Here is a 70906-nt window from a genome sequence, read left to right on the forward strand (position 1 = left end):
ACTGATTATTTATTAGATAATATTAAGATAATGACTTATTATGACTGTGTTACTCTCACTATGAGAGATACACAGTTGATAATGAATATTGTGAAGACTCTGAGAAGTGAGTATTTTAAGAGTGCTGCAGCTCTGTGATCTTGATTTTTTTTTATTTTTCTTTTTTCTTTTTTTCTTTTTCTTTTCTTTTTTTTTTCTTTCTCTTTCTTTCTCTTTTTTTCTTTCTCTTCTTTTTTTCTTTCTCTTTTTTTTTTTATTATGATTTTTTCTTGTTGTTTTGTTTTTTGTTTTTTTGTTATTTTTTATATTTTATATTTTTTTTTTAATTAAAATGATATTAATTATAATCTGTGTTCAGAAAAGTAATAATATTTAATAATACTCTCTATTGAATTTTCAACAAATGAGCACTATATTATGATATTATGTAAGTGAGAAATGATTTCATGATCTCATTTAATATCATTTTCAATAATGAGATCAGAATGAAAATGTAACTAAGAATTTAAACATATTCTTTATCTGAGACTAGATTTTTATTTGAAAAGTGAATCTGAGATCTTTAATATTTGAAATAATGTGATTTGAGATCAATGTGATGAACATAAACCATGATCAGAAGTAATGCTTTTAGACAATGTAACAACTGTAAAGTTTAGTCCTGGTCTCAGACACGGTCACACGGTCAGTCTAGTTGTAATTACATGTACAATTCTAAGATCAGTGAGTGTTTATTCAGTAATTATTACTTCTGCTTTCGCAGTTTTCATACACTAACAATAGTTCTTAGTTGCTTCAGTGTCAGAGACTATTTTAATCAAAGATAATAACACTGCTAAGACTACTTCTTTTCACTCTCAAGCTTCTCTTATCACTTTCTCTTCCTTCTCTGCAGAGAAGGTTGTGTACACACTGAATCACAAGTATTCAGTCTCAGATAACTTCTGCTGTTGTTTATTCAGTTCTGCATCTTCTTCTTCTTTCATTTCTTTCATCTTCTCTGCTCTGACTTCTGATTCTGCAGGTTTCATGCTCTTCTTCAATTTTTCTATACATACATGTACACATTTCTATATTAGCATTTCAGTCAATCTTGCAATAAATGACATTAATATCATATACAGAGTGATAGAGGAATTGAAGATGTGTATAATATTGTTGCAAGAGTGGCTTGCAGCTCTTAAATCCCTTGCAGATCTTGAGTTTTGAGATTTTCTTTGTTTTTGATGTTTTTCAGGTGATGTGGTATTGAGAATAGATTAAATATATAATATATGAAAATGAATGAGATGTATGATAACATTTGTCTTTTGCAGCTGACTCTTACAGTTGATAATCAATTCATTATCTCTTTTCTTTTCTTACACTTTTTCTTTATCTGCTAGTCACTACTCTTATACAATCTCTATATAATACAGTGTTCAGTGACTAGATTCAGCAGCTTTCATCTTTTGTGATTCTGTTTTATGTATTATACTGTCTCTCTTTATCTGCTCAGATCACTATAGTAAACAGCTCATTAAAACTAATCTTATCTGATCTCTGAGCATCTTCAGAGATTGAGATAACTTGATCTCATGTGTCTGTGAATATTTCAGATGATTCATTCTCTGTTATCTTCATAATTGAACTGATGTAAATAGTTGAATTCAACTCTGAATTTCTTTTTCTTCTGCAGTCTGACTTATATACAAGTCTGCTGCTTTGAGACTGCTCTTTACTGTATTATGCTCACTATTTGCAGTGTATTATCATACAATCAGCTACAGTCTCATTACTTATTAAAGTGTAGCATTCATCTGATTTCTTCATTTCTTCTTATTCTTTCTTTATAATTGTGAAAAGATTGAAATAAGTGAGATCATCTGATTTGTAAGTATCTATGATTTCTCCTACTTTGTAAGACTTTTCAATTGTAAGCTTCTTCTTTTTCAATGCTGATAATAGTGCTGTGAATAATCATAATCTGCTCAGATCTTGCATCTTTATTTTCATAAAAATGTGAATTATTTATTAAGTTGTATAAGACTCATCTCTCTGATTCTTTCAATGTGTATGTTCTCAGAGAATGTGATTTGAGTATTTTATATAGCTCAAATCATCTAGATTGAAACTTCTCAGAACTCTCATTGTATACAAGAACTTATATTTTTATCTTAAGACTTGATTTCTTAACTAGTGAGTCTTGTATTCTTTTCAATTGAATTGCTTAATTCAGGAGTAACTTATTAGCTTTTGCATGTGCATGACTGATCTCTTTCAATCTTGATTCTGTGTCTGCAACTGCTGTGTCTGCAACTACTGTTTCTACTGTGTCTGTAACTGTTATGTCTGTGACTGTTGCATCTGTAACTGCTGTTCTCTTTCTCACCTTTTCTGAAGCATTCTCTGGGATGCGCGGATGCAATTCATACAACAGATAGAATGATGAATGCTTGATAACTGCATGCTATTAAATCTGCATGACTAATAGCACCTGTCTGAGATATTCATCTCATAGTCTTGTAGACTTGTTCACTAGATATTTCATCAGTATATTACTCAAGATTTTATTTAAGTGTTTCATCTTTCTGTTCATCTGTGAATGATATGATATTATTCTATAATATCTTATCTGTAACTGACTCATGAAATGCCTCATTATTTCTTCTATGAAATTTGCACTGTTATTAGTTAGAATCTCACACAGCATTCTATAGTTGATATAGATCTCATTATATAGAAACTTCATCATCATCTTCTCTATTGTCTCTGAAACTGCTTTCATAACTGATCAGTCAGTAGTGTAATCAATAGCAGTGATTATTCATCAATTTTCATTTGATGTTCACAGTAATAAGTCTATAAGGTTTATCTCTCATTGTTTAAATAATTGTATCATACACTTTATCTGATATTGTACTTTCTTATATTCTAATTCTTTCTTAGATTCTTTTGCAATCTGATAATTCAGGTACTCATGAGCATACATCTGAATGTTCTCAGTCATGCTTGACTAGTATACTCTTGATTTGAGTACACTTATAAGTTCAGAACTTTCTAAGTAACTGAATTTCTTATGTATATAAGTTATCAAGTCATATCTAAATAAATATTCTAGATAGAGAGCTTCTGCATATTCTAGATTACAGTAAAGCATAATATTATTTTTCAATTTTCTTAGCTTGAAGTTTGAAAGTATCTCTTCTACTACTTTCATGAGATACTTATCATTCAATATCTTGCTATTCTTCAAGTGAGAGATTATTATATTCACTTATTCTGATTTCTTACACTCTCTCAGTACATTTAATATGAACTTTTCTTATATCTGATTCACAGAATTCTCACTCATGAAATCAGGTCTATAACTGATTGTATCAGATATCACAGTGTCTGATCTCTTTCAGTATTTGATATGAAGATTGTATGCTTGAAACTCTGAGATTCAACATGCTAAGCATTTGAAAGGTTTTATTATTAATTATAGATAGATGAGACTTTCATGATTCATAATCACTGTTATTGTATGTCTGTTATTAATATATCTATCTCACAATATCAGCATGTGCTTGATCACTAGTAATTTCTTTTCATATACTGAGTAATTGAGCTCAGTGTCTGATAGTTTTCTATCATTATACATTATCAGATGCAGCTTGCTGTTCTTACTCATCTATAGAAGAGCATCTTCAATAGCTCATTCAGATGTGTCTGTTTCAATATAGAAAGATTTATCATGATCTGATTGAATAAGCACTGAGAATATTATTATACATTTTCTCAGTGTGAGAAAAGCCTTTTCACATGTGATATTTCAGATGATTGAATGAAACTTCTTCTTTCACAGATTTGTATTCATTTCTCTTAAGAGATCTGAGAGTGATGTAGATATTTATATGAAATTCTTAATGAATCTGCAGTAATATAAGATTAATTTAAGAAACTGTTATATATGATGTGTATTTCTCAGCTACAGTTAATTCACTATGATATTCAATTTCTCTGAGATGAGATATATACAGTCATCACTCACTACATATTCTATAAACTTTAACTCTTTTATTTCAAATACATACTTTATTAATTTGATATAGAGCTTATACTCTGTCAGAGTTATAAGCATTTTATTAAGATACTTCAGATATTCATTATATGAGTTTGAGAAGATCAGAATATCATTGAAATATATAAGACATGAGGTTTCATTTTATTTATAAAGAATCATATTCATTATTATTTGAAAGATTATGACTATATTTATCAGACTGAATAATATTGTCAGGAATTCAAACTTCTCTCATTACATATTAAACACAGTTCACAGAACTGACAGTTTGCTTATGTGAATCTACCAGTATTCTGAGAGAAGATCAATCTTTAATAGATATCAGGTGTTTTCAACTGTATTCAACTGTTATTAAATTTATAACAGTGAATATTCATTCTTGATTATAAGCTTATTGAGTACTCAGTAATTGATACATATTCTTCACTCTTCATTTATCTTTTTCATGAATAGAACTGAAAAGCCTCATATGCTTGATGAGAGTTATATAAGATCATGTTCTAGAAGATCTGTGATCTGATACTTCTATTCTTTGAAATGTATTTGTAACAGAGAGTATGCATTCTGATTAACTGGTTTCATATTCTCTATATCAATCTCATGTATGAATTCTTGTTCTGATAGTAATTTCAGTGAAAGATCTGTTCAGAAGACCTTCTTATACTTCTTCAGAAGCTTCTTTATACACTTATTCTTCTGCATATTCTTTATCTTGATTTTCTCTGTTTCTGAGTTCTGTATGATATACAGAATACTTTTAAATAAGGTCTTACAAATCATTCTCTTTGCTTGTTAATATGTAAGCAGATTTAACTCTTCTATATCAGAGATGTGAAATGTTCTTCTCATATCAGTTGATAGAATTATATGAACTGTTTTCTTTCTATTAATCAACTATATATGATATGTATACTATTGAATCTGCAGATTGAACCTTTAAAATCAATTGAGTTTGAGAATAAGATCATATTTCACATTCTGCAGCTCTCACATCTAAATGTAGCAAGATTATTCTCTGAAGTGTAAGAGAACTCTTACTCTTGTGAGTGATATCAAGTATCAGTTATCAGATAATCTTATACATTAGAAATTCTTCACTCAGTGAACCTCTTTCAGTCTTCAGATTATATAATTATTAATATATTATATAGAAGCTTCTGTGTTCACTAACACTTTTACAGTTATCTCTCAATTCTTACTCAAGTGTCTCTTATACATTAACATTTCAGGCTTAAAGATATTAAGATGAGTATCTGCTTTATCATTCTCATCTGCATCTCATTTAAAAGCCTGCTTTCTCTTGATATTTGCAGAATTCAGAGAATCATCTAATATAAACATCTCTTTCACTTTGAAGACTTTTTATAGAATATCAGTGAGTGTCTCTGAGCTCACTGATTCTGCTAGTTTTTTAACTCTCTTACTTCTCTTAACTGTGCATGCTGTGTGCAATCTTTTATATCATGATTTTAATATCTGCAGTTGAAGCAAGCTTAATACTTATAATATCAAGATTTTCACTCAGAGAATCTCTTTTTCAGAGAATTCAGTACTTTAATAATGATATTCATATCTAGATTCATTGTATCTGAGTATATAACTTATATTATAGAAGTCTGATTACTCATTCTCTACTGAGATATACTTAATTGCAGTATTTTCTATTGTAATTGACTTACTTATTTTCATATAATAAGAATATTATATGCTTTCTTCACTGTGTCTGACTGTGAGATTAAGCATTTTCATTTCACTCTCAACTCAGATGTAAGATTATGAATGAAGATCTGTAAATAGAAAGATGTTAAAAGCTCTTCATTCAACATGAGATAGTATAAACTGAAGTGTGTGAAGTATAATGTAAGATCACTCACTTATCTATACTCAGTGAAGCATTTATAACACTTATCTTACACATTCACTTTCTCAAAGTTGTACAAGATTCATTTAGAAAACTCATTTCATGTTTATAAGAATGAATATTATTTCAGATCTGTGAGATTCATCTTTTCATCAATCATTCATAATAACTTCACTTTTTCATGTAGAAATGCAGTAGATTTTAAGACTTGTTAAAATTTCATTGACTATCTATCTGTAAGTTTATATTCAATTCAATAATATGATTATATCTGACTTAGTCAGCTGATTGCAACATCATTTTTTCAGTCACTATTAAAGCTTAATAACTCTGACAGATCTTTCAGCTTAATGTATTTTATATTCAGATTTCTATTCTATGCAGTGATCTCTGATGATGTGTATACTTCTAAAAAGATTATGAATAATTGTGATGAAATCTTCAGATTCAGTGTAGTTATCTGTAAATGTTCAATCTCTCACTGCAGGTCTAAGACCTGGTTTTCTCTATTCTTATTAATGATAATGATTGCATTAATGAAGCTCTTTATAGTGAATACTTAATCTGCAGTAAATGCCAATTGTTGTTTGACTTCTATCTCAGTCTGTCACTGTGTACACAAGGTCTTGATTTCATTTAGAATTCTTATATATATATGAAGCTTCAATTTCAGTTCAGTGATTTCAGTTATTTTTCTTACTACTTTGAGTAAACTCTCTGAGAGATTCTGCATATCTTTCAGTTCAGATAGCAGAGAAGAGTATTATTTATATTAACTAGAGAAGATATTTATTTCAGTGATTTCTCATTAATTGTATAATATCTATTATTATATCACTATATTATTATATCACTATATCATTATATTACTATATCATTATATGATTTCTGTTATTATTGTATAACTTCAGTGATAGTTACTCTCTCTTTTATCTCTCTGAGTGAAGAGTGGTCTTCTTTAAATCTAGTTCACTACTCTCATCTCTTTTCTTATATCTCATCTATTCATATATATAACATTCATCTGAGTGTGAAGTTTTTTCTCAACAAGTGAAGCAGTATTAATTAGATACTCTTTCACTCATCACTCTTCATATACTATCTTTTAAAATGTTCTAGAATTACACTGATATGATAACTATAAATTACTTTGTAGATAGAATTATCACATTCTGAAGAAGTCTGCACTTCTCATCAGTTTTTAGACATGCTATCAGATGTGATTCAAAAATTGCTTAAGTCAGTATACAATTACAGATGTACACTGACTTCTTATATACTGTACACTAAATTAATTGATGGCTGCTATGACCTCTTTACATTCGTAAGCAAGTTCAGAAGCAGCCGTGTTATTATTTAACAGTTGTACATTCTTTTAAATCACATCTTATCTCATAACTTAGAATTCTTCTCATAATAAGTAATTCTTCTATTAATAAGTTATTTAGTAGAGTAGATAATTCTGAGTCTTAAGTTAAACTCTGAAGTAACAAATATATCACTTATATTAAGATAATTCTACTTCTTCTAAGTATATAAAAATGAGTGATATTCTTCACAATAGAGAATATGTTTTTGAAAAGTATATAAATCTATTAATTAGCAGATTCAGAGAAAATAAAATATCTTTAATAAAAACTAAAAGTCTTTCTGAAAAAGATAAACTATCTTTGTTAAAAATATTAATACAATATTTTAAAAAGAAAAATATGTTATTCAGACTATAATCTATAGAATAGTTAAAGATTCTATTAATAAATCTATTTATAAAGAGCTTAATATAGTGATGAGTTATGTAATTTGAAGAGATTACTAGCCGCAACAGCTGTAATAGTTAATAGATAAGTTAATAGACTGCTAAGTATTCAGAACTCTTTAAGCTTACTAAGCTTATTTTACATTATTATTAACTGTAATTTTATCATTTTTAAACTGTTTCTCTTTCAGTTCTTTACTTATATTCAGTCATTTTAACTGCTTCAATTATATTACAAATAATTTAATAATTAATTAAAATAAATTATAATATATTTTAATTACTAACTATATATATTATAGTTTTAATATCTTTATATAAGCTGTTTAATATTTAATTATATTTTATTTAAAGCTTCTATATTAACTCTATAATACTGTTACAGTATTATTCATCTTTTTTCTATATAATTATTCTCTATTAATAGTTGTGAATTACATGAAATTTATCTATACAAGTCACATACAGCTGTTTATATTTATGAATATCTTATTATATTCAATCTGAGAGATTAACCAGCATGTTTTTCAAGCTGAATAAGCAAGCTCAAGTGAGCGATTGAGGCTTGTAATATATAATAAAATAATATAAAATATATCTTTCTTTTTCTGTCTGTGAGTTAAAATAGATTGATATAAGCTCTGTTTCATTTGCCTCTCTCTTATTTTTGCCTTTTTGAGAAGGCGGGGTCATCAATCGGAACAATTCATGTGAGGGCTGGATGTGAATAGTCAAGTAACGAGGATATGAATACTGTTTCCAATGTGTTCTTGCACAATCACCCTTGCACAGTTCTGATTCAGTCTTCAGTGCCCGTTTTTCTTTTTGCCCCGCGAAGACCTGGAGCAAAGGAGCAAAACAAGAAGAATGATGTTGTAGAGGAGAAAAAAATAAGAAAAACAGGATAAGGTTTGTTGCATCCCGTTGTTTCCCGCTTATTTATAATATGTAAGATAATTAAAATCAGATTTTTCTTCCAAAGGCAAACATACAGTGAATAAGATAGAAACAGAAAAGCATATCTCAAGTGAAGTAAGAAGGAAAACGAACAAACAGGAAACAAAAAAACAAAAAACTCCCAATAACATCTCGTCTAAACCATGCAACAACAGTTTGGAAATAAAAAATCTTCTTTTAATTTTCTCTTTTCAATTGACTTGAGGGGGTAATCTTGACACAAAAGTAAAAGAAGAAAAAGAAAAGAAACCAAGGTTGCAGGGAACAAATGAGGTGTTACACAGTCATTTAAAAGAGATCACCGCATCCCCAGTATTGCTCGACGCCAAAAGCACCTGGGTCCTTCCAGAGATCGTTGGAGAAGGAGAAGAACACGGACTTGGATCCAACTTTGTCGATGATGGATTTGATGGCGGCGGTTTGAGCCTGCTTGGAAGCGATGGCCTTTCCATTGCTGGAGCCGCCGCTGGGCCAGCCGGTCTCCAAGTTGATGACATCCTTCCCTGGGCAGATCTCTCCGAGGATCTTCATCTGGTTCTGGATGAAGCTACCGCACTCGGAGGCAACGACGTTGGGATTGAAGAAGCAGTGGATGTTGGCGCCAATGACATCGATATATGGGCAGAAACTCTTGCCGGCCTCGAGCCACTTGTTGAGGGGCTCAGTGGTGGTGATTGGGCCATTGTAACCGGCATTCCTGAAGGAGCTCCTGGCGTAGCCGAGGAGGCCAACAAGGGAACCTGCGTTGGCGGTACCTTGATGGAGCGCCTCGTTACCAACGACGATCAAGTCGACCATGCCGAAGTTGCCCCAGTCGACAATGTGCTGGACCTGTTGCTTGGCTTCATCAATGCCCTTGTTGGAGACGAAAACACCGAGGATCATATTGAGACCGTTCAGTTTGCACGCGTTGCCAATGTTCTGGAGGCTGTCGCAGTCAGTGCCGTAGACACGGACGGTTTTGAAGCCCTTGAGCTTGATGAGGGCGATATCGGCAGCGACGGCACCAGCGCCCTTGCACTGTCCATCATTGGTGTAAGGAGAGTAGGTCATGCCCCATTTCTCGCCGCCACCAAGGGTTGGGGGTTTCTGCTCAGCTGGAGGCTTTGGCTCGACGGGAGGCTTTGGCTCGGGAGCTTTGACCGGGGGGGATGGCTTGGAGGTAGGGTAAGCGGGAGGGGCGGGGTGATCACCAGTTGGGGCGGGGCAAACATAAACATAGTTGGTCTCTGTGGCAGTCACGGTCTGGGCGGGCTGAGTGTAGGTGCCAGGCGTGTAGGTGGCCGGGGTGGGATATACAAAGACGGTGCTGGCGGGAACACTAGTGGTTGAAGGAGCGATGGTATAGGTGCCAGGGGTGGGGCAGACATAAGTGGTCTGCTCAATAACACTAGTGACAGTATCGCCGACGGGTTTGGTAACGGCAATGTCGCAGGTGACAGTGGTTGCAGTGGTCACAACGGTGGTAACACCGCCGTAGGTGTGCTCACCAGGAGAAACAGCAGTGCTTTCCGCAGCGCAGACAGTAGTTTCCCTGGTAACGATGATAGTCGTCGCTGGGATAGTATAGGTTCCTGGGGTTGGGAAGACGGTGACTATTGGAGTAGGAAGATCAGGTTCAGGAGTGACGGAGACAGTCGTAGTCGTGGTGCTGGTCGTCTTGATGGTCGTCGTCTTCTCCTCAACCACTGTATGGAAAAAGTTATTGTCAGCGTCAATCCCAGGGCGATTGCGCCCGAACGCGGGCGACAATTAAGATTGCCTCCCCTTTTTTTTCACCATCCCATCACGCTTTCACATTTCTGTTCATCACCAGAGTCCCAATCCACATATATCCCCTTTTCCCCTGACGCAATTGAAAAGAATTGACTATCACTTACGGCTTGGCTCTCCATAGTAAGTGATGACCTTGGTGATGCAACCACAGTTCCCATCATCATCGCCACCGGGGCCATCAGTGGGATAAGGAGATACATCAGTGGTATCTGGGGGAGAAACCACGTAGGAACTGAGGGTGGGAATGGGCGAAGCCTCATAGCCGCCGGTGGTGGTCGGGGCAGGCGAAGCCTCGTAGCTGCTGCTGTCGCTGGGGATGGGGTTGGCCGGATAGGCACGACGCTGGTGGAAGCCGTGGTGCTGTTGATGGCCGACATGGCCCAGGGCCGTGCCAGCGACAGCCGCGGCGGCGGAAAAGAAGAGGGCTCCCTTCATGGTGTCGCAGTCAAAACGGGGATAATGTTGATATCGCGAGACAGGCAGAACAGATAATATGGCTTTTTGCTTTGGGGTGTTGTTATTTGGATGTGGAAGGAGTGAGGATCTTGGCTTCGTGAAGAATGAATGCCCGCTGAAGGAGTGAAGCGGTGGTCAGGGAAAAGACGGGAGTAAGTCGTCGAAGAGAAAGAAATGAACGGTGATGCGGAGGGGGAGGGAGGGTCGCAAAGCCTTAAAGGAGAGACGAAGAGAGAGAAGACAAGAAGAAGAGAAGGGAAGAAGACAAAAGAGAGAGAGAGAGAGAGAGAGAGGAGAAGAAGCAGACGGCGACGATGAAGATGAAGAAAGAAAGCAGAAAGCAGAAAGCAGAAAGGGGTCAACCAAGTGACGCCTGCACAGCGGGAAATGAAATGAAAACGCAGAACTGCCCTTAGCTGGTACCGTCACGCTAGTACGCGGTTACGCTCCATACGGCTGATTGGTATTATTGGCCCTCATTTCCTGCCGCCAATTATGGGCAATAGCGAAAGGGGGGGGGGGGGGGGGGTCTTGCAGGGGAATTATTGGCCGATGGGGGTTCATTTCTAAGGGCGCTGGGGAGGCCAATTTACCATCTTCCATCCAACTAACATCCATCCCTCCCTACTCTACTACATACATACATAATAGTAAAGACTACCGGTACGTAGTATATGAAAAGACCAAAATATGCCATCGACACAAGAGCCAGACATAGGAAACGAAACAAGCACTACAGAAGGAATACCCAGCGCCGTTAATAATACCAAACGAGGAATGTGATAAACGTGGAAACGTGTAAACGTGTAAACGTGTAAACGTGGAAAACAGGTAAACAAGTATGGAGTAAACAACAGGTAAATAAGGGACATGTAAAAGAATTAAGTACGGAGTACAGTACATCACGAATCCATACGCGTACAGTCAGTGTGTCTGTACCTTACCAAGATACAAGATACCACGGGTTCCTGACGACGCCCGCGGCCCGCCAAGCCCTGCCAGGTACCTTTTGCCGCTGATTGGCTGCTGCCACCAGACTTCAGCCGTGGACCCCAGCCATCAGCCAGTCATCAGCCAGTCATCAGCCAGTCATCGCGCCATCCATCCATACCATACCCAAAAATCTCCAAATCTCGACGGAATTACCGCTGTCAATGCCTGTCATTACACTAACCCGTACTAAGAATACACTTCTAATACACATAATACACTCCTCCTCTCTACCTACCCTACTCCGTACCAACAACAGACCAACGCAGAGGAGAGGAAGGGTTCTAACAACGAATGAAAGCGGAGTGCATTCTATGTGGCCCGCTGTGGTACAAAAAATCAAAAAATCAAAAAATCCAAATCAACCGCTTCACTCCTTCCTCGCTGGCTTGTCTCGGTTCCATTCTTTAATAAAGCCCGCAGCGATTCGGGCAACCACTGCTTCGCATCACGATATCATATCGCGCCCCACCCCACCATCTCATTACTGCTGCCACATACTTAGCCCTCAACGCCCAGAACGCCACCGCCCCTCTTGGGCTTTGCCGCCCTGGAAACCCCCCCGGGCAAGGAAGCGAGAGGATTATTACTATTTTATTATTACATACCAATGTAAGTTATGTATGCACTCTATCTGTAATTTCAACAGAAGAAAAATGCCCCAGGAGCTGACTGGCCTGCCTGCCACGATAGTTACTTTCTTCTTTCTGCCGCCAGGAGTCGGTAATTTTATATTCGGAGTAATATAACAGCCCAAGAAAAGCCAAAGGAAATTTCGCTGTCTCACACAGGCGGGATGGGATGCTGCTGCGCTGGCAAAGTTGCGCTGGCCAACTCATTATTGTTGACCTCTTGATGAGGCAAGTTCAAGATCTTGTCGTGCATGAAAAAACTCTTCATCAGCATCAGTAAGAGTCAGGTATACTCCGTACATACACACACATGCATTGTTATTCTGCGTCCATACAGTCTGTATAGAGTACCTCAGTGATGTATTATTATTATTATCATTTCTTGAAGAATGGTTCCACGGTTGGCTTCGCATCGTTAATGCATTCAGCAGGAAAAAAGAAAAAAGAAAAAAAAAAAAAACTCTGAAATGCAAATAATAGAATCTAGATAAGTAGATTCCTGCTCCACTCTCGCCTCCAAGTACTCTGGAAACTCAAAAGATGCTGTCCTCAAAATAAAGAAAGAAAGAAAAGACACAAAAAGAAAGAGAAAAAGAGAAATAAAAAGAAATCGAGCACAAACACCCTCTCTTATTGGCGTACAGCCCAATATTTCCCACTTCTCAAGCTGAAACATCTGCTTCTGCCGCCAATGGCAGACTTGATATGGTAAAAATCAAAAATCAGCTAGGCGCTAGTCATTATCAACTCACTCACTCACATCCGCATTACTACGTATTCATTATTGATAAACCAACTACTATAAACTCCGCACTAGTAGTAGTAGTAGGGCGGTCAAGGGCCCCCAAAAGGCATAAAATTACCGCATTGCCTGGCGTCTTCTTTCGTCCCTTATTACGGAGTGGACAGGCCCTTATTAGAGTCCTAGACCCTTGAAAAGGCAATAGAGAAGAAAAAAGGGACTCAAAAAGGCAAATTGCTGCCCGCTGATCCCTTCGAGACCTTCGAGATCTACCTCAAGGTTTCCACAGAATCGTGGGCCTGAGGCCACAGAGCTGGTGAGCGTCAGGAACAGCTCACTACTCTAACTCCGTATTGGCACCAAGATATACTAGGGACGCAAACCGTTCACAGCATATGTGGCAATCACCTTACCTTAAAAGAGTGTAGAGTCTTTTTTTTTTTTTTTCCTTAAAATAGGCTCGAAAAAAATGCGAGAAGATCGTCTGCAAAAAATAGGTTCTTTGAAGAGGGGTATGTGAGAACAGGAAATAAAAAATAAGAATGAAGAAAAAAGAATGAAGAAAAAAGAGCGCAAAGCCTACAAAAAACAACTCAAGCACAACAAATGACAACAGCACAGAGATGATGGATTCAGCTAAAAGAAAAAGCGACTTCAGCCTCAGACTCAGACTGAAACAGTAGCGCATAAGTAGTGAAATGGCCTAGAACATTTCCCAAGACCGACGACTGTCAGGCAACAGGTGCTGATCAATAATGGACAGATTTTCTCATGATATTATTTGCCCGCTTATTTCTGCCCAAGTGTGTTCTTCTTTGAAGGTTGTTTTGCTCATTATTCCTGTTCTTGAGAAGTTCAAGGTTCAAAGAAGAAAAAATCAAAAAGAAACTTCAATCACTCTGCTCACTCAACCATATCACACACTCACTTTGAAAAACAGAATCACTACTACTGTCCTACCTATCATTGATAATTAGTTACACTCAGGGCAGTCATGTTGTGTCTTTTATTATTCCACGACTCCATTCCCACCCATCTTCTATATCAGGGCTCTACACTACTTCCTGGCGCATGGAGAAACCAACTCCAGCGCTACTTATTTCATTATTATTACATACAGTACACCGTACACCGAGTCTTGTACAGATTACCAGCCTGTACAAGCTGTTACTCCGTACTACGGGTGTTATTAACCCTGCGCTTGTAAGGGAAACAAACGCCGTGCAAACCAATCCGCATCCAAGGATTTAAGCCGCCCAAGAGCCGCCCGAGCGCCCCGAGTTCCCGTTCCCGGACTATATTTTGTTTTCTTTGCTGGGCCGTGTCTTCTGTACTTCGATTATTTCACTACACTAGTTACATAACTACATAACTACGGAGTATTTATTATTTTACTTTTTCATTTTCTCTCGGGACCCGGGAGCTGCTCTGGCGATCTGGGAGTGGTCTATGTACATGTACACATATATGTACTGTACATCCTTGCTTGTGGGCAGGTAAGGTAAGGTAAGGGTATCCCGATGCACCCGCTTGCGCGGTAGTTAAGTTAGTAAGTACGCTGTAGTGTAAGTGCAGTGGATTTTGGCAGCCAAATGCAGAGCTATTAAAGTTAAGTGATCACCGATCACTGATGATGGACAAAGCTACAAAACAAACGAATCGCTAGCCCCGATTACTATGAGATGGAAAAAAAAAACAACCGCCCCATTGAGAACATGAGTGGCTGAGTAGTATTGATATACGCAATCACTCCGAATACTCCCTCCTGGACGCTCTGAACAACTATATAACCTTTACTAAACTATTGCGCGTCCTGCTCAACTCCACTTCGAAAAAAAGAGAGACATTGTCCTCCTTCATCGATCGGGCTATATCCCCCCCCCTCTCTCTTTTCCTTACGGAGTACATGTCTCTCCATTCTCTGCACATGCTTGACATTTCACACAAGGCACGGGCCGAGTTTCCCTAGCTTATTATTACGGAGAGATGTCTGTCTGTCTGTCTTTCTTTCTTCCCCACTACTGGTGTCCAAGCGCCTGTATCACTGTCATCCATGAATTATTAGATCATGGAGGGAGGGGTTGAAACATGCGCTCTCTTTTCTTTTTTTTCCTTTTCTATATATATATATATATATATATATTTCGATTTTGCATACTTTGAGCTGGGGAAAATGAAAGGGTAAGTTGGGCACACTCCGTGCCCGGCTTCCACCCTGTTGTGATGGCGAAAAAATGTGCAAGCCATATCATGAACATGAACATGTACCCTTGCACAGTGCCTACTCAATGTGAATAGACGTATGTCATTTCCACAAGAAATACGCATAAAAATGCTTGAGTATCATCACCCCATGATGATAAACGCATATATCTACAGTACATATATGTTTGTATGTACATGTATGTACATACATATGAACCAGCGTCAGCGAATTTTCCATCAGTGCAACTCTCTGCCGAGGATATTTATTTATAGCATCATCTGCAACATGCATATTATCCTGCATATCTTATCCCCGGGCCCCTTCTTCCCTATCTACCCAACTAACCAGGTATATACATACATAATCTGTATATATATAGAAGGTGGGAAGAGATACGCTTTTTGCGTGTAGAGTATCCCGACTTGCTTACTATATTCCCCCCTGATCAGCCACGGATTACCCAATTTCATCAACGCAAACAATCCTCCCTAGCACAAAATTAATTCCGACGATGGCCCCTGACGGCGTTATGCGGACGGTGTTGTTTGACGCGAATGTTACAGATTACATACTATGCATCGGGGATATTGAACGGGTTGGTTGGCCCAGAAGAGATGGCGGAACATCCAGTTTTATTATTATTCTCTTCGTCGATGGCCTTTCCGCGGGAACGGGGCGGGAACGGGGTTGATCTGATCAATCGCATCCTGGCCTGGGTTCGAGAAGGCATCCATACATGTCGATATCCGGTGGGTGGGACTTGTCGAGTAACTAGTGGAGAAAAGAGAGCGCATGACTTTTTACACAATTTGACGCCCCCCTCCCAGTCCAGGTAAATATACACTTTGTTGGGTATGGCTTTGACAGAAATATGTTGAAATCATTGTGATGATGATCCAATTTCCTGTTCTGTTCATCTCCAGCTTCCCTCCCCCCCCCAAGCAACACGGCGTATGTACGGTACTTCAAAAAAAAAAAAAAAACCACTCCACCACTCCCCCAAGTACGGGCCTCCCGCAGCCACAGGGTCCTGACCTAGGAGGGAGAGGTCAAGTTGGAGGTAGGAAGATCCGGCACATGTGGGTCTGTATCGAGCTGGTTAGCTTGGATATGGTGGTGATGGGGGTGGCTTTTGGCATTTGGGTCCAGGAAGGGTATTAGGATGTATATATATCACTAGACATGGTGGTGGTTAGATGACAAGTGAACTGGAATGTACAGATCCGATATTAATATTTGATGATAACTGTGAAGCGTGAGATTTAGGTTATCTCGATGTCACTGAGAACGGGGAGGGGATATGCAAGTTGGATATATACGCTAATATTTCCGGGATGGGATGACGCCATGTCTATACGACAGCAATTTGAAAAAAACAAAAAAACAGCACACAACCTCAACAACAGCTTAGAAAGACTGTGCTGGAGCTCCCAATCCACCCCTGGTTTAAGCTCTCTTGGAGCTATGATTGTAGAACCGCCTCTATACTACGTACGAAACGATTCTATATGTTGACACATACCTATATACATATACTCTTCGATCCCCTTTATATACATATATATATATATATATTTCCCGTTATATCAAAATCTCAGAATTCAGCATTCAAAATCCAAGAGAAGAGATAACAGACAAAAACCACATCTACTCCCAGGTGGTAATCTTCATGGTACCCTTCTCCTGCAAATTCTGATGCATCTTGAAAGCCTGGAAGAGCAGGTGAGGCTCGTGGCCCATTCCCTTCTTCAGGCACTCGAATTCAGCGCGGTCGAAGTAGTCTTGGAGAATAGGTTTGTAATCGGGGTGCGAGCACTCGGCGATGATTTTGCGAGCGCGCTCACGAGGAGACAAGCCGCGGACGTCAGCGAGACCCTATAGTTTTTAAATTAGTAAAAAGTGGCAAAAGTTGGTCATCGTTACTTGATTTCGTTCACAATTTCCCCCCCGGGGGGGTGGGGGGGGGGGGGGGCGAAAGAAAGTATCACTGTTTTTTTACTTACCTGTTCAGTCACGATGACATCCAAATCATGCTCTGTCTGATCGATGTGGGTACAGAAGGGTACGATACAGCTAATGCCGGTGGGGTCAGTCTTGCTTGGGCGAGCCGATGGCGTGTGCATGATGCTGTATTTCGCGCTGCGGAGGAAATCGGCAGAGCCGCCCAGTCCATTCAACATGCGCGAGCCCATGACACAGGTACTGTTGGCGTGGGCATAGATATCGACTTCGACGGGGGTGTTCATGCCGATCACCCCGAGGCGGCGGATGATTTCAGGTGAGTTGGAAACTTGCTGTGAGCGCAGGAGGAGTTTGTCAAAGTAGTTTTCCCAGTTATCGTAGAAGCGCTTGAAGCCGTCTGGGGAGAATCGGATGGAGGTGGCAGTGGCGAAGTCCAAGTGACCGCTGTCAAAGAGGTCGAGGAAGGAGTCTTGGAGCACCTCAGTCCACACGCGGAGGTTTTTGAAGTTGGCGCCACCCGTGCTGAGGCCTCCGATGACGGCGTTGGCGATGTTTCCAATACCAGACTGGATGGGTAGGAGGCTGTTGGGGAGACGGCCCATGTTCACTTCATGTTGGAGGAATTCGATGATGTGTCTGGCAATAGCTAGTGAATCCGCATCAGCTGGGGCGTTTGGTTGGGTCTGGTCGGGATAATCGGATTCGACAATGGCAACGACCTTCTCCGGGTCGATTGGGATGTATGTGGTTCCAATGCGGTCTTCGGGTGCCATAATCAGATACGGCTTTCGTCGGGGAGGGATATCGCACATAGTGATGTCGTGTAGACCTTCGAACGAAGGACCGGCGGTATTGACCTCAATGATGATTTTATCTGCCATTTGAACTAATTCTGGAGAAGCGCCAATGGAAGCTCCAGGGATGATTCCGCCTTCTTCTGTGATCGCTGATGCCTCAATAACCACAACATCTAGTTTATTATTTGGCTTATCTTTCGTATAGAAGCCCTATATTAAAAAGCGTGTTGATCAGTACCAATAACCAAACCCTTATTCCCCCATATGAAATCAAAGTCAAACGACAGCGGCCTGGGGATATGTTCACATACATATACCAAATCCGAGGGGAACATGCTCAGGTGCTTATCAAAGAAATTGATATTGCCCGTATTGATTCCCTTCGCGATCTCCTTGCCAACCTGGTGAGGCGACCGCTTCTCAATCATATTAAGCTTAGCCCATCGGTTTTCCGTTTCCGCCCCTGACGACGCTCCCACAAAGAGGGTATACTTCAACTTCCCTTGAAGCGAGTTCTTCTCAACATGATCTGCCAGAGCGGTTGGTACTTTCCTGCGCGCGCGCAAATTCACAGTCAGAAAAAAGTAAATAAATCAAGCGCCGTTGGGACAGGTATGATAGCTGGAGATATATCTGGGGACTTTGACTTACTTGGGATATCCAACACCAGTAAAGCCGGACCAGCCGATATAAGAACCATTTGGAAAGAAATTGATCAGATCCTCAGCCTTGGCCAATTTGCTCAGCATGGACGGCCGTCTGACACGGCTTTTCAACAGGGCAGAAGCAGCCATGGTTAGTATAGAGTTATGTATATATGTCTCGTACGTCCCCTTTTTCTGTATTCACTTCGCTCAGCCGGAAAGCCTCCCCACAAGGACCGAATTGGAGGTTAAACGTCAAGACAGATAAAAGCAATGGGCAATTTCTTTTTCTTTTTTTAATTTTTTTTTTTCAAAACTTTAATGAAAAAAAGTTTACTAGGTTCCCAAGTTGATGAATGAATGCAGCGTACTCTCCCGTGCAGAGTTATAGCTAAAGAAAGATATAGCCAAACTGACAGCAATTTTGGGAAGTGAATCAAGAAAATAGAAGTGATGGAACAAAAATGAACAAGAAGATGATTAATTTTAAAACCTTTGGGGGGGAAATAAAATGCCCCTAATTATCCTCCCCTCCCCCCGGCGCCACTGTCTCTCCGCCATTATTATCTCTGTATTCTTCGCAACCCAGCCCTACCCTACCGCGGAAGGGAGGGGAGACGGCGGGGGGGAGGGTCCGTTGACACGCAAAAATTTCAAGCACTCGGCCATGGCTCGGGGCTGGGGCAGGATAGCCAGGGTGGACATATCCTAGGCGTTGGCAGCAGGGCGCATTAATTGGACACTGCCAAACAATCCAAGCAAAAAAGCGAGATGAGAAGAGTCTTGGAGGACAAAAATAACAAGGTCTTCTGCGCAGAGAGATAAGAAAAAGAGAAACATCATCTTTGTTTTTCATTTTACTTCCACAAAATGCCCGCCCATCCCATCCCATCCCATCCCATCCCATGCCTAGCTGGGGGGGAGAAGAGAGGAGAGGAGAGGAGAGAGGAGCAACTTCGCGATTGGCGTCGTGCGCTTCACCGCCTTACTCTCAACTAACCCACAAAGGGTTTCTTCTATTTAAGTGAATATTCGCGAAAACTCGTTGGCGGCAGCAAAATATCCTGGAAGACTTGAAGCTTTTTTTTCTTTTTTTGTTCGATTTCGCCGCCAGCGGATCCACAGAGAACGTGGGGGTGAAGCTGAAATAATAAAACTATCTCTGTTCCTCGTATTAATCCCACAATAAAAAATAAATAAAATAAAATAAATACATAAAAAAAATTACATAAAAAAATAAAATAAAAACAACCAACCAAACAACCAAACAACAAATAATAATGATAATAATTATAGCAACGGGCTTATTATTACCTAGGTATGAAGAGGTTCTGCAGGAGTAAACAAAGCCTTTTGTGGTGGGGTCAGGATAAAAAGTAACAGAGATCGGGTGGAGTCACACAAACAAATGGCGACGTAGCATTTTCAAAGCTTAGCCTGCAACATAACTAGGTGACATAACTAACAATAGAAAAAATTAAAAAATTAAAAATAAAAATTAAAAAAATTAAAAAAAAAAATTAAAAATTAAAAATTAAAAATAAAAATAAAAATAAAAATAAAATAAAAAAAAAAAAGAAAAAAGAAAAAGAAGTACTACATAAAATCCTACAGTAACAAAAAAAAAGTAATACTGACAGAGAAACATAATAAACGGAGAGGGGAGCATTAGAATTTGTTACACAAGACGGAAAAAAAATTATAAAATGAAATAAAATGAAACGAAATACCCTTCGCATCCAGTCCAGTATTCAAGTTTCCTCCACCGAAATGATCTTTTTCGCCGATGGCCCAAATAATATCAATAACAATAATTAACCCCTATCCATCAAGAGTGCCCCTGCGATATCATCCATCACGCACCCAATGCGTCGTATGTGGAAGCTTCCAATTCGGCTGAGCGGCGTAGGAGATAAGATGTTGATTACGAAAAGAAAATAGAGTTGAAGCAAATATTAACAAACAAGAAAGAAATAGAAAAAGAAAATAGAAAGAAATAGCAGACAAGAACGGGGAAAAAAGGAAACCAACAACCTTCCCACAATGAATTTGGAAAAAAAAAAGAAAAGAAAAAAAGGCTCCCACTCTAACGATTCCCCCTTGGTCACGACGACGCCTCGACTGCCACTTCTGGAGCCGCATCGGTCATTTCTTCGTCTCCTTTTTGGCCATTATCTTCCTTCATCACGATATCCCCATCCTGTTTAATATGACCACGACCATCGTCACCTGTCGTTGCAGGTTCTACTTCCGCCTCTATCTCACCAACCCACGATCGGAATCGTTGATTTGCCTGATCGACTTCTTCCTTCGTGAGCCCGTGAACCCAGCTGGGATTGCTGACGAACTTTTCCCGGAACCGCTCTTTGCGCCTTTCCCTGGCTGCAGCGCGCTCCTTCGCAGCCTCTGCAAGATCTTCTTCTGGATTAGCCCGGCGATACCACCAATCCTCGGTGCCAGGCTCGTAGAGAATATGGTAGCTGTTGGCGCATATACGTATGACCAACCCGTCGTGGCTAACGAGAGGCTTGTAATACAGGTTATATTCTTCATCCGAATCCATTTTGCCAGGAAGGTTCCGCTTCAAGAAAGGCATGCGCATTTGTGAGAATGGTACTCCTTCAGTCGGGTCACGCATTGTGAACGCAGAGACATAGTAGGACCATCTGGCTTCTGCATTGAGCTCTTCATTGTCAAGGGTGCCGTCTTCAGCGGTTAACAGCTGAGCCGTAACGTGCTTGGTAGCCGGAACCTAAATTGAGCGGAGAGAGAGTTAGCTTGAATTCGCTGTGAAAAATAATTTATTTTCAAAATGCCGATACTTACGAAAGTAACTCGGTAAATATCCCCTTCCTTAATTAATTTTTCAATCTGCTTGCGGTATTGGATCTCCTGGTTATGAGTTGTCATGTCCTTGCCACGCTCTTTGAAGAAGATATTGATGATATCTGAGCTCTTATCCTTGGGATCAGAGTTGAAAATCCCACCGGCATATCTAGAGATTCCACTCAGGATCTTGTCCAAGTTGTAAAGCTGCCAGCCAGTCTTCAGGTAAAACCGACGTAGTGTCTCCTCCATATGGGACATTTCGATGTTTCCCTTAATTACTTCCTCGCACATGCGGACGATCTGATGGTACAGATTAGATTTTGGGTCCGTATCATAGAGGAGATCAGAAGGAGACTTGTCGATCATTCCAAGATCGTAGGCAGCCTTTGAAGCCATCGCCCTGCGTACAGCTTCGTGGGCATCTTTCTCATACAACTTAATGCGGAGAAGGCGGGTATAGAAAATTTCGAAGGTGCGGATAAAGCAGTAGATGTTTAAGTTGCAGTAGAGATGATGAACCTTCTTCTTGTATGATTCATTCAAGGGAACTTCGCGCTGCTGGTTGAAGTTACCCTGGCTTGGATGCTCCATCCACTTCAATTCAGCAACATCGAATGGCTCAGTTGGGTCCGGAATTGGGGTGGACGGAACAAGAGTCCCTATACCTGGCGTGGATGCTCGGCTACCAGAACGTACACTAATGTCTCGATCAACACGTGGAACCTTTTCATTGCGGCGCTCAAGAACATCACGCAGAAGGTCTAACTTTTTGCCATTCGCAATCTTCCGTGATCGGATGGTAGAAACATCTTCAGGCGGGGGTGTTTCATCTTCAGCTTCCTCGCTGACCGGTGTGGTATCATAAACTTCGCTTAGGTACGTTTTGAAGCCCTCACGATCCATGCCAAAAAATACGGGAATGAAGTCCTTCAAGAAGTTCATGACTTTGTTTGGGTCTGCCCCGAAACCGGTAGAGTTGTGGTCGATATGGCACAGCAAAAGGTGAGTTGCGTCTACAAGAACCTCGGCATCATCGAACGCGAAATCAAATTGATAGTTGGGAACTTGATATCCGCTCTTTCTAATATTTCGAAGTTCTTCGAGCTTGGCCTGGATTTCGTGTTGGATGTGTTTCGCGACGAATAACTTTTTATCTGACCCTTTCATGATAATAGCTTGGTGATCAAGACTCCTCCAAAAACCTTTTTGCATTTGCTCACGCCATACTTTATCCCATTCACGCTGCAAAACATTATTAGTACACTTGAAGTATGCATCCATTATACGAAACTATGGGGTTACTTACTTGGCTAGCTTTCCATTCTTCACACTTCTGCTTAAGTCGTGCAAGAACAATGGGAAGCACAGTGCATGGCCGTGCAAACATTTCGTCGATAACTCTCTGGCCACGCTCCCTATCATAAATCTTCTTAATGATCCTCCTGTAAATTGTTTCACTCTGCCCTCCCAGCCCTGGAGGGAGTTTGAAATTCGCTCTCTCCGCTTCAGTCATTGTCGACATTTGTTGGACAAGGGGCTCCATAAGCTGAATGGTACGAATACACGCTTCGATGTGATGATCGTAGTCATGCCTGTCCTCTTCAATACGATGCAGAGAGTCTTCGTACTGATTTTTCCGATGAGCAACAAAGCCCGAATCCTCCGAGGCCCACGTGGGATGGGAGGCCCATTCATCATTGAGAACGCTTTGGCACATATCATCACGGCCGCTGCAAGGCTTCTGGCGCTCACGTTTCGGTAGCAAGCGATAACTAGGACCAAGGGCGCGACAATGCGACAGATTGACAACGCCGGACTCAGGTTTGGCTTTCGGCTCAATGATCTCATCCTTGGGCTCAACATGCATAAACCTCTTGAACCATGACATAATCTCCTGGTTGCCTCCGATGAAACTAGCCGCTCGGTTGATAAGGATATTCCTATCAATTAGGTCCGCCGAATAGAGGTTACAAAGCTTCAAGAATTCCCCAAAAGTTTGCTTGTTTCCAATGTACTTCTTGACGCGATCGAAGAACGCATATTCTTCATGAGACGGAGTCAGTGAAAAGGAGGGAGATATCGGTTCTGGAAGAGCGGGTACGAGCGTTGGAGATACAGCAGGGGGGGCTTCAGCTTGGGTCGTCGGTTTGTGGCTCAGTTTGGCTCTTTTGCCAACAGCGCCGGGCTGGACACCTGGAGCCCTATTCGACTGGCTACCGGTGATGCTAGCAGAATCGGCAACTGCACTTGGGGCTGCTCCCAAACCAGTACTTCCTGGAGGCTGGGCGGGAGGTTGGCCACGTCGTTTCTTGATATCTTTTGTAGGCTCCTTCACGTTAAACTGACCCAGAGGGGGCATCTTCACATCGCGGTTTTGCCCCTGGAGCAAGGTGGACGAACTTGCATATCCAGGCTCTCCCCGTATGTTACTGATGGGTGTAGCCTCTTCGGCTGCCTGGCGAGCTGCTGCTGCTTGAGCCTTTGCCTGGGCCGCTGATTCGGGAAGGAATTGTTTAAAATCTTCGAGGAGGTCTGGGGCGGAGTTGAAGAGGAGAGTAACCTGGGCGTACACATCTTGAATTGGTTTCGACTCTCGCTGGTATGTCTGGAGGATTTCGAGGAACTGTTTATACGTATCGGGGGAATCGGCAAAGCGGTTCTATTCGGAAAACACAGTGGGTGAGCAATTGTTATTACCCATGTAGGCTTCCTACTACCCTTACCAAAAGGAGCACATACCTTGATCTTATTAACGTAGCTGATAGCATGGTTGAACTCAACAGGACCGCGTTTACTCATATCACCCTGCACACTATGAAGCACACCAGGCCCCAAACTCCCCAGGTTATTCATGGGCTGGGCTGGCCCTTGGGGCTGCATACCGCTCATGTTCATCACTGACGATCGTCCAGACCCTGCTGTGGCAGCAGACACGGCGCTCTGCAACTGTGAAACGCCTCGTTGTTCCTGCTGATGTGCAATTGCCGCAGCGTTATTTTGCGCTTGTTGGTCTTGCTGGCCCGGGTAATCATAAGCTGACTCCTGGGGCTGGTTTTGCGCGCCTTGTTTCCCGCCGTAAATCGCGGATGGCATTAAATGGCCTTTTGGAGAGTAAGGCCCGCCGGGACCCATGTTCATTCTCGACATTTGTTGTGGTTGTTGTTGGCCTTGGGTGGGTGGTTGTTGCCATCCGGAGCGAGGTTGGTCATAGTAGTCGGATCCCGCAGCAGGTCCAGGCCCTCCTTGCGGCACCGAGTCACTCGCTGCTTCCAAAGGCGGCCTCGTTGCCGACTGCATTGAAATAGTATTTGTTCCTGATGGAGTTGTCACCCGGATCGCATCTGGGTTATCCTCAGTGCCGCATTCAATTCGGTAACCGGGTGGCAGAAACGTATTAAACCCCTGGATAAGTGTCGGATGGCCGTTGAACAGAGTAGAAACCCGTTGGATAACGCCAGGGGTGTCAATTCTATAAAGGTGAGTCAGTACTCTCTCACTTCTGGCCGCGCTTCTCAAGGCACACTTACGCTTGACTTTTAAAGTCTTTCATTATATCCAGGAAGCGGTTATAGACATCAGGCTGTTCGACGAATCGAACCTTCACCTGGTCAAGATAGCTTAATGCATCCTGTTGGGCGGTCGCCATTGGATTAGTACAGATCCCAATAGTTTGCGTGAAGTGGAACGGGAAAAGAAGGAAAAGGGTGATGAATTCGCACGTGGCAGATCTAGACAAGAAGTAAGTTCAACGCTAGATGAGCGTACATTCTCAGAGCATATATGTGTAGCTCTGGAGTGCTGAAGGCTCCTGAAAATGACACCATTGTGAATAGGTATATTCTTTGAGCTGTGGCCCGAAAATCGTGAAAGGCATTATCTTTCTAGGCACTTCAGGTCCAACAGTGCCAAAGCGCTTTGACTCAAAGAATGATACTGCATCCCACAAAGCCATTCTTTATACGGAAGGTATCCTATCGCCCCAGACGTTTCCCAAAGTGCAAACGCTAAACAAAAGGAAGAAAAAGGAGACCACAAACGCAACCCTCTGCAAGAGATGTCAACTTACGTTTAATATTGGTTGTTGCCCTTGTGCCAAAGCAGCTACACTTCCCGGGATCTGAGGTGGTGCATTGCCATTGAACCCAAGCATTGATTGCTGAGGTGGCTGGCCTTGGTGGAGATATGCTCGGGGAGGACCATCTGCGTGCTGTTGCATCTGGTTGCCAAATAAACCTCCAGGTGCATTCGAACTAGGAATAGGACCTTGTTGAGGGTTAGGTGCAGCGCTTGCGCCCAGGTTTGAGAGCAGGCCATTAGGCCCACCGAGGGGGTTGTGACCTTTGGACGCGACGGGTTGGTGAATAGGAATTGGGCCGGCGTGGCTTTGTACAGGATGATGCGGTTGGTCGCGATTATACCGATCCATGAGTTCCCGTTCCCGTTCTAGTTCTCGGTATTCGCGCTCTCTGTGGATCATTTCGTCTTCGCGAGCTAGCTCTCGTTGTCTTTCTAGCTCACGGTCTCGGTCCCGGTCTCGATCTCGGTCTCGCTCTCTCGAGTCTCTTTCACGTTCGCGGTTTAGAGATGCTTGTGGGGGTGAATGTTGCATCGACTGGCCAATCCCGGGAAGAGGGTGGCTTGGGGGATGAGACGGTTGTTGATGCTGGCCATATCTCGGAGGGGGTTGGTGTGATGCTGGAGGGGCGCCAGCGCCTTGCGTTAAATCTGATAGGGTGGGGAGTGTATGCCCGGATGACTGGTTGACAGGATGGTATGGGCCTATATAACGAACAACAGGTTAGTTGCCGCGAGTTTTGCGCGTCTATGGAATGCGATTGTGCCTCTTCCTCAGTTCTTGGCGCTGTTGGTCGCAGTTGTGCCAGGGACGGCAAAGAGCGGGCAAAGTGGAAAAAGGAGCTCACTATGGTATCAAAACAGCATATGTTAGCGTCAGAAGCTCAATAAAAAGGGCCTTAACACCGGTTATGATGATGACACAAGGGGTATTTTTGTGCGCAAGGGAGAAGAAAATTACTTACCCATAGGATCCCAGGGGTCGTGCTGGGGGCTGGTTCATCTGGTCAACTCCAGGATGAGGTTGCGATCCACCACTTCCCGAGTGCCACGAATCCTTATTTGAGGGATTCATCGTGTTTATATGTAGTCAAAATATGGCTCCGGGGGTGACTAATTTCAACACTAGGAAGAAGCTGTAGGCGATTTTAGCCTCTTTTTGTTGGTGGTTGCGAAGGAGAAGAATGGGGGAGCTGGGGAGATGACAGGAGAACAGGGAGGGTCAAAAAGCAGAGGATAATATGAACATAGTCACAAGTTAAAATGACAAGATATTTCCCAACATGTATGCGACCAACCACAACAGGGTGATTAAGCTAGACACACGTAGTCTGCGTGGTTGAGAAAAGTTGAAGCTGGCGGAATCAATCTGGAGGTGATGATGTTGCTACTGACCGCCCTGGGACAAGGGGAGAGGCTCGATTTTTCTGCCGCGCTCCAACCACGGCGCTAGATCCCTTTGGGTTGCGGCTAGGGCTTGCTGATTGGGGGAACCGGAGTAGCCGTCCACGTGACATCTGCGCCGATTTTGTTTGCCGAACCCTGGTCGACGCCAAGAACCGTGATTGGGCTATTCCTACCTAGGTATTGTTAATAACCTATCACGTGATACTGACTTATCAATTGTTTTGCACTAGGCTAGGTTCCTGCTCAACGCTTTCCAACCTAAGAATATACATATGAGTGTGCGCCTGTGTAATATCACAGTTATTAGGGGAATTATCATGGTTGCAAACATGGGTCATCCCAATTACATCCACCCGGATCTCCATGTTGCGAAAATTGCCACCCCGACACCCCGCAAGCCAAAACGCTCTGTTTCAAGTGACACAACATTCTAGGAAAGAAATAAGTCCTCAGACATGACTTCCGAGTATACGAGCCCTAGAATGCTTAATGACGCACTCTACATCCTGAAAGATCGCCTTGGATTCATATTTTTTCCTCTTCCCTTACCAACCATGTCTCGTTCAAAACAAAGATATATTGAAGCCACTGCAACTCTTCCGAAATTTCTTGGATTGAGCTTTGATCGGGCAGGCCATTATAATCCTCATTTCATATTCCTTAAGGCAGGGGGAACATTGTCACTTTTTCCCCCAGAGGGTCGAAGAATGACATTTTGAATATGGCTGGCCGTCCATGTGGATTAATGGTCGCAGTGCATGTTCTCTGCCAGAACTGTCTGCAAATTCGGGTTTCTATCTCTTCTATCGATTTGGAGTTGGTAAAAATTCCAAAGCAAAGTACTTCAAAAAGGGATCACTGGAATATGTCTAAACTCTCTCCAAGTGTTAACAGAGGGTACTCAAGTACAATTACTGTCATGTCATGGGCGGAGCTAATAATCGACAAACGGAAGCAATCTTCTATTTCAATCGATTGCTCTGGTATGCAGCATCAAGCACCTCGCTACTCCAGGCTAAGCAGTTGGTTCAAGAGGCGGGGAATGAAGCGGATGTGTGTGATAAGTCTTGATAAGTTTTGGCCTTTCAGTATGCTTGCCCACTGGTTTTCAATGAGTGTATACTATATATGTCTTGGAAATTATAGAGCAATGATGAGGCGGTAACGGATGGGAATCTCTTGACCTTCAAGGAAGTATTCGGTGTATCAGTAGAAAATGTGGTTGTTTCACCCAGCATTATTTAGAGCGCCTTTGTACTGCGTATAGTTAGATTTCGGCTTAGCCGAGATAAGTTAAGCGAGCTTGCTTAGTTACTTAGACAAGTACGCTGTATGTAACTATGAACAAACGACGCTGAAGGAAATACAACTTCCAAGATTATCAGCAAGGGTTGATCTAAAAAAGATATATATCGGGATTCACTGAGCGATAGATATTTTAATAAATCTGCATAATAACCCTGAATTATGGATCGTTTTCGTATCGCCAACCCGTTCGTTCGGCCGATTTCGCTACATATCCGCTTAACCGTCCATGTTGCTATCGGGTTGTGACTGGCCGCGCCCAACATGTGGCCACTTAAATATCTGGCATTTACTTCTTGGACTGCATTGGGGTTTACCTCGTGGCATCTGTCGCCTGCATTGAATTTCGATAGCCGAGAGGCGACGATCGAAACAGTCCACGGTGAGCTATTCTCAGGGAGGACATCATGTCGGGAAGTCGTATTCTCCTTCCTGGCCCGGATCGAGGAATACAACCCGAAAATCAACGCAGTTGTGAGCCTAAACCCGCGGGCGTTAGAGTATGCGGATGATATGGACAAAGCTTTTGGGGAGAATAACGCCAACGGATCCCTCTTTTGCATCCCGATCCTTTTAAAGGATAATTACAACACTGTCGACATGAAAACCACTGGAAGTTCCAGGGCCCTGAAAGACTCCCAGCCAACAGCTGATGCTCCATCCGTCAAGGCACTCCGTGATGCAGGGGCGATTATTCTAGGAAAAGTGAATCTACACGAGCTTGCCCTCGAGGGTCTCTCGGTCTCTTCTCTTGGTGGTCAAACTTTGAATCCCTATGACTTGACCCGCACACCTGGCGGCAGCTCTGGCGGAACTGGTGCAGCCATTGCAGCTTCATTTGCGGTACTAGGGACGGGAACTGATACAGTTAACTCATTGAGGAGTCCCGCAAGCGCCAATAGCCTGTTCAGTATCCGTCCTACCCGTGGCCTGATCTCTCGGACTGGAGTTATTCCTGTCTCATATACGCAAGACGTTCTCGGGCCAATTGCGCGAAGCCTGAAGGATGCTGCTACTGCTCTCACGGTTATGGCAAATATTGGATATGATCCCCAGGACAACGCGACGGCTCTTGTCCCAGAATCCGTATTGGGTGTCGACTATACTAAAGCGCTAGTTGCCCCAGGTAGGTTGAAGGGCATTCGCCTAGGCTTAATTGAGGGCTTCTTCAACCGCACTCGAGACTCCGAGACAAGCCCTGTAAATAAAGTGATGAACGACATGATATCAAAGCTCCGAGCAGCGGGTGCTACTGTTATTACCATCCACGAACGCATCTACAATTCAATCGAGATTTCCAAGGACCTGGATGTGCAGAGGTTCGAGTTCCGCGAACTGATGGACGCGTACCTACAGAGCGAAACACTTGGAGGGTCTCGCCCGTCGAGTCTAGCCGAGCTGTACAGCAGCGGGGAGTATCTTGTGATTCCTGAACAACACTCCTACGTGACGACCGCCCTCGTTTCATCAACAAGCAACGCAACTTACGCAGCGAGACAATATGGAATCCAACACCTCAAACTTGCCCTGCAAACTACCTTCAAGTCTCACTCTCTGGACGCCATCATTTATCCCGAACAGCAAAATCTGGTTGTGAAAACGGGCTCCCCTTCACAATCTGGTCGCAATGGCATTTTAGGAGCTGTCACAGGGTTTCCAGTTGTTACCATTCCTGCAGGATTCTCACCAGCAAGTAAGGATGCGCCGGACGGTGTACCCATTGGGATGGAGATACTGGGGTTACCTTGGACGGAACAGAAGTTGCTCAGTATCGCGAGCAGCATTGGAAATTTAGAGCAAGTTAGACGCATGCCACGGTTGGTTTCAAAGCCTGTGCGGTCTAAGAAGTATAACTCTGTTCCCATTATTAACCCAAATTCGGACGGCATTTCTGGGACTTATCCGCTTGGTCTCCTCGGAAATGAGTAATTGAGACTCCATTTGGGTGTCAATATTTATCTTTGCCAAACATAACATGCACGGACAGCTTTAATGGCGATGGTGGGAGGATGCATAGAACCTCCACTTGGAATTTATAGATACCTTCTATGGAGACTACATAATCAAAAGGGTGTTCTCACCCTTCGTTATGCAGCTTGGATTTCTTTCTGGCCTGGCTCACTTTAAGCCATTGAAACCCGTATCAAGGGTTCTGATGAGTGACTCACTGGTCTCATTTACAGCAGTTATATGGATAAAAATTATTTTCAAGACCTATAAGTGTCTACCTAGGCATGTAGATAGGCCTATATAATGAATTCTATGTTATCAATTGATATGCCGCAGTTATATCTCCTTGTCCACGTAAATACCGGTTGACCTGGTATAAGGCTATAAAATTCGTGTTAATTTCGTCGGCTGAGTGACCACATTTGCCATTGCATATTAAGCTGCATAAATGATTTTTGGACCGTAACACAAGTAAGTGTCTCTGGATACTGTCTCGTCAATATTTTAAACCTCCGTACCCCTCAATCCTCACTTCCCCACCATTACCAACACGTTTGACTCTCTCAAGTTGACCACTTTGTGCTTTCTATTCCTCACTCAACACAGTGTTTTGCTTTTATCAATCTAATCATGGAGACGCTAGAACCTCATACAGTCTCCCTCCTCAATGTCCCGTCTAAACAAGCCCCGGCCGAACCCCGCACAGTTGTAACAGAATGGGTGGACCAATTCCGCGCGTCCCTGGCGCAGGGGAATGTGTCCGATCTACAACGGCTCCTCCACAAAGATGCATGGCTGCGCGATATGGTCGTTCTCTCGTGGGACCTCCGCACCCTCCACGGTGCTGACAGCGTAGCCGCCTATTTCCAAGAGAACCTAGCGAGAGCAAAGTTCGAAAAGCTTCAAGTTAGGGACTCTGGGCGGTTCGCACCGGCGTTTAAAACAGCTGCGCCGGGATTACAATGGATTGAGACTATTTTTGATTTTGAAACGGAGACGGTGAAGGGTGCTGGAGTGCTTAGGCTTGTCCAGGATAGCGATGATGCTTGGAAAGCGTACATGCTCAGTTTCACACTGCAGGGGTTACAGGGGCATGAAGAAATGTGTGGCCGCAATCGCCGTGATGAAGGTTCTAATGCAATAGCTGATAATCCACATGGGGAGACATGGCTAGAAAAGAGGGCGAGGGAGAGGAGCTTCAAAGATAGTGAGCCCACTGTACTAGTCATTGGAGCAGGTATGTCTCATTATCCATATCCTAACTTATGTGCACGATGTACGACATGGATTTTAACAAAATACTCGGGCAGGGCAGGCAGGGCTCATGATCGGTGCCAGGCTGGGCCAACTAGGCATCCCGACCCTGATCGTTGAGCGTAACGCCAGGATTGGCGATAACTGGCGCAAGCGATACAAGGTATGTGGATATCAAGCCCCAAAGGGCATGATATTACCTTATCGTGCTAAACATGCACTTATAGACCCTGGTCACCCATGATCCGGTCCATTATTGTCAAATGCCATATCTTCCATTCCCATCCTCTTGGCCCCTGTATACCCCCAAGGACAAGCTAGCAGACTGGTTCGAAGCATACGCTAGCGCCATGGAACTCAATGTATGGACAAACACAGACATTGAAAGCAGCGAATACGACGAAAGCTCAAAGACGTGGTCCGTAACTGTGCGTTCGAATGATAGTACTTCACGCACCGTACATCCACATCATGTCGTCCTAGCCACCGGTCACTCAGGGGAGCCGCTAGTGCCCAATGTCCCCGGAAGAGAGCAGTTCCAGGGCGAAATATATCATAGCTCGCAACACAAGCACGCCTCTGATCATGAGGGTAAGAAGGGTAAGAAGGTCGTCGTCGTCGGTACTGGGAACAGCGGCCATGACATTGCGCAAGACTTCTACGAGAACGGCGCGGACGTAACCATGCTCCAGCGCCGCGGGACCTTCGTGATCACGCAGAAACACGGAGTAGCTGCGCTTATGACCGGTATGTATGATGAAACCGGCCCAGCCACCGACGAGGCGGACACCTATGTGCAAAGCATGCCTATACCCGTTCAACTCGCCTGCCACGTGTTTGCAATGAAGATGCTTAGCGAGGGTCCGGAAAAGGCAATGCAAGAAGGTCTAAGGAGGGCAGGTTTTAAGCTCGATGCTTGCCGTGATGGAGCGGGAATTTTTCGGAAATATCTCACTCGTGGAGGTGGGTATTACATCGATGTCGGCTGTAGTCAATTGATTGTCGATGGTAAGATAAAGGTTAGGCAGAGTGGGGGAGGGATTGAACGGTTTGAGCCTGATGGCCTTGTGCTCGCTGACGGAAAGGGGACGAAGCTTGCTGCTGATATCGTGTTGTTGGCCACCGGGTATGATAATATGAAAAGCACTGCGAGGAAGATTATGGGGGATAAAGTTGCTGATAGGCTGTATCCCGCATGGGATTTGGATGACGAGGGGGAGCTTAATGCGGTATGTTCAATTCCGTCTTTACCCCTGGCCGCCTCCCTCTATTGAATTCTTTGCCCTGAACCCCTTTGTCTTTCTTTGCTGTCCGCATTCGCATATTGCATATTAATTATGCTCAATTTCACGCAGCTAATATGATGGCTATAGATATGGCGTTACAGCGGCCATTCTAACTTCTGGTATATGGGCGGGAATCTGGCTCTATGCCGCCTGTTTTCCCGACTGCTAGCGTTGCAGATTCTGGCAGTGGAGGAAGGATTATATGTCCTCCCGAAGAGTAAGAAGTAGCTTGGGATAAAATAAGACATGCGCCGAATAGAAGCAATAATATGAGGAAGGGCCTGGGCTTCGTTGCTTCATGTTATATAGAGAAACTCTTCATCCACACCTGCGTGCTCGAGAAAGTATCTGCCAAGTCTGCCAAACGCGGTGGGTGATTTGCGGAGCGAAGCGAAGCAATATGTTAGGTGCTTACTTTTCATAGAATATCAGCAAGTATCTCTAAGCTCACTGATCTTACTAGTTTTCCAATTCTTTTGTTTTTTTTTTACTGTGTCTCTGTCATTCATGCTATACTTGCAGTGACAGCAGTGAAAAGTTGAAATATCTGTCAGATTGATTTTATCACAGCATTTCTGATTAGAATAGAAGGTGAGATCTTGCAGGCCCCATTCTGTGATATGATTGGTTGAAAAAATGCACACCACCCCATGTGACCACCCATAGAGGAAGGCCATTGATGTTGGGGGTCCCGGGTTGATCGGCCCTTCTACCAGCAGTGCGCTGGTGGTGATTGAGCTCTTTTGCCCCAGTAGCCTACAATTGATTGGTTATGTCGAATGCCACTGTGGATTGATGAGAAGTTCTACTGATGTTGATCCCCCTGTCCACCCGCAGCAGGATGATGATGGGAAGAAGGCCCTGAGCCAGCTGTTGAGGTTCCTTCTTTTCCTTGATGATTTGAACCTCCCGCGGAAGGATCTCCATGTTGATGTTGAGAATGTTGATCTTTTTCTTTTGTGTGAGAAGAATCCCCTTGTGTATTCCCTTTTGAACCAGCGCGTGTCTCCCAAGCATCCCCATTCAGATTCCACTGTTGATACACCCGTTCCAAAGAAAGAGGTTAGCAATGAGAAGATGGCTGCTGCGGATTCTACCTCATATACCTTGACAGATCTCACAACGCCTACTACCGGAATGCCTTGCTGAACCATTATGCCAATGCCAATGCCTGGGACCCCCGGTGGCCCGTTCTTCGATGCATCTGATCTGTCAATGTCGAATGCCCCTGCCGGTTCTGCATCTAGATCAATGTCGAATGTGCCTTCCTGTCCTGTGTCGAATCCGTCTGTGATGGATGCAAATGCCATTCCTGTGATTCCTGCCATCCCTGCAATCCCTGCGATTCCTGCTGTCCCATCACTGATTCCTGCCGTCCCTGTGATTCCCGCGGTGTTGAATGCGAATACTGTTCCTGCTTGCAATGTTGATAATGAGCAGCGCGTGGATAATAGTGTTCTAGAGAAGCTAGTTGGCCAGATGGATTCTTTATCTCTTGCAGTTGCCGGAATTCAGAGACAGAAGACACAATCTATGGCTGCCCTGAAGATTCCTCCCACCCGTGGACCCGTTGATCATTCTCATCCTATTGATATGCCGAATGTTTCATTCCATGGTTTTCAGCATGATCCTGGTTTTGATCGATAGAATTGATGGGGTTGTGGAGACTCCAGCCATAATGTTCCACGCTGTTCAAAGATCAACCGGCTCCTTGACCAGGGGAAGATTTATAGGGATATCCGTGGGAAATACTATGTGGGTAATGTTGTCAATCGCGGCCCAAGGATTCCTCTCAATCGATATGAACCATATATATTGCCTCTATCGAACGAGCCCTCAGCCGGCATGCTGCACAGGATCCCCCTGTCTCTGCTGTCCCTGTCTGCACCATTCCTACCCGCATTCCGAGTGTCCCACCAGATATTCCTCCCCGCGTCCCACTGCTGTCCCTTTCAGCTGGAGATGAGGGTGATCAACAATTGGAGGATCTTCGTGGTTGATGATGTGGGATGACGTTGACTGTGATGTTGGATGTTGAATGTGGTGTGGGATGGCATTGAATGTGGGATGTTGAATGCGATGTAGAGTTGCGAAATGGATGGAACAGATATTACCGCGTGGTAGACAGCCAATGAGGATTTCCCGGCCCAGGGCGGCCATCACATGATTCAACCAATCATGAGTGCCCATGTCAGCAGCACCTTCCGCAATTACCGCCTACTGCCATCTGTCTGTCTCTATTTTTGGTTTTTCATGTTCCCGCTGCTCCGTGAATCTGTCGTGTTCTCTTTCCTTTTCTGCCATTCTTTTTCCTTTTTCTTTGTTCTCCTATTGGTTGTCTTTCCTTTTCTTTGATTCTTGATCCGCTCATTGATTCCCCGTCTGTATTTTTCCTATTTTCTATTGGTTCTGGGTTGCAATCTTTGATGAATTGGATCGCATTCTTATGTTGCCGGGTCGGCAACGTAGGGAGAGGGGGAGATATGTAGTGGTCTTGGAGTGGAACAACTTTTCGCCGGGCTTCGCCTGCAATAAACATCCAATTCTTGAATGATGATTGATTGATTGATTGATGTCGCAAACAATCACCAAAAAAAAAAAAAAAATAAATAAATAAATAAATTCCAAAGGTTTTTCGACACTCCCCTCCCTGCACTCACTGCAACTTATGGCTGCTAGTGAGAAGCATCATCTCAACCAGATGAATAGATGAAGATTTTAAGAACTGAGGAAAACGTTGAGGTTTAATATATCTCTATTTGTCTCGTATCTGCCCCATCCATTGGATTCTTGGCCTGACTGTCGCGATTTGCGAATTAATTAATTTTATTTTATCTTTTCCTATCTTTTCCGAGCCTCAGCTTTTTTAAATAGTTAAATCCCCGAGGCGCGGTCTTGGCAAGCGTCAGATTAGAAAATTCCCTGTCTATGTACATGTACTTTTTAGCCTTTCTTTAGAATAAGTTACTGCCTCGACAGATAAATACATCAATGCGACGCCCTCCCTCAAATAGACCTGAGAGAACGTATATGAGAACGGTGCTCATAGCTTGGGGAATTCAGTTTAAAAAAATAGCCGTCTCGTTTTTAGAAACCATAACTATCTCCATAACTACGCAAGAGGAGGAAGCGGAGCTGCTGTTCGTTAGCTCTCCATGGGACAAGGGGCCGACCAATCTTTTTCGATATGGTTCTCTGTATGTGCATCATACACAGCTCAAGTCTATCTTAATATATACAATAATTATAATCACAATTATATATATACATGTTCAGGATAAATATATATCCAACAAGAAACCCCAAAATAGCGTATACATAACTACAAAAGCGCAAAACCTCCCTCCCTTGAACCCCACCTCTCACACCGCAGCATACCCCCCTAAAGCCTCGCCCTCAAATATCCCATAACCATCCCCAGCCTCTTCACCGCTGGCCCATCCTCCACCGCCCCACCGCCGCCGCCATCCTCCTTCCGCCCGATAATCTCCTTCCTCGCAGCCTCCACATAGGGCTTCAGGAATCCCCACACCGTATCCTGATACGTCCCGTCAACCTCCAACCACTCCGCCACGCCGGGCATTTCTCGCCAGTCCCACTCCCAGTCCTGACCATGTTGGTCATGTGGGTGTGATTGTTGTTGTTGTTGTTGTTGGATGGCGGTGAGTATGGAGTTGATATCTGGAATTAGACTGAGCTGGTTCGGGGGAAAGGATGGCGTTTGGGTTGTTGTAGTTGTAGTTGTCCCTGTCGTCGTTGGTGATGGGTTACGTGAGGAGGAGGAGGAGGAGGAAGAGAAGGTTGACGGTGGTTGTAGCATGGAAGCGTCTAGCTCGAAGAGTTCGCTTTCTGGGGATTCGGGAGGTGTGAAGGTTGCTGGTTGGAAGGTTGGGGAGGAGAGGAGGGCGACGACTGCTTGGCCGTCTGTGGAGTGAGGTGTGTAGGAGGTGTGGTGGGATAGATCGCGGGTAGGGTTGTTGCGTTGGTTTTGACTATGATTGTGATTACGGGTGGTGGTGGTGGTGGAGTTGTGCCAGGCAAAGTCGAAGGTGTCGTTGGGTAGGTGTTTTTCGAGAGACGCGGATGAGGAGGTGGTGGTATAGCGGAGGGATCGAGGAGATCTACCGGCTCCTCTGTTCTAAACTTTCCCTTCCCCTTTCCGCTGGATACATCGTAGGGATGTAGAAGGAGAGCGTCACCGCCATTGCTGTCATTGATAATGTTATTCTGTGGAGGATCTTGGAACCGTTCCCAAGTTCTATAATCATCTTCATCATATAGGTTCGATGCCGCGGAGGGTGGTGCGGAGCGGAATGACTCTGAGGGAAACCTCCGGGCCTCACTAGCTCGACTTGACGGTTGGCCTAGGCTTAACCCGTGTGACTGAGGTATAGTACCCGGCGTTGAAGACCCGGATTGTAGCGGTACATGCGAGGATGAGCTCCCTTTACCGGACGAGTCTAGTCCTGTAGCAAGGGTGGAGGCTATGTCGTGTGCGGCGGAGCGGGAGGAGGGCGCTGAAAAGGTGTTTTGTAGCAATCCCGAAGCAGAATCTTGGATTCTACTTGTCATTGAAGATATTTGTGAAGCGGGCTCGGAGCCAGGAGAGGACGACGAGGGCTGCGGCGTTTGTTCTTTCTCTCGCGAACCCCGCTGGGACGATTGGTTCTGCCGCATCTGTTGGTGTGGGGGAGGGGTAGGAGTATTATTATCCATTGGTTTGATTTTCAAGAATTAAAATTTCTCTTCGGGGGTACGTTGTCTATTGAAATGCATCATCTATCCGTATACCGTCAGATTAATGTTAGTTGACTGTCTGAATTTTGTCTGGCCGATGTCCTATATGTATGGAGGTAGGGCCCCTCAGGAATTGATGAAGAGGAGACAAACCTGAACAGTCAATGGAGATCGCGGGCGCTGAGTATACATAGAGCTTCATCTGTATTCCTTGAATAAATCCATAGCTATGATATCCAGTGGTGATCCATTTGGTATATGGTGAGGTAACTATTTAACAGTCGAGAAGATTTTCAATGGTGGCGGAGGAAAAAAGTCAGTATATAACTTATTTATTGATGCGCTTATTTATTTATATAACATGTGAAGGAACAAGCAAGTAAGTTAACTATTTAGTTCCCCCCCCCTTGGTAAGTTATTCACGTAACTAGTTATTTAGTTGATCAGTTATAGTTAAACAACCACCAGAAAGATCATCATCCTGAAAGCACCCTTAGCCAGGATTGAAATAAAAACAAGAAGAAATAGAGATCATCCAAGCTAGTCGATATATTTACTACGCAGTACAGCGGCGTATCCAAACCAAGTGGGATAAGTTAACTAATAAATAAGAGAGGTATTTCCGTGTACCTCCCCCGCACCAAAAGCGCCGCCCGGTACCTGTGACGACACCCAGCAACCATTTTTTTTCCCTCTCGTTGGTTCGAACTCGCTTTTCTTTTCCCGCTTCGATCGCCAACTCAACTCTGTCTTGTCTCTTGTTCTTGTCTTTTGGCTGCGTTCTTAAATAACTAAGTTACTATAATACGCAAGTAACTAGTAACTTAACTTAAGTAACTGACTACCTATCCGTCTTCATCTTCTGCTTCTCTCCCATTGCTCTACTCTGCTCCAACAATAATCCATAGACCCATCTCTTTTTCCTTTTACTCTTCAGTTCGTGATTGCTCGCTCTAGTTAGCTCTCCCTGGCTTCTCCCCTCTTCTTCCCGATCCTCTTTACTTAAAGTTATCCATCCCACTACGGTCGCGACACCAGCCAGTTTACATTCGACCCGCTTAGTTACCCTCTCCCAATCCCACCCCAGGATCACCAGTAAGTAAATTTTATTGAAGAACTATATACCATCCTTCTCTCTCCTTGCTTGGTTAAATGCTATATGTTTGAGCCTGAGACCTTGCCCGCTGTATAAGGCTGGCTGGCGGCTTGCTTAGCGGTGTCTCTCTCTCTCTCTCTCTTCTCGCTCTCCTCTCTCTCTGTCTCTTTCTTGCCTGCCGGAATTTCTCCCACGTCAACAACCAACAAATCCCCAACTAAATATAACTCACCACAGCCCTCAACCACACAGCTCTCGTCTATAGACCGCAATCACTTCTTCTGCTTCAACGACCGCTACCTTTCCTTTCCGTCTCTTTTCTCGATAGCCTACGCTACGCCTATTCTCCGCTTATCTCCATCCCTCCCTCTTCTCTCCGTTTGTCTTCCTCCCCCCGCCATTTCGTGCCAGCTATCCACCCTGGTCACCGTCCCTGCTCGCCCACGCCGCCCCGACATCTGCCAATCTCAACACGCTGAACCCCGCAGATAAGAACAGAGGGAAAATAATCACACAGGCCCCACGACCTGTCAGAGCTTTTGATTTTGCCCGTGTCACAGCCCATCACTTAGGGTTGTCGTTCTTAGAAAGATGGTAGACGGAGATCCAGGTTCACCTACCTGGAAGTTCACACAGTAAGCGCTCCATCCCCTCCAATTTTTTTCTCCTCCACATCATTCTACGCGACTGGAAAATACACACCACGCCACCTTACTCGTAGGCAGATGCCCAGCGGGTTCCATTAGCCTGGCCTTCCCCAGCGGGATTTCTGCCCCTCGTTGCGTTCTGCTGAGAGCACTGGCGCGAATTTTGAAATGCTTTGCGAAACCCGTTTCTAACAGCTTCGAAACAGATGCTTCGGCGATAAGGGCGATGTGGAAGATATCACAGATGGTTTGAACCCTCTTCCATTTACTTAATATCATTCTTCACTTTCCCGTCCCTTCCAACTTTACATCCTGTTTGGGCCTAATATACTTTTGACGGCCTCCCAATATCCGCTACGGCCGGCGCTGATGAATCTTGCTTCCCTGCAGCTGATATCATATCCACGGTCGAGTTCGATCACACTGGAAATTACCTCGCAACGGGCGATAAAGGAGGACGAGTTGTATTATTTGAGAGAAACGAGACAGTATGCTATGCTTCTTAGGCATTTTTTTTTTTTTTTTTTCACTCATGTCCTTGATAAGCATAAGAATCGCTAACTTCTCTCGACTAGAAAAAAACATGCGAATATAAATTCCATACCGAGTTCCAATCTCACGAGCCAGAATTCGATTACCTAAAATCTTTAGAGATTGAAGAGAAAATCAACAAAATAAAATGGTGCAGAAGGCAAAATGCATCCCATTACCTCCTTTCGACCAACGATAAGACAATAAAGCTTTGGAAGGTGTTTGATAAGTCGTTAAAGGTCGTTGCCGAAAATAACCTCTCCCATGATCTGACTCCGGCAGGCGCCGTGGCTGGAGGCGGCATGCCGCGCGCCCCGCACATTTCCTTCCGTGATGCGTCCTCTCTCAAGCTACCTCGCCTTACGCATCATGACACTGTAGTCGTTGCAGTTCCTCGACGTATCTACGCTAACGCCCACGCCTACCACATCAATAGCATATCGGTGAACAGTGACGGTGAAACGTTCATCAGCAGCGATGATCTTCGAATCAACCTGTGGAACTTGAATATCCAAGACCAAAGCTTCAATATCGTTGATATTAAGCCCGCGAATATGGAAGAACTAACAGAAGTTATTACAGCGGCGGAGTTCCACCCAACTAGTTGTAATTGGTTCATGTATGCCAGCTCCAAGGGAACTATCAAACTCGCAGATATGAGGCAGAGTGCTCTCTGCGATCAGCATCACAAACGTAAGCCTTTTTAAGCCCCTCAACCTCCCTGTTGTAAACTTTTTGCCTTAGTAGCACTCCTCACTTCCCACCTTCCGCCTGCTAACCTGAAATCTTCGCTTTGAATAGAATTTGAGCAAGAAGAAGATGCGTCCGCACGTTCATTCTTTTCCGAAATCATCTCTTCCATTTCTGATGTCCGCTTCTCGAATGATGGACGCTACATATTATCTCGCGACTATCTAACGGTCAAAATATGGGATGTCAACATGGAACGGCAACCTATAAAAACTATCCCGATCCACGAGCACCTCCGGCCCCGCCTATGCGATACGTATGAAAACGACAGCATCTTTGACAAATTCGAGGTAGTGTTCTCCGGCGATGCGGAGAATGTCATGACGGGTAGTTACAACAATAATTTCATGATCTATCCCTCTGATCCCAACAAGGAGACCGAAGTTGTTCTTCAGGCGGATAAGACTGCATTCAAAGCAAAGAAAGTTGGAGTACCGACTCCCATCAATTCTTCCGCGTCAACTAATAAGAAGGGCGGATCGAGGGCTGGTAGTCCTGCGGGTGCCGGTGGACGGATGAAGAAAGAAACGGACGCAGACCAGATTGATTTCAACAAGAAGATCTTACATATGAGTTGGCATCCTTTCGAGGATAGCATTGCGATCGCGGCTACTAACAATGTAAGCTGTAACTCTTCTTTTCTTCTTACTCCTCTGTCTGCCTTCTCATTCCATGTTCTATGTGTTACCCTTCTTGTTCTTCCAGCTTTTGTACCCACAGCCGCTAACATGTTCGTTTCAATAGCTATTCGTGTTCTCAGCTTTGTGAGTCCGAGGAGGTGAAAGAGGGAAAATGGAAAAAGCAAATTAATGAGAAAAGAGAAACAATGCTGGTAGTGCCGCTTCACCATGCTTTCTGCCCTTGATTATAATCTCCCGGTCCTGCAAAACCCCAATCATCCATCTCTCTATTGCATACACCTACTACTACTACTACCTTCTTCAGCAAAAAACCCCGCAGTCCAGTTTAATTCGTGCTATCAGGGTATTGGCAGCAGGCCTTCCGCCAGCAAAATACAATTTATTTCCTTTCCAGTCTTAAACTTTCCCTACCCCTCGCAGTCCCATCCATCTACTCTCTTCGTGTCATGTTACGCCCCATTTCTCCTCATCCCGCGTATGATTTTTTGTCTCTAATTGCCGCGAGGGAAGGAAAAGCAAACAACCATTTATAAACTAGGCCAGATAATTGCGTTGACTTACTGTCGTTGCAAGGGGGGGGGAGGGGGAGAAAAGGAGGAGAAAGGAGAGAAAACCAGTTGCTGTGTGTGATATGTATGGATGGTATAGAGGGTTTAGTAAAGGATCTCAAAGCTGTTAGAAGTCCTCCCCCCTCCATCCCCCCTACCCCCTAAAAAATCCGTCCCACCTCCACCTCACCGTCCGCTACCTAGCACCCAGCCAGCCCTGTTGATGCCAAGCAAAAATGAGAATTGAGGATTGAAATGAAGATATTCTATCGGTTTTTTTTTTCTTTCATCGTTTGTCGAGCCGCTTTTTGTGTGCATGTTACAATTTCTTTCTCTCACTTTTCTCTTTTGTTGAAGTAAAACCAGACAGAGGGACGGAGGGGAGGAAATGGGAGAGAAATAATATAAATAAATAATAATGTCTTTTGAACCATCCAAAATACCCAGCGGCGCCATATAATAAATATATATATACCCTTCTTTCTTTTCTTTTCCCCACAACCCCCCCCCCCCTTCTCTCTCTCTGAATTACCATTCCTGTGCATGCATTATAGTTCTTTCGGCGTATTTCCTACTCAGTAGACTTCCCTGCTCTTCCTTCCCCACCCGGACCCGCCCCCTTTATTTAGTTCGCTGGGGAAAGGAGAAAGGGAGAGACGGGAAGTCAAGACGAATTGAATAATCACCAAGAAATACAGCGCAAGGACAGGGGGCCCGATATGGCGTGTTCGGCTTAGATTATAGACTATGGGAGGAGAACGAAAGGAGAGGGAAAAACTTTTCATGCATACAGACGGTCTTTGCGGATTGGGGTGGGTAGTGGTCTCGAAGGAACGGGGAATGGAGAAGGATGGTTAGTAGTAGGGCGCTTGGGGCTTTCTTTCTTTCTTTCTCCTGCTATTCTCGTTCTTTTTTCGCCTGCTTTCTTTTACGATCTGCTTTTTTTTTTTTTTTTTTTTTTTTTTCTCTTCCTCTTTTTGTTTTGCTTTGGTTATGTGGGGGGTTGTGAGTGGGTGAATTTTGTTTTCTTCTCACCCCCCCCTCTTTTTTTTTTTTTTTTTTTTTTTTTTTTTCATTGGGGAAAAACGGAAGGATAGAGGTGCCGTTTGTTTTGTTGGGGGGTGTTTACTTTTTTCCTTTGAGTGCTTCCTTTTGTTTCCTTGTATTTCCCTCTTTGATATGCATATTTTATGTTGCGCTTGAGGGGAATTGGGGAAAAAAACGTACGGACATGGCTCCGCCAGAAGAAAAGTCTCCATATAGCTAGGGGGAACAGGTTCTGTTATGTGACTAAACGGACACGGAAGGATCTTCCTTCGTGCGTTTCATATATTCATCAAAAACTTCGTGTGATCTCATCTCATCTAAACTTGGAATAACCCTTTTGCCATATGCAGTGATGGAATCTGGCCAGGCAGGTGGTAGCGATGTATTGAGCTGGTAAAACAGAGAACTGACACCTCCACATTCCCAAGTCCGCGCCCTTCACGGACGCTTACTAGTCCAGCTCCCTAATGTACCATTTGCGCTTCGGCGAAGTCCTGAAGTTTACGGTGTTAGGCATCCCGTGGTTTTAAATTTTGGGTTGAATGGAATAGCAGTGAGAATTCCCGGGGGGGGGGGAGATAAAACAGGAACGCAACACAAAGAATATGACTTACCGGAAACTGATCTATAATGGCAGCTGCCACCCTTTCCACCTCCTCAGCCAAATTTTGGACGCCAGCATCCCAGACTCTTAAACTACGTCCCGCCGACTCTGCCCCGGGGCCAACACCGGGGATTCCTGACTCGAAATAAATCACACCTTTAATCTGATCGATACTACCTTTTAATCTGCCTTGCTCAAGCATGCGTGCAGCATATGCCTCTGCCCTCTCTCCAGCGCTCAAATCCCCGCTAGCCTCGAGCCCGAGAATGTTTCCTAATTCCTCCACGTGTATATTTTCATACAGTCGACTGGCAGCGAGGAGGTTGTGTTCGATGACAGCTCGACCAAGCACGGTGGATCCATCTGCCGTTATAGCGAGTTGGTGAGGGACTAGCTTCTCCGCGAATGCCTTCACCTCCCCAGCTGTGAGCAGCCTGTCCATAAATATCTTCTCCAATATATTGTATATTCCGAGAGAAGATGATCGGTCGTCCTTGTATAAACGGGATAAAGTGCGGGAACGTTGGGGACCAGCTGGTCCGAGAACGGCGCATATAATGGCGGCAGAAAGAGCTTGGAGACGGTCTTCTTCCTCAATTTCCCCGGATAAACTCACATTGAGATATTGCTGGCTTGCATCGAGGAATCGGCGGTTAAAATCTGAAATGCGCGCCTGGGAGAGCTGGAAGTGAAGTGTCAGCTCCGGGTCTTCGATTTTGGTAGGCATGTTCTTGACTCTGTTTAAGAAGCTCTCTGCATTTGTCGTATCGTCGTCTTCTAGATATAGTCGTACGATACGAATCCATATGCGCACCTTCGCATCGTCGGACATGAGGTGCTGGGAACTGTCGAAACGGATTGCCTGTAAGACTCTGGCTGCTTGTGTAAAATCCTCTTCTGCCTCATACGCGTCTGCAAGAATTTCCCTCAGAACTGCATCCTGTGCTTCAGCAGAGGTTGAGTGGGATTGTATCTCGGATAGCGCATTTTGCCCAACCGCGATTATGACCTTGGCTGGTAGCTTTCGGAGAGAGTTGATGAAGTTATCAAGGAGGGGTCGGGCAGCAACGATTCCGACGGTGTCGCCGAGGATGGAGTTTAGGAAAGCGACGAGGTTGGGTTCAATGTTCGGAGAAGAGGGGGATGATATTATTTTGGAGAGGAGTTCATTGTAAAGCTGTGGCTTATGCTGTTGATTTGTCGTTGCTTCAATATTAGCTAGGGCAGAGGTGACATGAGGCTCCGCCATTGCGGTGGGGTGGGGGATTGGTTCGTGAGCCGACGCTGGAAATGACGATCCTTTTATATTGGTTACCAAAAGACGTAGAGGTATTGCGTGAAGAAGAAGGGAAAGTTAAGTCATGGAAGAATTGTTATATAGATTACTAGCTCTTGCTGCGTTGACATCTTTATTCTTGGAGGATAACGTTGTTATGTTGTATTGTTATCTAACTACGCGAGTTACAAACTAAATGGATAGGTTGGGGTGGCACGTGACTAGGGTAGGTGTAGTAATCACCAACACCCCCCCTTATTATTATTATTCTTCAATTATAGATGTATGCAGTCAGAGACTATGACATCTACCTGAGAACTTTAGTTCTCAGGGTTTTTTCTATGTCTGTAAAGTTAACTATTATACATTCATCAATTTCAGATATGCAAAATCAGAAAATTCTAGCTCAGAATACAAAAACTATTTATAAATTACAGTGTTTTAACATCTTTTGATACTTTGAAATCATTTGACAATATCATGACAAAAGAAAAGAGAAAAAGAACACAGTCTCAAAGATAGACACATTAAACAGATAGATAGAAAGAAATTGAAAGAAAAAGATAAAGAAAAAGATAAAGTAAAGAGAGACTATAATAAAATAAATTATTAAAAGAGAGTGTATAGCTGTTTTAACAGACTATATCTGATTGATTTTCTTCTCTTTATATTCAGATAATTCTGAATTTAGTCATTTTCTTATAGCTGCTTGAGTTTCTGATAGAAAGTCTATTAAGTATTTAATTTCTGTCTCAGTTGAGTATAAGAATCTTATATTTAATTAATTTAGATTATACTTCTCTTTCAATCTGACTCTGAGACTATTATATAATACACAGTGTATTACAATATACTCAGAATTCTCATTTATATTACAGAATGAGCATTCTATTGAGTTAAATCTATCATCAAATCTTTGTATATAAGATTTGAAATAGCCATGTTCTAGTTTCAGCTGTATTATAGATAAGAATATTTTCTTTTTACATTTAATTAAACAAGATTTTCACTTGAGTTTTGTTTCAAATCTTGAATAATGTATACTCTTCTTTTATTTCTATCAGCTTTTATTTCACTTATTTAAACAAGATTCTTTTATTTTTCTTCTTATAAAAGATTAGAACATAATTTTTTGAATAGATCTGCTTAATTCTGCACTCTTTTTTACAGCTGAATCAGTCAATTCATTGTCATAAATATTCATATAAGCAGAAACTCAGTGTAGATGAATTATCAGCTTTGATATTCTTCTCTTTTGAATTTTCAAAACAGAGTTTAAGATCAGTTTAAGATTTATTTAATTATTATGAATCTGATTATTTCTAAGTCTTTTTAAAGCAGCTTGACTATCAGAGAATATTCATGTCTCTTTTAAATAATTTCCTCTTTTATGAGATTTTATTTCAATGAGTTTGAAAGCTTTCACTATTATAAATAGTTCAGTATCAAAGACTTCATATTCAGAGTCTAGATTTCAGAAATCTGAGATAAAATTAATATTATCTTCAGTATAAGCAATGTTTGCATCTAATCTATTCAAGTTCTCATTTTTTAAATCATCTGAATAAATCAGAATAGAGTCTTTTATATTGATTGTAGAAATTCTCTTTAAATACTGTTCATATTCTTTCTCTTTTAATAGTTCACTTATTTATAAGTCTATAAGAGATTCAAGCTTTTCTCTTCAGAGAGATAGCTTCTCATAATCAACTTTTTCAATATTTAAAGAGAAAAATTAATTTTTAATCAGAGAGTATAGTCTGTACAGTTAAGAAGACATTTTCTTTGAAGAATTATTTTCATTTCAATTAAGAAATCTATTTCAATTCAGTTCATTTTCAGAGTTAATTGATGAAAATGAAGAAGAGACTCTTTCTCTGATTATATGATTTAAGCTCATCTTTACAACTCTCAGAGCATAGTTTATACAGGTCTTTTCAAATCTAATAGCAGAAGAAGAAATTGAAGCTTCAATTTTCATTGCTTTAATAGAAGATGATTTGAATACTCTCAGAATTCTTCTCAAGACTCTGTTTTACAGACTTTGAAAGAGTTCAGTGAAATTCTCTTGATTATTTCATCAAACTTGAACTTCATAATCAGCTACTGATGTAATACAGGCTATATATAACTGTCTTATAGTCTGAAAGAATAGACCTCTCTCTGTATTTGATAGTCTGATTATGTTATTTAATAGTCTTTCTGTCTTGACAGTTCTTTATTGAATATGATATTTAAAATTCAACTTAGAGTTTAATTATACTTCTAATTATTTAATATTTACACTGAGTTTAATCTCTCTATTTAAAAGAGTTAGAGATAGTTCTTTCTCATTGAATCTAGAAAAGAAATGAATTAACTCAGTTTTATTCATATTAAATTGAATTTAATTAATATCTGCTCTAACAAAGATTTTCTTTACAGCTTCTTCAATTACTTTTAAATTCTCTTTAATAGTTTTTAAGCTGTAAACTAGATCAATATCATTCACATAACTTAAAGATTACACTATTCTCATATTTCTATTTTTGAATAGATATACAGTGTATATTATAAATAAAATAAGTGAGATTGAAGATCTCTGTGATACTTCTATTTATATCTCAGTCTTATCTTATTTCATTTCATCAAAGAAGAGTTATATAATTCTTTTAGATATAAAACAGTTAACTCATTTTATTAGAGAAAGTGACAGTTTTAATATCTTTAATATCTGAATTAACTTTGACTTTGAAACATGATTAAATGCTTCTTTTATATCAATAAAAACTGCAGTTGAGATCAGACTCTCATGCTTTGCTATTTGAATATCATGAATAACTGAGAGAACAGTGTCAATTGTAGAACACTGTTTTCTATCTTTCATTTATTCACTGAATAAAAAAGAATCATCTATAGAGCTTATAAAAGATAGTTAAGTAGCTATTATCTTTTCTAAAACCTTTTCTAGACAGTTCAAAAGAGATATTACTCTATATGACTTAGAAATTGAAGTTTTTCTATTAGGTTTTGTAAGAATCACTTCAGTGACTTCTCTTCAGCATTCAGAATGATATTCATTTTTCAAGAGATTGAAAAAGAGCTCAAAATATTCATTCTTTAAGTAGGAATATGTATTTTGAATAATTAAGTGATTAATTGAATCAGGACCTGCAGCAGTTTTAACAGAACTTGAGAAGATAGCTGACTCTAATTCATCTTATATAAGATCAGATCATTTCCAGTCATTTTTATCAATATAGTTAAGAAGTGATATATTCTCTTTCTCTGAATCTGAATCTGAATCTGATGAGTTCTGAAAGAGAATTCTTATGAAAGCTTGACATTTTTTCTCAAAAGAGTTTACTGTATATAATTTATTCTGAAACTCATATTTTAAGGCTGGAAGTTTTACTACATTTCTTGTTTTAGTATAGTTAAAAGCTTTAAAAACTTCCTTCTCTTATACTTCTTTAAGAAATTTATTTCAGCAGTCTGTTTTAGCTCTTTTAATATCTGAAAAATATTTATTTCTGACAGCTTTGAACTCTTTATCAGATATTACATCATTCTTTCAATCTCTTCTAGTAGTAGCTAATTCTTTTCTTTTAGATGAGATATTCTCATTTCATCAAGGTTTTGAATACTCAGAAGATTTTCTTTTTAAAATATTATCTCTAATACTTGTTAGAATAATAGATGTAATAAGCTTCACTCTATTCTTAAGCATTTCATTTGAGATATCTTGTTCAGAATTTCAATATAGCTTATTCTATCTTTCAGATTTTAACAGTTTTATACTTTCTTTAACTGCTTTTCAATCAGCTTTTTCAAAGTTATACTGATTAGAGAGAAGAGGATTTTCACTCATTTGTTTTTCACTCAGTTTAATATCAAATTGAATAATCTCATGACCTGATTCTGATGTCTCATTTGAATTAATAAATCAGTTTACAAGTCTTCTTTTCATTAGATTTTATGATATGAATGTTAAATCTATAATAGATTTCTGTTTCATGTCTTTTCTAAAGAATGTTTATTGATCAGACTTATTAATCAAATCTATTGAATACTCAAAGATTTATTCAACTAGATTATCAGCTCTCACTGCTCTCTTGCATTCTGAATTTCATCAGAGATGATGTGTATTGAAATCTCCTGCAATTATAGAGTTTCTTGATAAAGTTATGTTCAGAAATTCTCTATCAATTGTTCAGATATTGTTATTTTTCTTCAATGACTTTTCATTATAGATATTTATAAGCTGTATAGTATTAAACTCATTTTCTTTATCTATAATATCACTCATCAGAATATCAGGGTCAGACATGATATTAAATCTTAGATTAAATTAATATCTTGATCTCTTTCTTTCATAGATCACTACTCTTGACTTTATCTCAGACTTTTGAGATAAAAAGCAGTAGTAGCTTGAATGAGAAATGATATATTTTTACTCAGCATTAAAATTCAGCTTCTGAAGCAGTATAAAATCAACTTTTTACTCAAATACAATTTGAAGATAAGAATAAATACAATTTGAGTTTCTATTCACATTATTTTAAATAAATGTGATTTTTGAAGAGTTTTTAAACTTTTTTTATTGTTTTTGTTGTATATTCATACTAAAAGAGAGTAGAGTAGAATCTAATCACTATTATCAGATAGTAGATTATAACTGTTCTGAAAAGTAGAAATCTCAACTGCTTACATTATATCTAGTTTATTATCAGAGTCATTTCTCAATTCTCTAATCTTAACAGGAGTTTGAGGATTCAAATTCTGTTTACATTTAGCTGGAGAATTGGAGTTTGAAGACTTAGATAGTTGAGAGTTTCTTCTTTTTGAGCTTGCAGTTGTAAGTCTACTGGCTTGACTCTACGGGCGCTAGCCACCCGCAGGATGCACCTTAAGCTAATTACATTTAACCCCCTATAATTAACCGACCACCGTGTCCGTCCTCTCGGGCCAGCCACTAATTTCCAGGGGCGTTAGTTAGTGGCTGCCACCGCCCACTTGGTGGTGTACACACCAAGCTTCCGGTTGCTGATCTCGGCCTCATTAGATGCCCATAGGCCTACCAATCAGCCGTCGTGGCCTCGCCCCGTGTTAGGGACTAACCATAGGCTTGATGACTGCAGTCCTCCCTGCCAGTATTAGGGGTTGGCAGTGAGCTTGCAGGCACTAGCCTATCAGGGTGCCCTGTCTAGGGCCTAGATGCGCGTCTAGGCCTGCTAGTCGGGTGGTTTTCAAAATCATTCCCTGTATTTGGGGGGGAGCTAGGCTCCGATGACGGCCCTAGTTAGGGACTTGCTTAAGTAGTGTATAACCACTACATTAGGCTTGACTCTATATCGTTAGAACCTTGACGGGTGCACAGTAGGATAGTGGGACATTGGCACCCCATGCCGGCCCTGGTGGGTGTTCGCAGGATCTCGCTTAACTAGTGGCTTGGCTTGCAGTAGAGAGTTCTACCCCGCACCAAGCCTTACTAATTAGGCTCAGCCCCTATTACATGGGGGCTTTCATGGGTAAGAAGTGGCAGGTGCCAGCGGTGGGATTCGAACCCACGCACCCCTAATGTGTGCGGCCTTGGTTACCAGTCTTACCAACTGGGCCACGCTGGCAACACCCCCCCTTGCTACGCCGTGGCCTATAATAAGCCGCCACCCGGGGCCTCCCCCATCCTCAAATCTTTCAAAAATGCAATAATAATTAATTACATGAATCGGACCCTGATTTCCTCATTAGAAAAGGTGTCCGTACGGCAATAACTGTAAAAATCAAGAAATACATGCAAAATTCATTGATCCGCTGTATCATCATTATCATTCAATCATTTCTTCTCAATTTCCTGAATGTCAATTCTTTTGACAAAATCTTCAAATGCAGGCTTCGCCAGTGACTTGGTAAGCCTGTCAGCTATGTTCACTGTAGAATCAACATGTTTCATCATGATTTCCTCTTTTTCAATCAAATTGTGAAGAATATGATATCTGATCTTGATGTGATGTGACCTTCATGTTAAGAATTCTCTCTTTGCTAGATTGATTGCTCTCTTATTATCAACTCATAGATGCAAGCATATTTTCACTTTTTCATCATTTATCAACTCAGTGTCATATAATATATTATTCAATCAGATTATCTCATAAGCTGTCTCACTAGCTGCAATATACTCAGCTTCTGTGGTTAATTTGATAATAGATATCTGTCTCTGTGATCATCATGAGATCAGTGACTCATTAATTAATATAATATAGCTGATAGTTGATTTGTATTGAGAATTCACTTCTACTCAGTCTGAATTGCAATATGTTACAGAACTCAGGCTATCTTCTATCTCCTTCTTATACAATATGTCATGATTTCTCATCTTCTTGACATAATGTAGAACATGCTTCAACACTGCTCAACATACTTTGTATGAACATGAGTTAAAATGTTAGAGATAGTTGACTGTGAATATCAGATCTGACCGGCTGCTTAAGATTAAATACTGCAATAATCTCAATTCTTGATGATATTTTATAGCTGTAAAGTTATCATTCAATTCATCATTCTCATCAGGTGAAAATTTGTAAGAATAAGTACTCACAGATGATTATTCAGATGTTTGCAGCTTGATGTGATATGTACTATTAACTACTAGAAGTATTCATGATAGAAAGATAAAATATAGAGATTAAATGTATAATAGCATTTAAGCTGAGTTATAAATAGTATTCACAAACTTCAGTCTATATAGTTATATATAGTCAAGGGCTGCTAATTCTATTAATTATATAAAAGATAGAAATAGAGATAAAGAATTTATAAGAAGTGAGATTTCTTATATACTCTCTTCTCTCTAAGACTTCATCTGTGAAGTCTTTCACTGAGTGACTTTATAGAATCAGCTCAGTACTGCAGTAATACTCACTAAAAATTCTTTATATCTATAAAAAATCTTAGTAAGAAAAAATCTCTTATTACTATAAAGAGAAAAGAGTCTATTACTCAGTTTCTTATTTTATAAGATTCTTTATAATTTACAGATTTTTCTCTGACTATTATACAGATTTATCTTATATCTTTTATATAGAAGAATTTCAGTTAACTCTCAATTATTTTTATAAAATTCTTATATAATTATTACACAGATTCATCTTATAAATAAATCACTCTCTATAAGATTATCTTTATCAAAGAGAAGTATTTATAAGTTAATCTTTTACTTATTTTTATAAATTATTATTCTTTGATACTATAGAATTATAAAGAAATTTTTCATTCTTTTATTAACTCTGTAAAATTATAGAATTAAGATATCTATAGTCTGTAATTACTTTTTATAATTATATAGAAAGATTTAGATCTATAATTTATAATTACTCTTTATTTACTAGAGTAATCTGACTATTCTGTAGAATTACTTATAGTGTAAGTAAATCTCTCTAGAGTAGTATAAATATTTTAGATCTATTTACAGAATTTTATCTTCTTTTTTCTTTTTCTATAACAGCTTTTATTCTTATAAACTGTGAGTATTTTCATTCATTTATAAAGTATTTTTACTCAGATAATAGAGAGAGAGTATTTCTAATAATATCTATATATTAATTCAAGAACTTCTTAAGAATAAAAATTTTTTTAATTTTAATATTTTTATAAATAATATCTGACTACTACTGAGCTTTTTATAAATATCTCTATAACTTCTCTAATCACTTTTTACTAACTGATAAAATAGAAATATTACTGTTTATAACAGTGTCTTTACTCTTCTCAGCTCTGTTATTATACTCAATCTTCAGATTAACAGTTAATCTTATATCTCTCTCAGATTAACTTCTAACTTTAAGTAGTATAGTCTTACTCTTTACTGTAAGTCTCTCTATAAGTAATTTCTTACAGATTTTAGTTAATAGTTCTTATAAAGCTTCTGATATTATCAGTGTCTTCTACAGTCTAATGAGTCTATAATTATCTCTTCTCTACTTATATAATCTCTGACTAGATATATGTAAATATATCTAGATTTTCTATCAATGATTCTCATATCACAGTGCATTTTCATAATTTCATTATTAATAAGAGATGAGTCTCTGAGTACTTATAAAATTCAGATAATTAAGATAATATAAATATTATAACTTTATAATAGAAGTTAATCTGAGTAGATGAGTCTTCTCTTTATATCTTAATTATTTTCAGACTGAATACTTCAGTATAACTAAGAGAGTGAATATAGCTTTATAAAAGATATCTGATTATATATATAGATAATCAGCTCTTAAGATTCTGCTATAATTATATACACTCTGATATTCAGCTTCTCTGAAGTCTGTGCATTTCTGATAATTTTTATATTAAATGCAATAATTATCTGTACTGTAGATATAATACTTTCTACTTCTTTAAAAAGAAAAATTAATAGTTATAGAAGAATTAAGTATCACAGATATTAAGAATATAAGTATGAATTTTCTTTATTTTTTCTTTATTAATCTCTAAATTATGTTTATAGCTCTGTTTCTATTTTCCTTATTTTTTAAACTTTAATAAAAATATAATTTCTTCTTCTCTTTACATATACTGTGAACTGTTCATCTCAGTAGAAACTTATTATCTTATAAAACTAGAGTTTATAAATAACAGTGTTAATATCTTTATTACAATCAGATTCTTAGTAAAGATTATATTATTCTAACTTATCAGAATTCACAGTATAAAAGTCATGTCTCAGCTTCTGCAGATATCTTATCTACTCAGATAATTTTTAAATAAACTTATTTATCTTATTAGAATACTTTTATCACTGAATCTTAAATCAGAGCTTATAATCTCACTTCTCTAAGTTAATAATTTCTTTAATTTAATATTCTCTTTCACTCTCTAATACTTTGTAAATAGAGTGATAAGTTATAGAGTTCTCTTCTAAGAATTTCTTATATTTACAGAGTAAAGAGATATGAAAAATATTATATATCTATAACTTAGATAATAGTTTCAATCTATAGAACTATAAACTAATTTTCTTTATAATCTTATAAGACTCTGTTTATAAGAGATTCAGTTTCTTACTAAATCTCTGTATAGTAATATTTTATAGACTTAGTCAGACTTTATTATCTTTCTTAAAACTCTTTATAATATACTTAAAGTTATAGTATCTCTTCTGATACTCTTAAGTCTTTCTTAAGAATTTACAGACTTTCTTTCAGATATTCTGAATTCTCTCAGTCTATTCACAGATATTATTACACTTTATAGTATACTCTCATAGATTTATCAAGATTATTCATAGATAAGTCTTAGTAAGTATTTTAAAAAGAATTTTATCTATGTTAACATGCTTTAAGTTATTATATATAAACTCTGTAAGTAATAATTAATACACTTAATTATTCTGATTATAATTGATAAAGTACTACAGATACTATTTTAATATACTTATCAGATATTCTATCTGATTATCTATCTATTAATAAAAAACTATACTTAGATCTTATAGAATCTTCAGTATAATTATCAGATTAGATCAGAACTTCTCTGTGAAAATTAATTCTCTATCTAAGATAATATTCATAGATAATTTATACAATCAGATTATATCACAGATAAAAATATAAGTTAAATTCTTTAACTTTAAGTTCTTACAGATGAGTATAAAGTATATTATCTTAATAAAGTAATTCACTATCATCAGCACACTGTTAAAACAGATATTATATATATTCTTACTTTCAGAGAGATCTATAAGAGTATTTATTTCTAGCTATTTTCAAGATTTCTATGAAATGAGTAGAGAAGTAAGTTCTTCATATAATCTGAATCACACTATCTATGAACTCTGATAAATAGTATAAGAATTTACTATTTTCTTCATAAGTTCTTATATCTTCAGTTAGAAGTATTTTCTTATAAGTAACTCATGAGTTCTAGTATCTATAAAATAACCTGTTAGAGAAGAGTTATAATATCTTTTAATAAGTTCTATACATAGAAACTTATTCATAGATATATAAATTCAGTTCTCTCTTTATAAGAGATTATTTAAGTCTCTTTAATTCTTTATTTCTGTAGAATTGATCTCTGCTGTGAGTAGTTTCTGAATATACTGAGTATATTCATTCTTCAGTTGCAGTTCAGATAATCTGAATAGAAAATCTTATAAAGACTTATACTCTATTTTCTTCTGTATTAGGTCTTTCACAGTATTTCTCAAAATCTATAAATTCTTCAGATTATAGATACTCTCTTCAAGAATTCTCACAGAGATTTTCAGAGTGTTAACTCTCAGTATTATAGAGAGTAGTTGTATAGACTTCTTCTCTTTTTTCTCTCTCTTCTCTCATAGAGAATTAAGAGACTTTTTAGTTAATCTCTTTATAACACTTAGTTCAAGTATTCTATAAAGCTTTTCTATCTTCTCTAGTCTCTCTATATCTGTCATTCTGATCTTTTTAATATAGTCTGATCTGTAAGAGAGTCTGTTCACTGAGTTCTTAGTTCTCTTAATATATTCTATCTTAAATCAGAACTCACTCAGTCTCTGAGCTCAGTGAATCTGCTACTGTGAGAGTTTCTTGATTAAAGTAAATTATTATAAGCTATTATAATCAGTTCTAATAGTAATCACTGTTATAAGATTCTCAAAGTAGTGATATCAGTGATAGAAGAATTTCACTATTATAAGAAGCTTCTAATTATAAATATCATAGTTAATCTCTACAGATTGTATCTTTCATAAGAAAAAGATTACTGAAACTCAGTTCTTATTTAACTGTAGTTACAAGACTATTTCTGAAATTATAAACAAGAAGATATCTATCTTTAATCTGATTAAGAGTAAGAAATTAAAGTGAAACAGTATCACTGTGTCTATGAATATCTATTTTAATCTTATAAAGATTTTATAAGCTTCTGAGATAAAAAAGCTCTTACAGCTCTCTCTTCTTAATAATCTTTTCATTCTCTATTTATAGAATGACTTCTTCTTATTTTCACTCTTCAGTATATCTATAAGAGTTAAGAAGATTCTTATGAATATAAAGATAAATTATCTATAGAAATTTATAAAGCTCAGAAAGATCTGAATCTTATAAATACTAGTTAACTCTGATTGTAATAGAATAGTCTTAATTTATAAAGATTTCATCTGAATATCATCTGCAGTGATTATATATTCTAGAAAATTAATTTAACAGACACTGAAGTTATACTTTATAAGCTTAATATACAGTTTTATCTCATCTAAGATCTTCAATATACTTTGTATATACTCAGTGTGTTCTTTCTTCTTTATAGAGTATATTATCACATTATTCAGATATATTATTATGAAGACATTCAGATATACATGAAGTATTTTATTAATAAAAGACTGAAATATTATAGAAGTATTAGTTAAATTAAAAGATATTACTAGATATTCAAACAATTTCAGTATAGTTCTGAAGATAGTCTTTCATTTATTCTCAGACTATATTTACAGCTGTGTATATATATTAATTATATTCAGTTATATGAATATAACAGCTCTCATGATATGATTAATTACATTCTTAATTAGAGATAGAGAATAGTGACTCTTTATTATCTTGAAATTCAGATTATAATAGTCTATATACAATCTGAGATCTTCATTCTTCTTCTTTATAAATATTATAGAGACTTCTACAGAGATCTGTGAAGATTAAATAAAGTCATTCTTCAGATTCTTCTTTATATAGATCTGTAAGATCTCTGTCTTGTAATAAAAGAGTTTATAGATTAATTCTTGAAAGAGTTTCTACTCTTCTATTAAATTTATTATCAGATTCTTCTTATAGTGAGAAGAAAGCTCAGCTGTCTTTACTAAGCTGAATATCTCTGTAAAATCTCAGTATTTCTCTGATATCTGAAGCTTAGTTTTCATGACTGTGAAGTTCTCAGACATTTATAAAGTTATTATATAAATGAGCTTGTCTTCTCTAAGAAACTTTACAGTATTAACTGATTCTATCTCTATAAGTGAGTCTGTTAACACTGATCAGAAGTATAAATCTGACTCATGAACAGCTATATACAGATTGTATCTTTAAAGTTATATAAGTTTTAAGTATATATTATCTGTGATATCTGTAATAATTACAGTTTCTGTAAATCTTCTTCAGATTCTGAAGAGATCTTGTAATTTAAAGATGACTTTTATAAGTTCTTCAGTTCTCAGATCTGAGTTCTCACACTCTGCTTATTATAAGAGCAGATTCTCAGTTTTTATCACTCAGCTTATTCACTTTATAAGCTTTAGAAACACTACAGTGATCTGAGATTCTAAGTTTATTAATACTTTTTATACTTGCAGAGTAGCAGTACTGTGATGTGATCTCTTCTTATAAGTAAGTATTTTCATTGAAGAAGTAACAGATTCAGGTATCAGTTTCAAGACTCTTAAGAAGACTGTTACTAACTCTGTTTATAACTTCTGAAATTTCTATTTTAATTTATTCAGACAGTTTATATGAAGATATTCTAATTTAAAACAGATAAAGCAGAGACTCTTTTTCTTAATCTCTCTATTATATACTCTATTTATAAGAGCTTATGAAGCTCTCTCTTTCTACTCAGCAGTTAGATATGAATCTCTCTATATCTTATTATCTTTTTCTAATAAATCTGTTCTCTATTATTCTGACTCTTACAGAGCTGATTAGTAATTCACTCTTTATAGATCTATGACTCTTACAGTGATCTGTAAGTAATAAATAAGAGTTATTAGTTTCTTCAGAGTCAAGAGCTTAGAGTCTTATTTAATAAGCTTATTCTATATATCTTTATTCAGTCTCTTTATAAATATCATTATTCAGATCTTATTTCAGAGTTTTATTTTCACAGATCTCAATTCATATTATAATTTTATAAAGTACTGTAAGTAATCTTCATCAGATTTCTTATCTCTTTTTCTAATATTAATGATTATAACTCAGATATTCTCTATTCAGCTCACAGAGTCTTTTAACTTATTCTTTAGATAGATCTTGAGAACAGATTAGTGAGATCTCTTGTAATTATTCTCTAGATAATTCAGTCAGTTCTTGACTTCAGTGTAGTAGAGATCTATTATTATATAAATAACAGCTTCTTCATCTTTTATATCACACAGCTGAGCTTGTAAGTCAATTTTAAATACAAACTTATAAAAGCTTTTATAGATTATAATTCAGTAAGTAATCTTAAGTGATTATAACTTAAGAAAGTTTCTTTTTAATTCATAGATATCTCTGAAGATTATGTCTAGAGACTCAGTTCAAGAGTGTTTACAGATAGTAAGTATTTCTTATAGAAAAATAACTTGATTCTGTAAAAGATGCTCAAGAATGTTCTTTACTAAGATTGATTTATTTATAAGTTTGAAGAGTTTCTCTGTCACAGATATAGAGAATGATATTCTGTGAGTAATTGATAAGTTCTCTGAAACTTCTTTTATAAAAGTTATTCATGATTCAGATGACTGCTTCTGAGTATCTGTAGTAGAGTTCATAGAAGTTGAAGTATACAAGTTTCTAGTTCTTTCAGTTATAATAGACAGTTGCTGACTGACTAAGCTTGAAATGTAAGAATAAGTGCTTACAGATAATTATTCAGATGTTTACAGCTTGATGTGATATATACTGTTAATTACTAGAAGTATTCACAGTAGAAAGATAAAATATAGAGATTAAATATATAATAGTATTCAAGCTGAGTTATGAAAAGTATTTATGAACTCCAGTCTATATAGTTGTATGTAGTCAAGGGCCGCTAACTCTATTAATTACGCAAGAGATAGGAATAGAAGTAAAGAATCTGCAAGAAGCGGGATTTCTTACAAAATTTCAGTTATATATCTGTTATCATAGAGGTCTCTGCAGAATTCATCTTATTCATGTTAAAATCTTCAAGAATCTTCTCAATATAACAGCTCTGTGTAATTACTAGATTATCATTTCTCTAGCATTTGATCTTCATTCTCAGATAAGATTTATTCTGTTTGACTTCTTTTATCTTAAATCTTTTTCTGATTTTCATTTAAATTCACTCAATTTCACTCTCTTCAGACCTTGTGATTTGACAGTCATTGACATGTAGTATTAAGAATAACTTGTGAATTGAATAATAAAGAAATTCATTATTATAAGATGAGATCTTAAATTCTAGATTCATCAAGTATTCTGTTGTAAGAAAATATCATATTCTTACTATCTATTTCATTTTATATAAGCTCTGACATACAAGCTCTACTAATTTATCACAATCATACTTGATCTCTGTAAGTAGTTACATAAATATCATCTCATTCTGAGGCAATATCTCATTTAAAAATGCAGATATATAGTCAATTGATCTTGTGATTCAAAGATTGCTTAAGCCAGCGTACAATTACAGACGTACGCCGGCTTCTTATATATTATACACTAAATTAATTAGTGGCCGCTATGGCCTCTTTACATTTGTAAGCAAGTTCAGAAGCGGCTGTGTTATTATTTAACAGTTATATATTCTTTCAAATCACATTCTCTCTTATCAGATTCAGTCACACTTATGTGATCATAATATCTGTTCTAGCTTCATGTGAATTAGTATGTCACTAGTGTTCACAATCATGTAATCTATTTCTGATTCAGCTAGTGTTCTATGAACACTCTCACAAAGAAACTTTCACTATATTACATCACTTATTTACTAACTTTTCTCATTCTTCAATCATCTTCTTCATCATCATCATCATTGAATATTATTATCATCTTATTCAAGATTACTATCTCTTCTTCTATTCAACACCTTTTATCTGTTTATCTATTACATTATACACATTTCTGGTGATGATCTCTCATTCTTATAACAAGTGTCATCATAGTGCTTATACTGAGCAGTTTATTAGCAGTAAGTGTAATATGTTATGAAATGTATATAGTCAGAACTTGTTTATCTTCTAATAATTATTAGAATGTATTATCATGAATAACACATCTTCTTTATCTTCTTATACACTCTTAACTGTTTTTCTTCTCAGTAGATTTCTGATCATGTTTTCTAGCACAATTTTGCATAAATGCAGATGCTGATATATTTGTTTTTATTTATATAGAATTTTCACATGTTAACAGATCTGTATTCACTGATAATAGTGAACTTAATGTTGAATCATTGATCAAGAACTTGAAAAATATGATAATGAAGAAATTATCTATATTATATATAGCTGAGTCTTTCATATCTCTCTCTGTCTTCTCTGTTTCTTTCTCTGCTACTCTCTTTCAATCTTCTACACCTGTCTCTGTGTCTGATTCTCCTGCTCTCACTATCTCTATTTTCATGACTTCTACTTCTGCTACTTCTGTTCTTTCTGATTCTGCTGTCTCTGCTTTCATTATCAGCTCTCTCTGTTTTAAGAAGATGTTACATAGACTTAATGAATTACATTTCTCAGTGTGTACACTCTCATTCTTCTTATCAACTTCTAGAATGATTTATTATATAAAGACTGTGTATAACACAACTATCTGAAGCTTGATTACAGACACTGATTATTACATTCATTTTAAATATTTATAATAAGATAATTATTTATTTATATTAGAGAATCACTTTCTCTCTTAACAGTATTGAAATTATAAGTCTTTTTCTTTTCATCTTTTCTTTCTGATACTGATTTTTCTATTCTTAGAGAAAATTATTATGAGTTTTATTATGTATGAAGTCATAATATTCACAGATATCAAGAAACTTTTTACAACTGTAAAGTTTAATATTACAGAGATATTTACTCTAATGAATTTCTTCAGAATAATAGATCTGTATCAGTCTATTCTCTAGTATCTGTTGTCTGACTTCATGATGCAGGCAAAAGATATTCATGTTTTCAGAAATGAGAATGTAAATGTCATACTCTTTTACACTTACAGATATGAGGCTCATACATCTTATCTGAGATATTGTTATAAGAATGAGCTATTCACACACTGTGTTCTGCTTTCTGCATTTCTCTGTATCTCTCTCTCTCTTTCTGAGAAGTCTTGTATATGTTGTAATTGTATGTACAACTCTAAGATCAGTAGATGTTTATTTGATAACTGTTCTCATTTCTGATTTTACAATTTTTATACATTAATAATGATTCTTAGTTGCTCTGATGTCAGAGATCATTCTAATTGAAGATAATAACACTGTTAAGACTACTCTCTTCTGCTCTCAAGCTTCTTCTGTCACTTTCTCTCTCTTCTCTGTGAAGAAGATTATATATATACTGAGTTATAAGTATTCAGCTCTGAATAACTTCTGCTGTTATTTATTCAGTTCTGTATCTTCTTCTTCTTTCATTTCTTCTGTCTTCATTCTCTCTACTCTGACTTCTGATTCTGCAGATCTCATGCTCTTCTTCAATTTTTCTATACATATATATACACATTTCTATATTGGCATTCCAGTCAATCTTGTGATAAATGACATTAATGTCATACACAGAGTGATAGAGAAATTGAAGACATATACAGTGTTATTGCAAGAGTGACTTACAGCTCTTGAATTTCTTACAGATCTTGAGTTTTAAGATTTCCTTTGTTTTTTGACATTTTTCAGATAGTGTGACATTGAAAATAGATTAAATGTGTGATATATGAAAATGAATGAAGGGTGTATAATAACATTTGTCTTTTACAGCTAACTCTTACAGTTGATAATCAATTTATTATCTCTTTTCTTTTCTTACACTTTTTCTTTGTCTGCTAGTTACTACTCTTACATGATCTCTATATAATACAGTGTTCAGTGACTAGATTCAGCAGCTTTTATCTTTTTATAATTCTGTCTTATATATTATACTGTCTCTCTTCACTCACTCAGATCACTATAGTGAATAGCTCATTAAAACTAATCTCATCTGATCTCTGAGTGTTCTCAGAAGTTGAGATAATTTGATCTTATATGTCTGTGAATGTTTCAGATGATTCATTCTCTGTTATCTTTATAATTAAACTGATATAAACAGTTAAATTCAACTCTGAATCTCTTTTTCTTCTATGATCTGACTCATGTACAAGTCTACTACTTTGAGACTATCTCTTTCTGTATTGCATTCACTGTCTGTGATGTATTATCATATAACTGGCTACAGTCTTATCACTTATTGAAGTATAATGTTCATCTGATTTCTTCATTTCTTCTCATTCTTTTCTTATAATTGTGAAAAGATCAGAATAAGTGAGATCATCTGATTTATAAGTATCTATGATTTCTCTTACTTTGTAAGGCTTTTCAATTATAAATTTCTTCTTCTTCAACACTGATGAGAGTGCTATAGATAATTATAATTTACTCAAGTCTTACATCTTTATCTTTATAAGATGTGAATCATTTATTAAATTGTGTAAGATCTGTCTCTCTGATTCTTTCAATGCATATGTTCTCAGAGAATGTAATTTGAGTATTTTATAGAGCTTAAATTATCTAGATTGAAACTTCTCAGAGCTCTTATTATATATAAGAACTCACATTCTTATCTTGAGACTCAATTTCTTAACTAGTGAGTCTCATATTCTTTTCAATTGAATTGCTCAGTTCAGAAGTAACTTATTAGCTTTTGCATATGTATAACTGATCTCTTTCAATCTTGATTCTGCATTTGTGACTGTTGCATCTGCAACTGCTACTGCTGCATCTGTAACTGCTATTCTCTTTCTCATCTTTTCTGAAGTATTCTCTGAGATGCATGGATGCAATCCATATAACAGGTAGAATGATGAATACTTGAAGACTGCATACTGTTGAATTCACATGGCTAATAGCACCTGTCTGAGATATTCATTTCATAGTCTCATAGACTTGCTCACTAGATATTTCATCAGCATATTATTCAAGATTTCATTCAAGTGTTTCATCTTCTCATTCATTCATGAATAATATGACATTGTTCTACAATGTCTTGTCTGTAACTGGCTCATGAAATGCCTCATCACTTCTTCTATGAGATTTGTACTGTTATCAGTTAGAATCTTGTGTGATATTCTATAGTTGATATAGATCTCATTATATAGAAACTTTATCATCATCTTCTCTATCATCTCTGAAACTGCTTTCATAACTAGTCAGTCAGTAGTATAATCAATAGCAGTGATTATTCATCAATTTTCATTTGATGTTTATGGCAATATATCTATGAGGTTCATCTCTCATTATTTGAACAGTTGTATTATATACTTTATCTGATGTTATGCTTTCTTGTATTCTAATCCTTTCTTAGATTCTTTTGTGATCTGATAATTCAGGCACTTGTAAGTGTATGTCTGAATATTCTCAGTCATGCTTGATCAGTATACTCTTGATTCAAGTACACTTATGAGTTCAGGACTTTCTAAGTGACTGAATTTCTTATGCATGTGAGTCATCAAGTCACATCTAAATGAATATTCTAGATAGAGAGCTTTTACATATTCTAGATTGCACTAAAGCACAACATTATTTTTTAATTTCCTCAGCTTGAAGTTCAGAAGCATCTCTTCTACTACTTTTATAAAATACTTATCATCTGACATCTTGCTGTTCTTTAAGCAAGAGATCATTGTATTCACTTATTCTGATTCCTTGTACTCTCTCAGCATGTTTAACATGAACTTTTCTTATATCTGATTTACAGAACTCTCATTCATGAAATCAGGTCTGTGACTGATTACATCAGATATCACAGTGTTCAATTTCTTTCAGTATTTAATATGAAGATTGTACACTTAAAACTCTGAGATTCAACATGCTAAGCATTTGAAAGATTTTATCATTGATTATAGATAAATGAGGCTTTCATAATCTGTGATCACTATTGTTATATATCTGTTGTTAATATATCTATTTCATAATATCAGTGCATGCTTGATTACTAGCAATTTCTTTTCATACACTGAGTAATTAAGCTCAGCACTTGATAGTTTTCTATTATCATACATTATCAGATGCAGCTTGCTGTTCTTACTCATCTGTAGAAGAGTGTCTCTGATAGCTCATTCAGATACATTCATCTTAATGTAGAAAGATTTATTACAATCTGATTGAATAAGTACTGAGAATGTTATTATACATTCTCTCAGTGTGAGAAAAGTCTCTTTGCATGTAGTATTTCAGATAATTGAACAAAACTTCTTCTTTCACAGATTTGCATCTATTTCTCTTAAGAGATCTGAGAGTAATGCAGATATTCATATAAAATTCTTGATGAATCTGCAGTAATATGAGATCAACTCAAGAAACTATTATATATAATATATATTTCTCAGCTGTGATCAATTTATTATGACATTTAATTTCTCTGAGATGAGATGTATACAGTTATCACTCACTATATATTCTACAAACTTCAACTCTTTCATTTCAAACACATACTTTGTTAATTTGACATAGAGCTTATACTCTGTCAGAGTTGTAAGCACTTTATCAAGATACTTCAGATATTCATTATATGAGTTTGAAAAGACTAGAATATCATTGAGATATACAAGATATGAGATTTCATTCTGTTTATGAAGAATCATATTCATCATTATTTAAAAGATAGCAGGCATATTTATTAGACTGAATGACATTGTCAGAAATTCAAACTTCTCTCATTATATATTAAATACAGTTCATAGAACTGATAGTTCACTTATACAGATCTGTCAGTATTCTGAGAGAAGATTGATCTTCAATAGATATTGAGTGTTTTCAATCATATTCAACTGTTATTGAATTCATGACAGTGAATATTCATTCTTGATTGTAAGCTTATTAAGTGCTTGATAATTGATACACATTCATCACTTCTTATCTGTCTTTTTCACAAATAGAGCTGAAAAGCTTCACGTGCTTGATAAGAGTTGTATGAGATCACATTCTAGAAGGTCTGTGATCTGACACTTCTGTTCTTTGAGATGCATTTGTGACAGAGAGTATACATTTCAGTTGACTGATTTTGCATTCTCTGTGTCAATCTCATGTACAAATTCTCATTTCAGTGACAATTTCAGTGAAAGATCTGTTCAGAAGATCTTCTTATACTTCTTCAGAAGCTTCTTCATATACTTATTCTTCTGTATATTCTTTATCTTGATTTTCTTCACTTTCAGATTCTGTATGATATACAGAATACTTTCAGATGAGATCTTATAAATTATTCTCTTTACTTATTAATGTATAAGCAGATTTAACTCTTCTATATCAGAGATGTGAAATGTCCTTCTCATATCAGTTGATAGAATTGTATGAACTGTTTTCTTCTTATTAATTAACTGTATATAACATGTACATCATTGAATCTGCAGATTGAATCTTTAAAATTAATTAAGTTTAAGAATAAGATTGTATTTCATGTTCTACAGCTCTCACACTTAAATATAGCAAGATCATTCTCTGAAGTACAAGGGAACTCTTACTCTTACAGATGATATTAAATATCAGTTATTAGATAATCTTATATATTGAGAATTCTTCACTCAGCAGATCTCTTTCAGTCTTCAGATTATATAATTATTAATATATTATATAGAAGCTTCTGTGTCTGCTAACACTTTTACAGTCATCTCTTAATTCTTACTTAAGTGTCTCTTATACATTAATATTTCAGGTCTTAAGATATTGAGATGAGTATCTGCTTCATCATTCTCACTCACATCTCATTCAGAAGTCTGCTTTCTCTTGATATTTACAAAATTCAGAGAGTCATCTAACACAGACATCTCTTTCACTTTAAAGACTTTTTATAGAATATCAGTGAGTGTCTTCAAGCTCACTGATTCTGCTAGTTTTTTAACTCTCTTACTTCTCTTAACTGTACACACTGTGTGTAATCTTTTATATCATGATTTTGATGTCTGCAGTTGAAGTAAGCTCAATACTCACAATACTAAGATTTTCACTCAGAGAATTTCTTTTTCAGAGAATTTAATGCTTTAGCAATGATATTCAGATCTAGATTCATTGCATCTGAGTGTATAACTTGTATTGTAGAAGTCTAATTATCTGTTCTCTGCTAAGATATACTCAATTGCAGTATTTTCTATTACAATTGACTCACTTATTTCTGTATAATGAGAATGTTGTACACTTCTTTCACTGTGTCTGATTATAAGATTAAGCATTTTCATTTCACTCTCAACTCAGATATAAGATCATGAATGAAGATCTGTAAATAGAAAGATGTTGAAAGCTCTTCATTTAATATAAGATAGTATAAGCTGAAGTGTGTGAAGTATAATATAAGATTACTCACTTGTCTACACTCAGTGAAGTGTTTATAATACTTGTCTCATGTATTCACTTTCTCAAAGTTATGCAAGATTCATTTGGAAAACTCATTTCATGTTTATAAGAATAGATATCACTCTGAGTCTGTGAGATTCATCTTTTCATCAGTCATTTATAATGACTTCACTTTTTCATGTAGAAATGTGACAGATCTTAAGACTTGTTAAAATTCTGTTGACTATCTGTCTGTGAGTTCACATTTAATCTGATAATATAATCACATCTGACTTAGCCAGCTGATTGCAGCATTATTTTTTTAATCATCATTGAAGCTTAATAACTCAGACAGATCTCTCAGTTTGATATATTTCATACTCAGATTCTCATTCTGTACAGTAATCTCTGATGATATGTATACTTCTGAAGAGATTGTGAATAATTGTGATAAGATCTTTAGATTCAGTGTAGTCATCTGTCTATATAAATGTTCAATCTCTCACTGCAGATCTAAGATCTGATTTTCTCTATTCTTATTAATGATGATGATTGCATCAGCAAAGCTCTTCATAGTGAATACTTAATCTGCTGCAAATGTTAATTGTTATTTGACTTTCATCTCAGTCTGTCACTGTGTACACAAGGCCTTGATCTCATTTAGAATTCTTGTACATGTATGAAGCTTTGATTTCAGTTCAGCAGTTTCAGCTGCTTTTCTTACTGCTTTAAGTAAACTCTCTGAGAGATTCTGTATATCTTTCAGTTCAGATAGCAGAGAAGAATGTTATTTATATTAACTAGAAAAGATATTCATTTCAGTGATTTCTCATTGATTATATAATGTCTATTATTATATCACTATATTGTTATATCACTATATCATTATATGATTTCTGTTATTATTATATGACTTCAGTAGTAATCATTCTCTCTTTTTATTCTTCTTTTGAATAGAGAGCGGACTTCTTTGAATCTGATTCATCACTTTCATCTTCTTTCTCATATCTCATCTGTTTGCATCTCATACATGGCATTTGCCTGAATGTGAAGTTTTTCTCTTAATAAGTGAAGCAGTATCAATCAGATGCTCTTTCACTCACTGCTCTTTGTATACTATCTTTTGAGACATTCTAGAATCACACTGATATGATAACTATGAATTACTTTGTAGATGAAATTATCACACTTTGAAGAAGTCTGCACTTCTTATCAGTTTTTAGACATACTATCAGATGTGATTCAAAGGTTGCTTGAGTCAGTGTACAATTACAGGTATACACTGGCTTCTTATATATTATACACTAAATTAATTAGTGGCCGCTATGGCCTCTTTACATTTGTAAGCAAGTTCGGAAGCGGCCGCGTTATTATCTGACAGTTGTACGTTCTTCCGAATCACAATCTGACTTTTCAACTCCTTACTATTGATATAGTGAATAAGCTCTGTGATATAGTTTCAGACATCACTGCTGCATATAACTTATTATAATGAATATCTTATTATTGTAGAAATTCTCTAATTACTTAATAAGCTCTAAAGTGAATGATTTCACTCTTATTATTTAATTTTCAATTATATACTTATTTATCTGTAAGAATGTTCATTTTCAGAGTCTTTTCAATAACAATATATATCTTTATTCATTTAAAAGTCTTCACTTTCTTCTTTATTATCTGATGTCAATGTTTTCAGTCATGACTTCTTTTGATCTCTGTCAGTGTGATTGAATAGTCATTAAGAACACTGAGTACAGAATCTTCATTATTCACAGAGTTATTTATATCATTATTAATAAGTTCTGTCTTATTATCTAGTAGATATATCAGTTTCAGTGCACTGTTCATATCATTATCAGTAAGCATCTTCAAAATATCATGTTTATTCTTTGTGAGTCTTCTTAGAAGGCAGTGTTATTATCTCTTTATAGTATTAAGAATATTTAATTTCTCTAACAGTTTGACTGCTTCTTTAATGATATTCACTGATGCTTCTTCTGTTGTTAATTCTTTATCAAAAATAATATCTCTTACAATCTCAAGCTTTCAGGTTGCAGAGTCTCAGATATGATATTAATACAGTTCTTAATATTTAACTAATTACTATTACTTACTATCAGTTCTATCTGTGAGCTTATTAATAATCTTCAGATTCTTCTTATATATCTTACATTCTCATCTATGTATTCAATGAGCAGAAGATTGAACATCTGTTCAAGCTTTAAAAGAGAATAATAAGATTTCTCTCTAATACTTATAAATCTTTATTAATGTTGAGAATATGTTGATTATTATAATCACAGCTTGAATAGCTTCATCTTAAAGTTCTCTTATAAGTCTGCTGTTGAATAGTAAGCTTCTTATCTTTTTATTTACAATACAATTGACATGTTCTGCAGAGTCATTGAACTGTGATGTATCAGATTGTAAGAAATCCCGCTTCTCACAGATTCTTTACCTCTATTTCTATCTCTTATATAATCAATAGAGTTAGCAGCTCTTGACTACACACAACTATATAGACTGAAGTTCATGAATTGTAAGAATAAGTGCTCGCAGGCGATTATTCGGGTGTTTGCAGCTTGGCGTGATATGTACTGTTAACTACTAGAAGTATTCATGATAGAAAGATAAAATGTAGAGGTCAAATGTATAATAGCATTCAAGCTGAGTTATGAATAGTATTCACAAACTCCAGTCTATATAGTTGTGTGTAGTCAAGGGCTGCTAGCTCTATTAATTACATAAGAGATAGAAATAGAGATAAAGAATCTATGAGAAGTGAGATTTCTTATATACTCTCTTCTCTCTAAGACTTTGTCTGCAAAGCCTTTCACTGAGTGACTTCATAGAATCAGCTCAGCACTGCAGTGATACTCACTAAAAACTCTTTATATCTATAAAAAATCTTAGTGAGGAAAAATTCCTTGTTATTATAAAGAGAAAAGAGTCTGTTATTTAGTTTCTTATTTCACAAGATTCTTTGTAATCTACAGATTCTTCTCTGACTCTTATACAGATCTATCTCACATCTTTTATACAGAAGAGTTTCAGTTGACTCTTAATCATTTTCACAAGATTCTTATGTGATTATCATACAGATTTATCTTATATATAAATCACTCTCTGTGAGATCACTCTTATTAAAGAGAAGTATTTATAAGTTAATCTTTCACTTATTCTTATAAATCATTGTTCTTTGACACTGTAGAATTGTGAGGAATTTTTCATTCTTTTATCAACTCTGTAGAATTGTAGAATCAAGATATTCACAGTCTGTAATCACTCTTTATAGTCATATAGAAAGATTCAGATCTGTGATTCACAATCACTCTTATTTATTAGAGTGATCTGACTGTTCTGTGAGATTACTCACAGTGTAAGCAAACCTCTCTAGAGTAGTATAAATATCTCAGATCTGTCTATAAAATCTCATCTTCTTTTCTCTTTTTCTATAACAGCTTTTATTCTTATAAACTGTGAGTATCTTCATTCATCTGTGAAGTGTTTTCACTCAGATAATAGAGAGAGAGTGTTTCTAACAATATCTGTATATTAATTCAAGAACTTCTTAAGAATAAAAATTTTTTCAATTTTAATATCTTTATAAATAATGTCTGGCTGCTGCTGAGCTTCTTGTGAGTATTTCTATGACTTCTCTGATCACTTTTTACTGACTGATGAAGCAGAAATGCTATTACTCATAACTGTGTCTTTATCTTTCTCAGCTCTATCATCACATCTGATCTTCAGATCAGTGGTCAATTTCATGCCTTTCTCAGATCAGTCTCTGGCTTTAAGCAGTGCAGTCTCTCTCTTTGCTATAAGTCTTCTTACAAGTAATTTCTTACAGATTCTAGTTAACAGTTCTTGTGAAGCTTCTAGTGTTATCAGTGTCTTCTGCAGCTCTGCAGGTCTATAATCATCTCTCTTCTATCTGCACAATCTCTGATCAGGTATATGTGAATATGTCTAGATTTCTCATCAATGATTCTCACACTGCAGTGCATTTCTGCAATCTCATTATCAATGAAAGATGAGTTTCTGAGTACTTATAAAATTCAGGTAATTAAGGCAATGTGAATATCATGAATTTGTGATGAGAGTTGATCTGAATAGATAAGCTCTCTCTCTATATCTCAATTATTTTCAGGCTGAATACTTCAGTATAACTGAGAGAGTGAATACAGCTTTGTAAGAGATATCTGATCATATGTACAGACAGTCAGCTCTCAAGATTCTGCTATAACTATGTATACTCTGATATTCAGCTCTTCTAAAGTCTGTGCATTTCTAACAGTCTTTATATCAAATGCAACAATTGTCTGTACTGTGAGTATGATACTTTCTGCTTCTTTGAAGAGAAAAATTGATAGTTATGAGAGAATTGAGTGTCACAGATATTGAGAATGTAAGTGTGAGTTTTCTTTATTTTTTCTTTGTTAATCTCTAAATTGTGTTCACAGCCCTGTTTATTTTCTGTTTTTTAGTTTTAATAAGAATATGATTTCTTCTTTTCTTGTGTACACTGCAGACTGTTCATCTCAGTAGAAACTTATTATCTTATAGACTAGAATTTACAAATGACAGTGTTAATGTCTTTATCACAATCAGATTCTTAGTGAAGACTGCATCATTCTGACTTATCAGAATTTACAGTATAAAAGTTATGTCTTAGCTTCTACAGATATCTTATCTGCTCAGATAATTCTTAAGTGAACTTATTCATCTTATCAGAATATTCTTATCACTGAATCTTGAATCAGAGCTTGTGATCTCACTTCTCTGAGTTAATAATTTCTTTGATCTGATATTCTCTTTCACTCTCTAGTGCTTTATGAACAGAGTGATAAGTTACAGAATTCTCTTCTAAGAATTTCTTATATTTACAGAGTAAAGAGACATGAAAAA

At 38.2% G+C, this 70906-nt stretch overlaps 12 protein-coding genes and 1 pseudogene across 13 annotated transcripts; 6 read left to right on the forward strand and 7 right to left on the reverse strand.

Annotated features, from left to right (window-relative positions):
• Positions 1-8217: 8217 nt before the first annotated feature.
• On the reverse strand, positions 8218-11423 carry BDBG_04164 (beta-glucosidase 5). Its single transcript, XM_002625249.2, has 2 exons — positions 10503-11423; positions 8218-10310 (listed from the first exon to the last, which is right to left on the reverse strand). The coding sequence occupies exons 1-2, from the start codon at positions 10831-10833 to the stop codon at positions 8911-8913; spliced, it is 1731 nt and encodes a 576-aa protein (XP_002625295.1). The 5' UTR covers positions 10834-11423; the 3' UTR covers positions 8218-8910.
• Positions 11424-17071: 5648 nt separating this feature from the next.
• BDBG_04166 (acetyl-CoA hydrolase) lies at positions 17072-18977 on the reverse strand (the record flags this gene model as incomplete). The annotated part of the gene is made up of 4 exons (XM_002625251.1): positions 17072-17299; positions 17428-18393; positions 18495-18735; positions 18835-18977. 4 exons carry the CDS (start codon positions 18975-18977, stop codon positions 17072-17074), a joined length of 1578 nt encoding a protein of 525 aa, XP_002625297.1.
• A 1954-nt stretch (positions 18978-20931) lies between these two features.
• On the reverse strand, positions 20932-26699 carry BDBG_04167 (transcriptional repressor Sin3p; the record flags this gene model as incomplete). The annotated part of the gene is made up of 8 exons (XM_031721564.1): positions 20932-21579; positions 21654-22898; positions 22963-24315; positions 24396-25125; positions 25184-25284; positions 25723-26381; positions 26449-26577; positions 26696-26699. The coding sequence occupies 8 exons, from the start codon at positions 26697-26699 to the stop codon at positions 20932-20934; spliced, it is 4869 nt and encodes a 1622-aa protein (XP_031578164.1).
• Positions 26700-27367: 668 nt separating this feature from the next.
• Positions 27368-30741, forward strand: BDBG_04168 (amidase). Its single transcript, XM_002625253.2, has one exon. The coding sequence runs from the start codon at positions 28707-28709 to the stop codon at positions 30369-30371; it is 1665 nt and encodes a 554-aa protein (XP_002625299.1). The 5' UTR covers positions 27368-28706; the 3' UTR covers positions 30372-30741.
• A 139-nt stretch (positions 30742-30880) lies between these two features.
• BDBG_04169 (flavin-binding monooxygenase) lies at positions 30881-33392 on the forward strand. Its single transcript, XM_002625254.2, has 4 exons — positions 30881-31629; positions 31703-31809; positions 31874-32875; positions 33020-33392. Exons 1-4 carry the CDS (start codon positions 31023-31025, stop codon positions 33158-33160), a joined length of 1857 nt encoding a protein of 618 aa, XP_002625300.1. The 5' UTR covers positions 30881-31022; the 3' UTR covers positions 33161-33392.
• A 335-nt stretch (positions 33393-33727) lies between these two features.
• On the forward strand, positions 33728-34081 carry BDBG_16975 (uncharacterized protein; the record flags this gene model as incomplete). Its single annotated transcript, XM_031724809.1, has 1 exon — positions 33728-34081. One exon carries the CDS (start codon positions 33728-33730, stop codon positions 34079-34081), a length of 354 nt encoding a protein of 117 aa, XP_031578165.1.
• Positions 34082-34087: 6 nt separating this feature from the next.
• On the forward strand, positions 34088-34788 carry BDBG_04170 (uncharacterized protein; the record flags this gene model as incomplete). Its single annotated transcript, XM_002625255.2, has 1 exon — positions 34088-34788. The coding sequence occupies one exon, from the start codon at positions 34088-34090 to the stop codon at positions 34577-34579; it is 492 nt and encodes a 163-aa protein (XP_002625301.1). The 3' UTR covers positions 34580-34788.
• A 1526-nt stretch (positions 34789-36314) lies between these two features.
• On the reverse strand, positions 36315-36752 carry BDBG_16976 (uncharacterized protein; the record flags this gene model as incomplete). Its single annotated transcript, XM_031724810.1, has 1 exon — positions 36315-36752. The coding sequence occupies one exon, from the start codon at positions 36750-36752 to the stop codon at positions 36315-36317; it is 438 nt and encodes a 145-aa protein (XP_031578166.1).
• Positions 36753-36760: 8 nt separating this feature from the next.
• Positions 36761-37648, reverse strand: BDBG_16977 (uncharacterized protein; the record flags this gene model as incomplete). Its single annotated transcript, XM_031724811.1, has 1 exon — positions 36761-37648. The coding sequence occupies one exon, from the start codon at positions 37646-37648 to the stop codon at positions 36761-36763; it is 888 nt and encodes a 295-aa protein (XP_031578167.1).
• Positions 37649-38115: 467 nt separating this feature from the next.
• On the forward strand, positions 38116-42821 carry BDBG_04172 (protein phosphatase PP2A regulatory subunit B). Its single transcript, XM_002625257.2, has 7 exons — positions 38116-38764; positions 39003-39400; positions 39619-39659; positions 39803-39900; positions 39988-40636; positions 40745-41313; positions 41438-42821. Exons 2-7 carry the CDS (start codon positions 39357-39359, stop codon positions 41459-41461), a joined length of 1425 nt encoding a protein of 474 aa, XP_002625303.1. The 5' UTR covers positions 38116-38764; positions 39003-39356; the 3' UTR covers positions 41462-42821.
• A 351-nt stretch (positions 42822-43172) lies between these two features.
• Positions 43173-44782, reverse strand: BDBG_04173 (COP9 signalosome subunit CsnD; the record flags this gene model as incomplete). Its single annotated transcript, XM_031721565.1, has 2 exons — positions 43173-43319; positions 43544-44782. 2 exons carry the CDS (start codon positions 44780-44782, stop codon positions 43173-43175), a joined length of 1386 nt encoding a protein of 461 aa, XP_031578168.1.
• Positions 44783-50334: 5552 nt separating this feature from the next.
• Positions 50335-50415, reverse strand: BDBG_16978 (annotated as a pseudogene). The gene has a single exon. The product of its transcript is annotated as a tRNA-OTHER (tRNA).
• Positions 50416-59385: 8970 nt separating this feature from the next.
• Positions 59386-61044, forward strand: BDBG_16979 (uncharacterized protein; the record flags this gene model as incomplete). The annotated part of the gene is made up of 3 exons (XM_031724812.1): positions 59386-59677; positions 59883-60227; positions 60919-61044. Coding segments are annotated over 3 exons (762 nt in total), but the record flags the coding sequence as incomplete, so codon positions are not given.
• Between the last annotated feature and the right edge of the window lie 9862 nt (positions 61045-70906).

Source organism: Blastomyces gilchristii (genome assembly GCF_000003855.2).
Source record: "Blastomyces gilchristii SLH14081 genomic scaffold supercont1.7, whole genome shotgun sequence".
Taxonomy (NCBI): domain Eukaryota; kingdom Fungi; phylum Ascomycota; class Eurotiomycetes; order Onygenales; family Ajellomycetaceae; genus Blastomyces; species Blastomyces gilchristii.

Coding starts and splice junctions, on each gene's coding strand:
- BDBG_04164 (XM_002625249.2), bottom strand. CDS start 10,833: ATGAAGGGAGCCCTCTTCTTTTCCGCCGCCGCGGCTGTCGCTGGCACG. Junction 10,311..10,502: donor TTACTATGGAGAGCCAAGCC/GTAAGTGATAGT, acceptor TTTTCCATACAG/TGGTTGAGGAGAAGACGACG.
- BDBG_04168 (XM_002625253.2), top strand. CDS start 28,707: ATGTGGCCACTTAAATATCTGGCATTTACTTCTTGGACTGCATTGGGG.
- BDBG_04172 (XM_002625257.2), top strand. CDS start 39,357: ATGGTAGACGGAGATCCAGGTTCACCTACCTGGAAGTTCACACA. Junction 39,901..39,987: donor TATTTGAGAGAAACGAGACA/GTATGCTATGCT, acceptor TCTCTCGACTAG/AAAAAAACATGCGAATATAA. Junction 40,637..40,744: donor CTGCGATCAGCATCACAAAC/GTAAGCCTTTTT, acceptor CGCTTTGAATAG/AATTTGAGCAAGAAGAAGAT.
- BDBG_04169 (XM_002625254.2), top strand. CDS start 31,023: ATGGAGACGCTAGAACCTCATACAGTCTCCCTCCTCAATGTCCCGTCT. Junction 31,810..31,873: donor ACTGGCGCAAGCGATACAAG/GTATGTGGATAT, acceptor ATGCACTTATAG/ACCCTGGTCACCCATGATCC. Junction 32,876..33,019: donor ACGAGGGGGAGCTTAATGCG/GTATGTTCAATT, acceptor TGATGGCTATAG/ATATGGCGTTACAGCGGCCA.